We start from the raw sequence: 68,159 nt of genomic DNA on the forward strand, positions 1-68,159 counted from the left end.
ATGATGAGAATCACCTGGTGGAGTTGTTAAAACACAGATTCCTGAATCCCAACTAAGAAGTGCTAAACTAGAATTTTTGAGAACATATAGGTAAAATTGCATACCTAACTTAGTGCTCTAACACAGATGTTATATACAGAGCACTAAGTTAGGTATGCAATTTTACCTATATGTTCCCAAAAATTCTAGTTTAGCACTTCTTAGTTGGGATTCAGGAATCTGTGTTTTAACAACTCCACCAGGTGATTCTCATCATGAGAGAAGGTTGGGAAACACTGCAGTAGCTGATGTATGATGCTACACTCTCAGTCTTCATTGAAAGAATGAGTGTGAACTAACTGTTCTCCCCAGCGTCACGTGTGGGCAGCTGTTAACAAGAGAACGTGTGCGGGGGAAACCAGGGAGCACGGGAGGCAAAGAACAGATGAGTGAGAACTGCAGCAAGCAGCCCACCTGGGACAGCTCCCCGGGAGAAGCTGGCTGTAGAGGAGTGTGACCATCCCAGGTCACGAAACCACCAAATCACTTGCAGAGAGAGGCTCTCAGCTCTGGGGTCCTAGCCAGAGTTCCCCACACTACCCGCCCCCGCCCCCCAGCCCCCCGCCCCGCATCTCTGTATCCAGGGAGGAACTGGATTGTCTGGCATCGGGGCAGGAACTCGGGGGCAACTTTCTCCCAGACAGGGGTACTCACAGGGGTCATTGTTCCTGTGCTGGGACCTCCACTATCTGATCCCCCCACCCCCAACTCCCCCACTATCTGAGTTTTCATCCGCATAGCTCACACTGTTTGCTCCACCCTGGGGACTCCCTGCAACCCTGACCCATTCAATTCTGACCCATTCAATTCGCAACCCCACCCAACCTGTTTGCAGTGGCTTTTCCATGTGAATGCTCAGGCCTTAGACTTTGCTAAAATCCCAAACAAGCTGCAGCTGGTGTCAGCGTGCTCCAAACCTTCCAAAAAAAGGCTCTAGCACAAGCCTGCCTTGCCTCACAGCTGGGCCTCGCCAATACAAGTAACTCCTGCAGGGCAGCCCCAGGCAGGGGCTGACTCTGAACTCTCTGGAGGCCCTAGAGCCAGCGTACTCGGTGGACAGCTTCAGACAACAGCAGATTACAGCTCTACACATCCACAAGCGACACACCAAAGCCCTAATAAAGCAAGTCCTGCTCCATAAGGGTGTTTCCTGCACAGGAGCTCTGCCAATGGAGCCACAGCTGGTCCTCACAGCCAACTGGCCGGGAGGTCAACTCCTCCCAGTGATGCCAACAGCAATCAAGGCTCAACTACAAGACTGTGCACACAGCACACACAGGGGAGCACCTAGAGTGCCCGGCTCAGGTGACGGGGGAGGCTGGGCCACCGGGCCCTACAGGACCACCTGCTACACAAGGCCACTCTACCAACTCCAGGAGACAGAGCAGCTCTACCCAGTACAGAGAAACAGACACAGGGAAGCAGCCACAGCAAGGAGACAAAGAAACATGTGACAAAGGGAAGAAATGGAAGCAAGCAAGCTATTGGGTACAGAGTTCAAAGCCATGGTTATATGAGACTTCAAAGATTTTAGTGAGAATATCAAAGACATGAGAAAGGAACAATCAGAAATTAAGCCTACACTGACTGAAGCGAAGAATAATTTACGGGCATTCGACAGTAGAGTAAAGGAGTCCGAGAATCAAATCAATGATTTAGAATATGAGGAAGTAAGAAACACCCAAGCAAAAGAAGAGCAAAAGGAAAACCCCCAAAAATATGAAGACAGTATAAGGAGCCTCTAGGACAACTTCAAGCGTACCAACAAACGAATTATGGGGGTGAGATGAGAGAGAGCAGATGAGAGAGAGCAAGATATTGAAAACCTATTTGAAGAAATAATGACGGAAAATTTCCCCTACTTGGTGAAAGAAATAGACTTTACAAGTCCAGGAAGCAGAGTCCCAAATAAGAGGAACTCAAAGAGGACCACACCAAGACATATCATAACTAAAATGTCAAGGGTTAAAGACAAAGAATTTTAAAAGCAGCAAGAGAAAAGCAGTTAGTTACCCACAAGGCTCAACCACAACTGTCAGCTGATTTCTCAACAGAAACTTTTCAGGCCAGGAAAGTGGCAAGAAATATTCAAAGTGATGAATAGCAAGAACCTACAACCAAGATTACTCTACAGCAAAGCTATCATTTAGAATTGAAGGGCAGATCAAGGCTTCACACACAAGAAAAAGCTAAAGGAGTTCACCACCACCAAACCAGTATTACATGAAATGTTGAAGGATATTTTTTAAGAGGAGCAAGAGGAGGGAGGAGAAAGAGAAGGAAAAGTTAAAAATATGAGCAATAAAATGGCAACAGATACACATCTATCAAGAATTGAATCTAAAAATCAAAATTAACAAGAAATCAAATGAGCAAAATAAATGACAGAAATAAAACAGAATCAGAAGCATGAAGTTGGAACAGACTGATTAATCTCAGAGTGAATGAGGGTGGGAAAAGAGATGAACCAAAGATCTTACCTATAGACACAGAGCAGGGTAATGAAGGCCTGGGGTGGGGTGGGAACCGGGTGGAGGGGGAAAATCAGGGGAGGGGAGACGTCTGTAAAGGGGGGGACAAAAAATATTTAAAAAAAAAAAACCCATATACTTGTAGCACACCTATAAATATCACAGTATTCTCTTCCAGCTAATATGGATATTTAACTTCTGCTTGCTATACAGGCTGACCTTCTTGTCCTTTGTAGTTTTTAGGACCTCAAGGGCCTTCTGCAATCCTTTATTGTCTTAAGAGTATAACAAGCAAGTGTCCTGAAGATCATGTTGGCAAGCATGGTGGTTACTGCCATCCCTCTGGGTGGCTCCCGCCTCAAAGGAATTTATGATCAGTTGCAACTTGTCTCCTCAGAGAGACAGCGAGCCAGCCCAGTGCACCTGGGCCCGAAGGCAAGCCCTCCTGTGACCTCGCACACCAGCCTCCTTGGGCCCCAGCACTTGGCTTCCAGAGGCCACTGCCCTCTAGTAAAAGCAGAGAGGACACCTGCCACTCGGTGCGCCCACCAGACATGGTTTTACTCTCGCTGTGGCTGCAGCTTGTTGGGTGCAAGCTCCAGGCCAGGGACTTGTTCTGATGCCCAGTGTATCCCAACCTCCTAGTGCAGTGCCTGGTACACTGCACGAAGAGGAAGACTTGGGTTGGTCAACCAAGGTCAGACAGGAGTCAGTCTGGGCGACGCCGGAACCACACAGGCACAACTACAGTTCAGTGACTTAGGGGCATTCCCATTGTTCTCTCCCAAACCCAACACTCCCCCACTTTGGATATTCTTGTTTCAGTCTGAGAACAGGCTTGCTTTTACCTAAGCTCATGAAAGCAAAGTAAACCCATAGACTACTTTAAAACACACCGGAGAAATGTAATTAGATGCTCAATCATATGAATGTCACATAAGCCAGAGTCGACAGCTGCTGGGGACCTGGCACTGGGCTGGTGTCACTGCATTTCTGACCCCCATTTCACTCTCAGGAGACAGGACCGAGGACAAGCCAAGCCCGGAAGAGGCTCTTCATGAACAACTGCAAGGATCGCCGCCTTCAGTTGCCGAGACGTCGAAAGTGAACCTGCTGTCACTAAGGCCTGAGGGACAGCTCCGGATGGGGCCGAAGGGCAGTGGAGGCACCTCACCTCGGGACCCAGGCCCACCTGCCGGCCGAGGCCGGAGCACCGTGTCTGAGCCAGCCAGCGGGGCCCGCTGCTCCTGAGTCGCACCAACACAAAGAAAACCTTGGAAATATCGGTTTTGTGTTTTAAGGAGAAAATAAAAAAAATAGGCTTAAAAAAAAAAGGGAATCGTACAGTAAGCACACCTTTTCGGTAAAGGAGAAAGTACCTCCCATTGTGACAGAGGCTTGTAACAGACTCCTGAGGAGGAGGGAAACTGCAATGACACCAACCAAATGCTGAAGTAGAACTCTGCTGTTCGGTTGGAAGTTTTGAATAAGTTTCATGTTTTATAGTTTACAATTCATGTTTTTTAATAGAGACAACAGTCTACTAAATAAAAGTAGTAACAAGGTATTTCACAATTTAAATCTTAGGAATTTAATTTCATTAAAACAGGTAGGTGCATAGCCCGAGCTGGTTTGGCTCAGTGGATAGTGTCGGCCAGCAGACTGAAGAGTCCTGGGTTTGATTCCGGTCAAGGGCACATGCCCGGGTTGGGGGCTCAATCCCCAGTAAGGGGTGTTCAGGAGGCAGGTGATCCATGATTCTCTCTCATCATTGATGTTTCTCTCTCTCTCTCCCTCACTCTCTGAAATCAATTTAAAAAAATTTTTTTTAAATAGGTGCATATTCATACTGGGTAACCTAAAAATGCTGCTTCATCTATGGTCTAAAATACTTTTCATAACAGATTTAGTTCCAGCACTAATAATCCCATCACTTTTTCTTTACATGTTTTATAATGAACAGTTTGTGTTCTTTTACTTTTGTAATGGAGAGAAATATTGATTTGAGAGAAACAAATCAATTGGTTGCCTCCTGCATGCACCCCAACGAAGGTCTGGGCCAGGGAGGAGCCTGCAACCAGAATTGTGTCCTTGACTAGAATCGAACTTGGGACCTTTCAGCCCACAGGCAGACACTCTATCCACTGAGCCAAACCGGCTAGGGCAACAGTTGTTGTTCTTAATAAAAAAGATCTACAGACTAATTCAGCATGTAAAAAATAACGTTACAATAAACCCAAGACAACCTTTCAAATCCGCTTTTATTTTCTTTTTTTTCCTCCTCACACACAGAACTTCTCCCCACACGTTTCTTGCAGCTGTGAAGTCACTTCATGTTGGTCAGGTACCATTTTACCCCTAAAACTTGGTTGGCATCAATATATGACAGTTAACCAGTGTTAAATCTATAAAATATTTACATGGCACAGCACATTAAGCTTTAGACACTTGGCAATTAAACCACATAAAAAAATAGGACAAGACCCACATGTTCAGAATCAGGTGTTCACAGTCCCCGTCTGACGACTGTACAATGTTCCAAAGGCAGCAGAGCAACAGGCAGTTACTTCAGAGGACACCGAACACAAGACCGGGAAGCACATTACAACGTTACCGCAGCGTCATGTACCACCCACCTCTCAGGTGGTCTCATACTCTAGAATGTCAGGTCCGGCTGATGCAAAATAAAGACAGACAACACATTTACTCTGTGGACATATTCTAACTCCTACTATGCTCGCATTGTGATTTTGAAAGCAACTCGTCCTAAAAACTTGTCACGATCATCATAGTTTTTCAGGTTTTTTGATCCAACAATCTTGCACTCGACTGTTACTTCCTTTGGGGTACTGCTAGCAGTATAGTTGAACTGGACAGCAACTAATGGCTGTAGATAACTCGCCTGGTAAATAAAGGAAAACATATCAATTCAAATTCAAAGTAACCTCATCTACACTTCATCAAGAATTGGTTTATTCTGTAAAATTTTAAAACCAAAATTTTAATCTATTAATTAGATCTATTATATCCCATTCACTACTATCCCTCCCTTAAAACTGGATGTCCATTTATTTTCACTTAATTTTTATTGATAAGAGTATTTATGGCTATAAATTTTCCTGAGTACTGCTTTATTTTTTAATAATTTCCATGACCTTGAGAGTCAATAGTCTTTAAAAAAAAAAAAAAAAGTATATTGTATTGATTTTTTACAGAGGAAGGAAGAGGGATAGAGTGTTAGAAACATCAATGAGAGGAAAACATTGATCAGCTGCCTCCTGCATACTCCCTACTTGGTACATGCCCTTGACTAGAATCGAACCTGGGACCCTTGAGTCTGCAAGGCCGATGTTCTATCCACTGAGCCAAACTGGTAAGGGCATGAGTACTGCTTTAAAAGTATCCCATGGGCTGTGATTATCTTGTTTCATTACCAGTATTTTTTAGATATCCTACAATTTTGGTTTGAATTTTCCCTTTCACTCAAACATTGTTCAATAAAAATATTGACTACCTCCCTTTTTTGAGAAGTGCTCTTTAATTAATTTTTTTGGTTAATCCCCACCCAAGGATATTTTTCCCCACTGATTTTTAGAGTGTGGAAGGAGTGGGGGCATTGATGTGAGTCATTGATGCCCTTGAGAGGGAATTGAATCCATGACCCTCTGGTGCATGGGCTGATGCTCTAACTACTGGGCAGCTTGGCCAGGGCTAGATTTCTCTCTCCCTCTCTCTCTCCACACACACACACACACACACACACACACACACACACACACACACATTAATATATTTTATTTTATTTATTTTTTTACAGAGAGGAAGGGAGAGGGATAGTTAGAAACATTTATCAGCTGCCTCCTGCACACTCCCTCCTAAGGATGTGCCCACAACCAAGGTACATGCCCATGACTGGGGTCGAACCTGGAACCCTTCAGTTCAAAGGCTATCTACTGAGCCAAACCGGTTAAGGCTAGGATGTATTTTTTAATGATAAATTTTTGTGACTGTTCCAGGTGTGCTTGAGGATCTGTACTGTATTACCTCCATATTATTTCGTTTGATAAATGTGCATAAGATCCACCTTACTGATTACATTAATTAGGTCTCTTATATCCCTACTTATGATTCCCATATAACATGGCACAAATATATTCAGTTGCCTATCATTATGATTTCTAAATACAATTCTTTACTAAAAGGCACCAGGGCCTGATTCCAGGATTGGAAGGGAAAGTAAGAAGTGCTCCAAGAATCCTGGGGACATGTCAAAAGGATGGAGAAGCCAGCCTGAACCTGTCCCACCAGCCAAATCTGGGACAATTTTAGCAACCAAATAAGTGATTATAACAGATTATATATAACACTTGAATAAAATAAGAATCCATGAAAACATGATGATACACATAAATAAAAAGTGATAGAGAGTAGAATGCCAACTAGTAAATGAAAAAAGGAGAGATGGAATTAGAAAAACATTTGGGCCCTAGCTGGTTTGGCTCAGTGATAAAGTGTTAGCCTGCGGATCAAAAGCTCCCAGGTTCGATTCTGGCCAAGGGCACTACCTCAGTTGCAGGCTCCTCCCTGGCCCAGGCCCTGGTCAGCGCATGTGGAACAACCTATCAGTATGTCTCTCTCACATCAATGTTTCTCTCTGTCTTCCCCTCTCTCTCCCACTCTCTCTAAAAATCAATGGAAAATTATCCTCAGGTGAGGATTTAAAAAAATAAGTAAAACTTTGTTAAAAAAACACACACACACACAAAACCCAAAACATTGGGAACTGCTCTCTTATTAACTGATTTATGCAAGAATCAACAAATGCTAAGGCTATGAGTGAAACAATTTTACAAAAGGCACAAAAGTATTCTCCCCAGATAATATTTATTGATTACAGTGGAGAAACCTGGTTGATACCAGTTTGTAAGCAGGAATTCAAGGTTACTATCACCATTAACGGGACTAATCAACACCAAGTCTCTCCTGAGGGGTATTCTGAAAAGGACATAGCGTTTCTTCTGAGGAATACCTGCCAAAAATGTACCACCTACCCTTAATCATGAAGAACACCAGGCAGGCTCAAACCGAGCAACAAACAAAACAAAGCCGAGAGGCCTGTCCCTGGTGTGAGAACAGCTCCAGGTCAGTGACCGAAGGTGTTAGCAGTGTGATATCCTGGGGCCAGAACACTTTTCCTTTCCAATGAAGGGCACTGCTACAGAAATCTCAACAAGGCCTGCGATTGGGTAATAGTACTCTAATCATGTTAACTTCCTTTGATGACTAGATTATGATTAATATGATGTCTTTATTTTTACACTCAAACATTTAGTGTAAAATGGCATCATGTTTATAACTTTGTCCCAAATGGTTTAGGGAAAAAATTATATATAAATGGAGACTGATAAGAAAACTGAGGTAGCCCTAACAGGTTTGGCTCAGTGGATAAGAGTATTGGCCTGGGTCCCAGGTTTGATTCCGGTCAAGGGCATGTACCGTGGTTGCAGGCACATCCCCAGTAGGGGGCGTGCAGGAGGTTTCTAACTCTATCCTCTCCCTTCCTCTGTTAAAAATCAGTAAAATATATTTAAAAAAGAATAAGAAAAAGAAAAAGAAAAAAGAAAACTGAGGTAAAATAGTAACATTTGGGAAATCTGGGCCAAATGAATTCTATGGGAATTCTTTTTACTTTTTACTATTTTAACCACTTTACGTTTTGAAATCATTTCAAAATAAAAAGTTTTCTATGTATACATACAGTATGATCCCAATTTTATAAAATGAATTATTTGTATACATATACTTAAAAAATATGAAAGAAATTAGACCACAATAAGTTATCTCAGGGTAATGAACATTTTTTTCTTGACTACTCACTTCTCTATGTTCTCTAAATAAACATATCCTAAATAATTAGAGTGATGATATTTTCTACTTGAATATTTTGTTTTAAATTGTAGACACGGAATCTTCATTTGCCATCACCGTTTGTGTTTAAAATAAGCACAAATGATGCACAAGTTACAAGACAGGTCTACCTGTCCCAGACAAGTGACATTTCTTATACAGATGTGCCTGCTCCCACTGTGAGCTTCTAAATACTTACATGCAGTTTTTTCCCATAATATGGAAAATATTTTAAGTCTATGTTTCCCTCAGAAGGATAAACTTGTAGAGTTGTTGTGTTTTCACCCTAAAGTTGAAAACAAAAAACAAAAAAAAACCTTCTTTAGGTCACACACACACACAAAAGCAAATTAAAACATGTATTTATCACATAGCAGTATCAGTTATAAACAGTATGAGACTACAATGCTACTCCAAGGACATTACTCACAAGTGTAGTTTTGAGGAGACTTATCTTGATTTAAACCTCCTGAAACAAACTGTCTTTATTCTTCTTACATTTCCTGTTGCCCTGTATGCTTTCCCATGAGTACCTCCTAACGTACAGCCAGATCTCGCCACACACTGTGAAATCTTACTTGTCCTCCGACCCCTAAATGCTAGTTCCTCGGCCACTTGGCAGCAGGAACACACCGCACATCTAGGACCAATGCATTCCCGAAGCGGACGAAACTTCATGCTTCCAGTTGGAAGCCACAACCAGAGTGTAGTGCTCAGGCCTGGGAGGCAGCAGGCCCCAAAGTTTCAGGTGATAAATAACCATGGTAACTAACCAGAGGGGGAAACGATGGTGACATGACAAAAACTATTAGGAAAACGTGAAGTAATCCAAGCAAAAAACCACACCTAACCAATATAAATACCACATTTCCCTTAAATTTATGAGCACATGTATATCAATCAAAAGTATTACAAGTCAGCTGGGATTATATTCCATGTATTTATAAAAACAGATGAATAGGCAAATCTAATCACCATCTATGCTACTTATTAGCTAACTCTGGTATTCTTTTATTTTTAAAATATATTTTTATTCATTTCAAAGAGAAAGGGAGAGGCAGAGACAAAAACATCAATGATGAGGGAGAATCATTGGTCGGATGGGATGCCTCCCGCCAGCCTTCTATTGGGGATCGAGCCCAAAACCTGGGCATGTGTCCTGACCGGGAATCAAACTGTGACCTCCCGGTTCATAGGTCAACCATCAACCACTGAGCCACACTGGCCAGACCAGTATTCTTAAATTTATTAAAATCAGTGCTAAGTTTACAAAATAAAATGAAAATAAATCCTAAATGCTTGAATTCTAGATTTGAGTGGTAATTTCTATTTTAAAAGCACATGGGGCCGAAACCGGTTTGGCTCAGTGGATAGAGCGTCGGTCTGCGGACTGAAAGGTCCCAGGTTCGATTCTGGTCAAGGGCATGTACATTGGTTGCAGGCACATCCCTGGTAGGGGGTGTGCAAGAGGCAGCTGGTCGATGTTTCTCTCTCATCGACGTTTCTAGCTCTCTACTCCTCTCTGTAAAAAATCAATAAAATATATTAAAAAAAAAAAAAAAAAAAAAGCACATGGGACACTGCAGCGTAATTACTAGCTGTCATGAGCACATGTGCCTGGGAGGGTGACACAAAGCAGTGATGATGCTCCACAGGAAGGGCCAACTCTGTGAGCCAGGGCACAGGGCGCTGGGTGCGGGAAGAGCAGCAAGAACAAGGCTGAGAGCAACCGAGATCTGTACTCCCTTCACATAAAAAAGTCAGAAATAGTATTTTATCTCAGAGAAAAAAAAAATCATCGTTTGGTTAGAAGTGCTTTTCTGCACTGCTTTGTATAACCTAATTCACAGAAACACAGAGGTGGTACCTAAAATATAAAAAGTTTCTTTTGGGTTAGTTCATTGTGCACCTCAGTGTGTATTTCCAGCCACACTTAGCTAATATTTACCTCATTCACCGAGGCCTAACAACCCTTAAGAGGGCAGGAGCCCCAGCTGGTTTAGCTCAGTGGATAGAGTATTGGCCTGAGACTGAAGGGTCCTGGGTTTGATTCCGGTCAAGGGCACATGCCAGGGTTGTGGGCTCGATCCCCAGTGAGGGGTATGCAAGAGGCAGCTGATCAATGATTCTCTCTCTTTCACTCTCCCAACTCAATTAAAAAAAAAAGGGGGAGGGGGCAGGATCAATTATAGAGAGGGGAGCTAAAGTCAGAGATAAGGTCACAGACTCGAGATTGCCCACCTGTGACAGACTCTTAATTGTTCTCGTTCTGTACCTAAATCATATTGTTGGCATGCTTTTACTTAAATGTGTATTTTATACCTTCTGTAAAAAGAAACATTTAGAGATGATGAAATATTGACCCTTTGCACTCCAAACCATTCTGGACATTGGCTACCAGCTACTCGACGCTACTTTGCAGCAGAAACATGAGTTGAAATAACTCAATTCCCCGTAATCACCAATAAACTACAATGTCCCCTGAGAGGGGACAACAGAGTGACATGCTAGAATTCCGATGTCCCCTGAGAGGGGACAGCGGAGTGCAAAGCGTTAAAATGCATATCTGAATGATGATGAGCTACTGTAGGGGAAAGCATCCGTGTCATATTTTCTAAGCATATAAAATGGTACCATATTGGAAACTGCAAGTAACCAAGTACATGCGTTTATTAACAGCATCTAAGTTATACTGAAAACAAAATAAAGTTTTAAAATTAAAGTATTTTTTTATACAATCCTAACTAATAAGCTACTTAAAAAATACACATCAAACGTTCTAAGTAGTGATTATTTCTGGTTAGCATTTACCAATTTTTTTCTTTTGCACTTAAAAAATTTTCTCAAATGAACATGATTCATTTTTGTAAAGAAATAAAATACTGAAAGAATAACATAAACATGTTAAAGGCCACCTGTAAGACATGTTCTGTCACCAGTGTTTGCACAGCAAATGTTTCCATCTGCTCCACAAAGACACTTAAAACGTATGGACTTCTGATGGCACCTCTGTGACTAGCCTAGCAGTAAAGTGCAGTTTTGCAAGCATTTCTTCCAATTCCGTGTGCTTTTTCTCAAAACAAAAATATTTCACAAAAAAACCAAAGCAAAAACCCCATCTGTTTTGATTACTTTATGTACTTTACACATAACAAAAACCATCTGAAATCTGAGTCATTAGACCAGGATTTTTCATTAACATTTCCCCAAACTCTTCTAGAAGCAAAGGATACAGAATAAACAAGGGGAAAAACCCATTTAAACTCCTGAGAGATGAGTTACAGTATGAAGGTTTTTGTGTTGGCAAAAGGTTTATACAACTGAAACCGTAGGAACGGGTTCTATAAAATGCTTTCCCTTGTTGGTGGTGGCTCTAAGATCTAAGACCACCATTCCAAGCTTGTCTATGTAGTCTGCTCACATACAAAAGCAACAGCTCCTGCACACACAGGTACCCTGTCAGGAAATGAGCACTTGTATCTGGCTGAAGCCTAGCAACCCAGTCTCAGAACTTCTACAAAGACTAGTAAGCAAGGAGGTTCATAAAGAGTTACAAAGTACAGCTTCTAAATGTAGCTTAGAGCCACAAAGGTTTTCTTCTGTCTTGAGAGATACCAGTTTCCTGCTGAGCTGGATATGGCACAGAGAGATAAAGGGAATTGCCTATGGTGACGTGTATACCTCCAACCTGGATGAGAAGCCACAAACTTCCTGATTTTTTATTTACTCAAAGGAGCTAGCAAGGGTTCTCTAATGCAGAGGTTCTTGAAGTGTGGACCCCAGACTGGCAGCATCACCTGGAAACTTTAGGTAAAATGTAAATTTTGGGCCTAACTCCAGACCAATGGGGTCAAAAACTTCAAGAATGTAAATCAACAGCTCTCTAAGTGGTTCTACTGAATAATATAAGTTGAGAACCACTGAGCAAGAAGTTTCTGCCCAAATACAATCCCATTCATGATTAAAAGGAATTACAGATTTTTCCATAAGCAACTTGAGAAGTGATTTCAATGTAACATTTCAAGTAGAATATTTCTGACACAACTGGAGTTAAAATGTCAATATTTTGTACAATGATACAATTAAATTTAGGACTTAAAAAAGGTTTTCCCTCAGAACTTACTTATATATTTACATATTTCTTAGTTGCACTTGCGGCATGGAGAGAAAACAAAACAAAACACTGAGAGATGAAAACTGCACAGAAAGCAATCACACACACAAAGCTGGGACAGGAGAAAAAACAATGCCTCTACATGTTTCATTAAACCTCAGGTGTCACTGATGTACAACAACTGATGGACCATTTTTTTAAAATGTATTTTTTAAAATACGTTTTATTAATTTTTTCAGAGAGGAAGAGAGAGGGATAGGGTTAGAAACATCGATGAGCGCGAAACATCGATCAGCTGCCTCCTGCACACCTCCCACTGGGGATGTGCCCGAAACCACAGTACCCTTGACTGGATTCGAACCCTTTCTATCCACTGAGCCAAACCGGTTTTGGCTGATGTAGTATAGAAAAGAAAAGAAAAGAAAGAAAAGAAAAGAAAAGAGAAAAGAAAAGAACCCCCACACACACACAAAAGAAACAAAACTACATAGACACTATTAATTGTAAATCCAACCCCAATTTCAGTGTTATTAAGGTAGAAAAAGGTGAACCTCAGAATCAATGAACTGTAGTATATGGTCTTGTAAGGCAATGTCTGTGAAATCAAATGCACATGGAAAGCAAGTCTTTTTAATTATAATGAGTACACAGAGAAGGGCTACCCACCAAGTTTGGTGAAATTTTATTCTCCTAAGAATGGTACTACTACAGAGGACTTTTATAATGTGACAGGAACGGGGGGAATGACTAAAACTCATTAGACTTTTAAAGAATTGAGACATACTAGAGCTTTAACAGGAGTTATTTCTTGAATACTAACCTTAGAATTACCAGTGCATTCTATTGCTGGTTTTCCTTGAGGCTTTAATCCAATTATCTAAGGTGGGGGGGAGGGGGGAGGAGAGAAAATGATTAATTAAAACATCACAAATGTAAACCACAGGAACCAGCAGTGCACGGGTTAAGATGAACAGTAATTCTGTATATTGAAACCTGTGCCTTTTATGTTAATTTCATTTTAGAGGAGCAGAATGGACTTTCAATATAATAATCTTACCAACTAGCTATCTTCCTACTGTACTAGGGCAAGTCAGTAAATACATCAGCTACCAAAGAATTGACCAAAACACAGCTGCTACTCTTAAATTAATAAACAACCAGACAGATACCTTTACGTTTCATTATTTATATAAGCAAATAATGCAAACGATAAAAATTATAGAGGCACAATATAATTACCTTTCTTTATGAAAATATGTTAGGTCACATTTCCGTCATGTTTCCAGGGAGCCTGATCAGAGTTCACATCTATTCTATCCCACAAAAAGGACACTCTGGGGATAATCCCATTAAGACTCTCAGCACCATTCAGTTCTATGGAATGAGGCTACCTGCATGTTTGTAGTTGACATAACTAGCTCTTGTATGAATGATAACAGATATTTACTCATCTATTCTGTGAGGATTTTTGGCATTCTGAATTTATATGCACTTTATATGTGAATGCCTGTAAAATGTAAGTATTTCTCACAAAAGACATTACATTATGCTTACTTTGTTAATCTTGATTCTTAACAGTCTGCCTGGAACATCCTCAATCACTTACTGATGCCTAAGATGTGTCAGGCAGTGTTTCAGAACGCCCTCTAGAGTGCTGTGGGAGGAACACGGTCCTCTGGGGGAGGGCAATACGGCGGCTGGAGGGGGTCAGCATGGGCATTTTAGTTGGTCCTCCCTCCAGGGAAACTCCTTATTTAGCAGTGCCAACTTCCTAAAACTTAAGCTGTCCTTTTATTAAGGACGGTAGCAATTTGCTTATTGGATGGGATATGTGAACTCATGATCTTGAGAGATCTACACCTATTTATGAAACTACCCCTTCTCTGAGTAAATGTCCAGGAATGACATCACTTTTTCAAGGGGAGACCTTGTTGGCCTCAACAGGGTAACTATCAAACACAACTCCACAGGACAACATTCAGAGAGCAGCAGAGCACGGGGGTTAGGAATCACTTCATTGCACAAGGGAAGCAGTGTCCTTTGCACCAGGACAGAGTTTTATCACTTACATAGGAGAGAACGTTGGTTTTTTAATTTGCTGACGGCCATACAATTCAGGCACCTCTTCTGCACAACATAGCTAAATACCAGTAACTGGCTACAACTGAGCTCATTATAATGCAGCTTTATTTGTATTTCTACTATTTAATTGTACAGTGTATTACAAAAATGTGCTTTCCTACTAAATCTAAGTCAAAACTTCATATATTCCCCACTAGAGGCCCAGTGCATGAAAAATTATGCACTGGAGGGGTGGAGGGAGTCCCCTCAGCCCGGCCTGGCCCATCTCAGTCTGGGAGCCCTGTGGTGGGAGGTGACCCGGCAATCAGGGGAAGGTGATGCCCCCATCACACCTCTGCTGCTGCCACTGCCGGCAGTGTAAGCCTCAGCTGACCATAGGCAGCTGGGCAGCTGCCATCCGAGGCTTGCCTGTGCTTTGGGCCAGCCCTTGGCGGCTGGGGGGCTGAGGGGACTGGGGGACTCCTGAGCCAGGCACATGGAATGGCTGGACCCTCCTGGGGGCGGGCCTGGGTGTGCTGTGTGCCTGCCACCCAGTCAGGGTTGAGTGGACCGAGTGCCGCCATCTCTGAGGGCATGGCAATCAATTAGCATACTCCCTCCTTATTAGATAGGATGGGATTTTAAATTGCTTTACAACATGGTCTTCAAAGATGATATTGCACATTAGCAAAACCATGCTTTGGACATGACACCCAGAACACCTGTCTCCTGAAGCATTCATTCATCTATGCCTGCCTGCATGCAACTCGCTCCAAAGGGGAAAAGCGGAAGTTGTTTTATTGCCTAAACTATGATCAACTTGTGAACCAATTCTGTTTGCCTCCTGTATTAATTTTTCCAAAGGTCAATCAGTATCACTATTAGCCCTTTACACAAGCTATCCTAAATGAGACATTAAAAATACCTGACAGCTTCTTCATAAGGGTATTAGAGAAAAGCAGCAAAACATGTACGTACTCTGTTCATTTTCACAAGAATACAAGGGTGTCCTTTGGAGTAGCCGAAGTCAGGATCGCTCTCCCCGCTGCATGCTTCCAGTAAGGCGAGAGGAAACTGACATGCTTCATAGACTGGGCCCTTCTGTTCAAAGAGGGCTCCATCCTGGCAGTTTCTGAGATTCTTCTGTGCTTCTGAAGTATAAGCTACAAAGGAAACATATATGTGTGCACAGATCAGGCAAAAAAGATCTTAAACATAACTAGGAATATGTCCTCCTCTGGACAACATTCTTGGAAGACAAAAATAGCGAGGCTAATTACTAGATAATTTTAGATGAAGATATTAAGTCTGTTCCTTTAACTGTTAAGAGTTATCTACTGCTCTGAAGTTTATATCATTTCAACATTGGTACAAGCTGGATTATAGATCAGTATCTTTTGTCATCATGAGGTGGTCCCAGCCATGGCTACAGCATTATCTGAATGACGCCTCTGCTCCTGGCCCAAGATAGAATAGTGCGGACCTAAAAGGGCACTGTTGCTGCCCTTATGGAGCTTACAGTGCAGTGGGGAAGATAGATATTAAGTATAAAATCATAATAGAAGGATCTCAAGATAGACAGTGCTATGCCATCTACACTAATGGGACCTGCGACAGAGCCGAGAGCTAATGTTAACTTAAGAGAGAAAGGCGCTGTAGTAGGGATGGAGGTAACTATTGACTCCAAAGTGGTAAAGGAGTAAAATGGTTACAACTTGGAGATGGGAGAAAAGGAGAGGGAGAAATGCAATCAGCTTGTCAAATGCTTGCTCTGCACTGGCACAGCCTTAGGCAATAATGGCTCAACAGTGAGCAAGCCTACCAGGGGGCCTGCTCTAAGTGAGTGCAGTGTGTTGGAAGATACTACTTAGCAGCTTATATACGATGCAATAGTGCCCCAAAAGAACGACTGGTATGTGGGTATAACTGAACTCGAGAATTTAGTCTTCATCCTGAAAGATTCCCCTGACGTTCCAGCAGAGACATGAGGCCTTTCCAGCCCACCCTTCAAACCTGCAGCCTTCCCAATCCTCCCTCCCTTGCTCTATTTTCCTCTTCACTACACTTACTACCTTCTAATCCACCCAGGGCAACAGTGCCACAAAGACATTTTTCTTTTGTTTATTGATGGAACCTAGAAGCATGCTTGACACAGAAAAAGCATTCATAAAAGTATGTGTTGAATGAATAGAACTGCAGCTAAAGGTGAGGCAGGAAACTACTATTTTTATTACAGACCTTTCTTGACTATTGGGTTTTTAAACCATGGTCATATCTCACAAAAAATAAGTATATATTTAATCATAAAAGGAAAGAGACATAGGAAGATAGCTAATGGAAGATGTGGGATTCAAAAGAGGATTCTGATTTAAAACAGGAGAGAGTTGAGGGCTTTTGCATGCTGACAGGAAAGATCAATGAGAGGCTAAATGTACATAAGGACTGTACATAGCGTGTTTCTGAAACAGTGAGAGGGATGAGATCCAAAGCCTGGCTGGCGTGCAGGTGATCTTAGGTGGCAGACGGCAGCTCCCTCTCAGAGCAGGAGGGATACCAGACAAAATGGCTACAACTGTCCGTTTGTTTTACTAATAATGGGGAAACTGAGGGAATTCCTATCTGAGTTTCAATTTACTCTTGAAGCAGAAATATAGGTTACTAGAGGCCTGGTACATAAAAATTCATGCACTGGAGGAGGTCCTCAGTATGGCCTGTCCCCTCTCACAGTCTGGAAGCCCTCAGGGGTGAAAGGTGACCCTGAGATGAGGGGAAGGCGACACCCCATCACACCTCTGCTGCTGCCACTGCTGGCAGCGCAAGCCTCGGGCAGCCCTGGGCGGCTGGGTAGCCGCCATCTGAGGCTTGCCTGTGCCTCGGGCAGCCCTGGGTGGCTGGGGGGCTCAGGGGACTAGGCACAACCATCTTGTGGCTGTGGGTGTCACCATTTTTTTTGTGATGGTGTGAGGGTCAATTAGCATATTCACTCTTTATTAGATAGGATTCTACCATGTGCCACTTAGTGATGGGGGTCTGTTCTGAGAAGTGCAGCCTTAGGTCAGTTCACCACTGTGCAAATGTCATAGAGTTCACTTACACAAACTTGTATGGTACAGTCTACTACACACCTAGGCTATAGGGCATAGCCTATTGCTCTGTAGGGGAGAAAAAAAATGGTTGTCCTGGCCTTCTGGGTTCTTGGCTAAAACATCCCTATAATAAAAGACAGATGGACAGGAGAAAAACAAGTTTAAAAACATTGCCGAAGCCAGTTTGGCTCAGTGGTAGAGCGTCGGTCTGCGAACGGAAAGGTCCCAGGTTCAATTCGGGTCAAGGGCATGTACCTTGGTTGCGGGCACATCCCCGGTATGGGGTGTGCAAGAGGCAACTGGTTGATGTTTCTCTCTCATCGATGTTTCTAGCTCTCTATCTGTCTCCCTTCCTCTCTGTAAAAAAATCAATAGAATATATATTTTTTTAAAAACCCACAAAAAAACAAAACAAATAAAAACATGTATACCTCCTGTATACATGGGAGAGATCCAGGAAAACTGAGCAACTTGTCAAAATGGCCTGAAGCTACCACCTTAAATGCCCTCTTCAGCTGAAGAGGAGGAAGATGCTGGGCTGGGCTGCCAGCTACGGGAGGCCACCTGGGAGAGCACAGCAAACAAGGGCACGGCTGCTGCAGGTCTGCGTCTGTCTTCTGCACCGATGGGAGTGTCCAGAGAGAAGGTCGGCCCCCTTACAAATGGGGATCACGTGTACAAATGGAGAGGCCTTTTACCAAGGGCCACTTCGAGTTGGTTTGCAGAGCTGCTCCCATGGCTGCTGTTCCTCAAAATTAACCAACCTAAAGTAATCCTATGTCAGTGACATTTTGGGGTGACAAATTCTGTTTTCCTATAGCTCTTAGGCTACAAACTTGCACAGCACATTGCTATACTGAATAGTGCTGGCAACTGTAACACAACAGTATTTGTGTAATAGGTTGCCTTACAGGCCTTATGATGGCTACTGTGTCACTAGGCAATAGGAAATTTTCAGCTCCATTACAATCTTATGGGATCACCATGGTAAATGCAGGCATTGACTGAACCACTGATATAAATTCTAAGGGAAAAGGTAGGAAAGTAGAGGTTGTAAATAATTATTCAGAGAAATTCTATAGACCTTGCCAAGTAGCAGAGCAAGTCCAAGAAGGTGACCAAGTATTCCAGTGCTATTTAGTCCTGTTGAAAATCTTCAGCCCTCCCCTTATGGCTCAGTTGGTTGGTTGAGTGTCAACCTATGGACCAGGAGGTCATGGTTTGATTCCTGGTCAGGGCACATGCCCAGGTTGTGGGCTCAATAGCCGGTCAATGACTCTCTCCATTATTGATGCTTTCATTCCTTTCTCCCTCTCTCTGAAATTAACAAAAACCTATTAAAAAAGAAAAGAAAAAAAAAAGATTCTTCAGCAGCACGTGGCTGCTTAGAGAGGCAGGCTCTAAGGAAGAACTTCATCCAGGAGTCTTATGGCTTCATCCAATTGCAATTCATGACCAGTAGATTAAGAGAGGCAAGGGACTTTAGAGTAATGGCAAGAGTAAAAAGCCATGAACTAAGCTTGCTAAGAAGGGAAATAGGGGGGCTGGCTGGGATAAAAAAGGCCGTGGTTTGAAAGTCCCAGTGAGGCAGAAGAACAGTGAGGGAAAGTTAAATAAGCAAACTAGAAGGACAGAGGCTGTGGTAGGGAAGCCTCACAGTGATTTTGGCAATGGAGTCCCACATGCTTAAGGAGAGCTGTAAGTGTGCAGCCAAGGAAGAGGTCAGACAATCAAGAAACAAGAGGCCAGGGCATTTGATGATTATTCATGTGATCATATGAATGTTAATACCATGGAATTAGGACAAGCAAAAAAACTGGGCCAAGGCGGGAAAGATTTACAACCTGTTAACTTCAAAAAACTCAAAATGATACAAAGATTTCTTTTCTTCTTCTTCTTCTTCTTCTTCTTCTTCTTCTTTTTTTTTTAAAGATAAGCAACTTTCCTAGTCCTTCCCACAAGCACAACACTGGATGCAAAAGATCCAAATCCTTAGAAGCATTATCTACACCAATAAAAGAGAAACATGCAAATTGACTGTCACTTTATAATCCCCACCAGCCAATCAGGAGAAGGCAAATTAATACGGCAAAAAATGGAGGTGGCCCCCACCCCCCAGCCTCTCCAGGCCTCTGGGCAGCATGCATGCAGAGCGGAGCAGCCAGGCAGGGGAGGGAGCTACAGAAGCAAAGACTCCGGCAGGAGTGAAGATGGAAAGCGGTGGCCAGAGCAAAGGCCTGGGTCCTGGGTGCCGGAGGGAAACCCGTGCCGGCAGCCAAGGGAAGGAAGGCCTATTGCACGAACCTTCGCGTAACAGGCCTCTGGTTTTATATAATATAGCTTTGCTCTACTACTCAAATACTTTCCATCTTAATGCAGATATAAATGTTATGTCTCAATAAACTTACGTACTTCTTATAAGCTAAAAAAAAAAAAAAAAAAAAAAATTAAAAGCTTGTTTGGCTTAGACCCTTAAGCCTTTCCATAAGTTAGAATATTAGAATATCATAACTAATCATGAAATTACTTATAAGTCCTTAGTTGACTGTATGATAGACCAAAAAAAAAAAAAAAAGGCAAAATAAACACTAAGAATGATGTTCTCAATGTAATCATAATTTTGTATTAGTCTCCATAACAACTAAAAAATTTTAGTTCACTCTAAGAAAAAACACTTACGCTTTAGAAACATCTGAAGGTCTTCAATATATCTTTTATACGACTCTTTTTCAGATACACTAAATGAATATTCCAACGCTGTCACTGGTTTTGGAAAAACCGTAAGTCCTATAAAGAGATAAAAGAAAAAGGGGTAAGTTAACTAAAGTAAATTCCTTCTCTCTTTCCTCTTACCCCTAAAAGGACAGATCTCAGTAAGGCACATGAAAATTTGTGTTCACAGGTGGGTTGAAACTATCAAGAACTTCCCATTTCTGACTATTAAGGTCAACATTTACAATGAAGAGAATTCCAAATCCTCAAAGACATCTCAGACCAATTATATACCTCTCTAAATCTGATTGGCTACAATTAATTATAATTGCTCTGTTCCTTAAAAGATGCAAGTTTTACTTTGTACTTTCCATATTAATTTTTCTATAAAATATTTTTAGGTTTTGCCTACTTTTTATTAATATATGGAGAAAATTTTTAGCAAATTAAATCTAAACACTTTCATCATTCAAATTACAGCTGTATAGGAACATTCATTAAAAAAAAACAAAAAACTTACCTTATTCAGTAAAAGAGGCCTATATGGTTAAATATTCTTCCTTTCATAATAAACATTGCTCTATAAAATGTTTCTCATACTGAATTTGGAGTAGAAACACCAAAAATTTATCAGGAGTCATCACCCTTCTGTATAGAACATGTTGCATGAGTTTATTAACAGAAAATGTAAGCATATTTATCTGTAAGCAATATAAACAGGCCTCTGACTTTAAGCTTTCCTCATTTAAAAAGCATTAGATCACAAGTCCTGTCCATTGTTTTTATGCACCTAGTTAACACCTTTCAAATGCCTTTTTTACAGCCCCTCTGCAGGGTAACCATCCTCAAGAAAACAAATAATTTTGTTAGTAATTTTGTTAACTATCCTGTAATCAATGTCCAGAGCCTTGCTTTCTTCCCCTTCTTGTAATCTTCCTCACATTCCCTCCTTAAACTGCAAACTATCATTCTGGGGAATATCTGAGATCTTGCTTCCCACCAATCCCTTCAGTTTGAGCTAAAATAAACTCTTACTAAAATTCTCTACAGGTGTGAACGTTTCTTAGGTCGACAGTATTAATAAAACCTCTGACCATATAATGTAGGAGAGGACAACCTGTGTATGTCAGGTAGTTTGTTTTTCTTAAGATTTTATAGCAGGAATGAGATATACTATGCTGCAAGTAAAACAGTAACAGTCAAGGCAGCTTGCATGTAACTATACAAACACCTAACTTTTGCCCTGGCTGCTGTGGCTCAATGGTTAGAGCACCAGCCTGCAAACCAAGGGTCTCAGATGCAATTCCTAGTCAAGGGAAGGCATGTACCTGGATTGCAGTTTCATTCCATGGCCTCCAACTGGGGCAAGTTCTGGAGGCAAACAATCAATGTGTGTGTGTCTCTCTCTCTAACCCCCTTCTTCCCTCTTCTACTCTCTCTAAAAATCAATGGCAAAAATAACTTTGAGCCTAAACCGGTTTGGCTCAGTGGATAGCGCATCGGTCTGCGGACTGAAAGGTCCCAGGTTCGATTCCGGTCAAGGGCATGTACATTAGTTGCGGGCACATCCCTGGTGGGGTGTGCAGGATGCAGCTAGTCAATGCTTCTCTCTCATCGATGTTTCTAACTCTCTATCCATCTCCTTCCTCTCTGTAAAAAATCAATAAAATATATATTTTTTAAAATAACCTGGGGTGAGGATGAACAACAAAACAAAATTAAAAAATAAAAATACTTAACTTTTAAGAAACCCCCCAAATAAAACATGCAGATTTCTATGCTATTTTAAAATTGCATTACTTTACATGACTAATTTCTAAGAGAATTTTAAAAAGATAATTCAACTTAAAAAAAACTCTGTATGAACATCTAAAACTGAATTTCTGATACCAGCTACTTCTGAAATTGTCTAGCAATGCTCTCGGAGTCCTAGTTCCTGCTATTTAACAACCTATTTGAAATTCTTAAGAATCTACAGCAGGAGAGTGCAGTACAGCTGCGTTTTGACATAGTAAACTCTAAATAAAGATCTTAGCTTACCCCAAACAAAGAACAATAGAATGTGAGGTCTATAGTAACTCTTATCTCTTTCCAATTTACACCATTCGGATATGAGTGTGTGTATGTCTATAGGGTATGACTAGGCAGTACCTGTTTGTTATTTACATATACATACATACATACATACATATATATAAACCTGCACACCAATTTGAAACTAGCATTTTTTTTTTTTAGATACAAACACATTGAAATGATGGTCATGGTTTAAAGAAAAAAACCACACAACTTAGAAAATACAAGTATAAGAAAAACAAAAATTGCCCATAATCCCTTTAAGAAAATATTGTTTAGCAAACTAATGGATATCCACCTAATATCACACACACACACACACACACACATTTATTTAAAGTAATGATACAGCTGAGACCAGTTTGGCTCAGTGGATAGAGCGTTGGCCTGTGGACTGAAGCGTCCCAGGTTCGATTCCGGTCAAGGGCATGTACCTTGGTTGCGGGCACATCCCCAGTAGGGGGCGTGCAAGAGGCAGCTGATCGATGACTCTCTCTCATCGATGTTTCTAGCTCTATCTCTCTTCCTCTCTGTGAAAAATCAATAAAATATATTTAAAAAAAAAAATAAAGTAATGATACATTAAGTACCATAATATACGTGGTAAATAAGTTTTAAGAAACTGTTTACTTAACTATATTAAACATATTTTCTGGTTATATTATTTATGCAATTATAAACAGAGTTTAATATTTCTGAAATATTGATAGATCAGACTATGTTCAATGGTAATTAACAACTTTAGCAAAAAACTATCTCAGAATCAGTCTAGGTTGAAAGATAACAGCTACGATGAGAGAGGAGGGGAAATTAGCCTGGGGCTCGTCTGATACTCATGCAAATGAACTGAAAGGGTTAAGAATTATTTATGATGTTTTAACAAATACGAGCTGCAAACAAAGGAAAAACCCTTAAGTAAACTGAAGAAAAATAGTGGGGGAAATAGGTTCAGTTTGGCTGCTGGTAGGGTCAGAATCCATGCAGTGAGCGAGGATCCAGACCTGGGCTCCTGTCTTGGCACTAACATGCTAACTGGGTAATTCTTTGTTGTGGTGGGTGGTCCTGTGCACTGTAGGACGTTTATTTAGCAACACGCCTGGCCTCTCTACTCACAGTGGCACTGCTCTGGTGTGACAAACAAAAATGTCTCCAGACACTGCCCAATGGCCCCTGGAGGGCAAATGCCTGCTGGAAGAGAACCACAGTTCCAGACAGAAGCCTCCGGCTAACGCCCCACCTCCTCAGGCCTGCTTGCCATCCAGATCCCACCCCTCCATTAGGATCTTCCATCTCTACTGTCTCCACAAGTTGTTCACATTGTAGAGAAGGTACATTGGGATTCTCTATTTCCTATAAAAATTGCCAGCACCTTGAAGACAAGGGCCATATCCAACAGAGGCAGAGCTGGCGGCGATCGAAGACTGTTTCAGCCCCAGCCAGGCAGCTCAGCTGGTTAGTGTTGTTCCAAGACCCTGGCCAGTGTGGCTCAACTGTCTGGGCAACATCCCTTGCACGAAAGGTTGCTGGCTGCAACATCCCGGTGAGGGCACATGCCTAGGTTACAGGCTAGATTGCTGGTGGGGCGTGTGCAGGAGGCAGCAGATCAAAGTTTCTCTCCCTCCCTCTCGCCTCCTCTCTCTTGAAAATCAATTTAAAAGTCTTTAAAAAAATAAAAGGATTTCCAGCCAGTGTGAGCATCGATCCATGAACCAAGACTGGGTCTGATTCCGGTTGGGGCTCGATCCTGAGTGTGGGGTGGGCAGGAAACAGCCAGTCAATTATTCTCTCATCATTGATATTTCTATCTCTCTTTCTCCCTTTCCCTTCCTCTCTGAAATCAATAAAATTTATATTTTAAAAAAGGATCAACCAATGAATGCATAAATAAGAGGAACAACAAATCATTTTCTTCCTCCCTCACTTCTCACTAAAATCAATAAAAAAACAAACAAACCAAAAATAAAACAAAACAAAAAAACAGAAAAAGGAAAAGAGGGCTTAAATATAACCAAAGAACAGGAAGACAACATGATTTAAACAATGTTTCGGTTAAGATTTTTTTTCTGCATTAAAGTATCCTGGAGGTCCCCCCCCCCCCCCCTTAAGATTGTTACAAATAAAGTAGAATCCTTTTGTTCTCAATTGATGTATCATTATTTAATATTTACCACTTCCATACTAAGCAATTAAACCATGAAGCATGCATTTTATAAGACCAAGGCTCTGACCTGAGTTAGAGCCAAAATATATACTTTATAAGTAAATTAATTCAGATCAAAGTGAACCTGCCACACGTGTTCATAAAGGTCATTTATACCTATAATTACATCAGTCAAATTTGGCTTTACTATAATTCTCAATATTTATTTCTGCTTACTTCTGGCAAAGGATGCAAAATTTATCAGCACAGGTCTTTGTATCAGTATGTAAATATTAAAGGTCTTTGTATCCGTAAGTAAATATTATACAACAAACAAAAATCAAATCGTTCACATTACCTAAGGCCAAGGTTAAACTATCTTATCTACTATGTAAAACATTTGACAGAGATAAAAGCCACAAGTGCAAGCTCCTTACCTGGACTAGAAATCTGGTCTCGATATTTTGGAACTTCATCATTCAGAGTCTGAAGCATAACCCACATTGTGAATGTGAAGAGTGCAGCCAGGAACCCATAAAAGACTAGGTAGAAGAGCAAGATCAAACCTGTAAAAGAATATAAAATTTATGGAATTTTGGAAATACAGATAATTGTGTGTGCATGTGTCCAGATTAAAAAACAAAAAACAAGCCAACCACGGCAAGGCCACGATTCCAAGCTTGCCATGCACACAGCCAAAATGTCTCCATATTCAGAATATGAATTTGCCCAAGCAAGGAGTATTTCAGCAGGTAGCATCCACCCATCATGTGATCCCCTCCTCTCCAGTAATACGTCCAAGTACAAGTAGCTTCTACAGAGCATTCTCTAGTTCAAGGTCAGAGCTTTAACTTCCAGCACAAAGGGGAATGTTTCCCAAATTGGAACTTGATGCCCTCCAGAACGGTAAAAGATGCTTTTAGGTGGGACAAATCCAATCTGTACATGTTTCTTTAAGTGGCAAACAGAAAAAAATTAGTACATCAACCCATATTTCACACAATAATTATTTGCATTAAGTGTTGAAAAGTGATTTAAAAGTAGCCAGGAAATGTGTAGGAAGGCAAATCATGAAGATGGTATCTCAATGAATAAAGTTTAGGAAACACTGGTTGAATGGAAGGCTCATGCGAAAGTGAAGAGGACAAGGCCAGAAACAAGCACCCAACCAATGGGATTCACTACTCTACTGCTGAGCACAAAGCAAGACATAGCAGATGCAGGTCTCAACACTAAGGGCTTAATCTTCTTTCCTTCACAATCTGAAAACACTATGAGAGATCTATCCTAAACAGTGATTTATTTTGAGAACACCTAAAAATAATTATTTCTCTCAAATGTCTATATTTGAAATTCTAATGTCAGATGTAGTCAACATCAGAATTACATATTATAATATTACAGTCACACATTTATACTTAAACATTTAAAAATTGATCAATGAATACTGAACAAATCCTCAGGTATTACAGTAGTGAAGAACACTTAATACCTCACTGTTGATAAACGTCAGTTTTATTTCCCACTCGTAACAGCCTAGTACGTTGTTTTCTCACTCGATTCTAGCAGAGGGGCTAGAGCAGGGGTTCCTAACCTGCGATCTATGGACTTCCTCACCCCCAATCTCTAGCAAGGACTAACCTCAGTGTTTCTGAAGTCTTCTATAATAATATATTTCTAAATACACACCCGTCCCCCCTGCCTCCCAGCAGCTCTAAATATTCTGATTCTCAAAAGACTCCATTCTCAAAGCAGATTGTGGCAAAAACTAGATAACTTTTATTTCTACAGGCCAGGAAACTGCCTCCCTTTCCAAGTAATGGGGAAATAGTTAGCACACTTTCATTTTAATTTAGATTAGCATTCCCCCATCCCTCCCTGCCCCAATTACCAGGAGGCCACAATAGGGAGCGAGAAGACAGAAGGAAGAAAGGAGAAGAGCATGTCACCTTCAGACAGCATCACTTCCCTACCACATGCAGCGATCCTGTTGCAGAAAAAAAAGGGAAGACCAATCTCAATGAAGGGTTCAGTAAAGTACAGAAGGAAAAGAAACACATGCAAAGCCCAAAGGCTAGTTTAAGACATTAGAAGAGAAATGAGTCTTTCAGATCTAGATGTTTGTTGGAGCTACGGATAAAATTCTCCACATTGCAGACCAGAGTGAACAAATACATAAATTTATTGAGTGTGGGCTGTGCTCCAATAAAATCTCATACAAAAACAAATTGAGGCTATAATAGTTTGTCAACTAATGCGGTTGATATTAAACTGGAGAAGTTCCAAACAAAAGTGCTGAGTTTAATTATTTAGCACTGTTTTTACGTCACCTCAAGATTTTTTTATCATACCATTTTCAAAACTTGATTTTAAATTTCCAGGAAAAATACCGTAAATAAAATTTACAAACATGGTTACAAAATAAATAAACAGACAGCAGACATTGGTAAGTTGTATCCAAATATGGTTCCTAAAGAATCATTACACAATGAAAAATGTGTTCAAACTTCCTATAAAGAGTTAGGTTCATAACACAGATAGACAAATTAATAGCCATGTCCCAAGTCTGATGCCATATACTTGTGCATTAAGTTAACTTTGAACAAACAAGTAAATGAGTCGCTTCCAGCACTGAAGCAAGTGCTCCTAGATTAAATTTAACATTTAAAAAGTAAAATTAATCTCATTTATAAATCTCATACATGAAAAGACGGCAACACTTCACCTCCTCTCCCCTAGCAACAAAAACGGAAAATAAAAACAGAAATTGTAAACTGCCACTCTTTCAGGGGTAAACTTGTAGTTAGATCCGCAGATGCAGTTTCCCGATGGGCTTACCACAGTGATGGAGACCACGCTGGGGTGTCCGAGGTGAGTGATGGGCAGGCTCTTCGTGGGCCCGAGGGAGGCTGGTACCCAGAGGGAACTGTACCTTGTTATTAGAGGGAGCCCTGACCTCCAGGAAGAGAAGAGGGAGCGGGAGATTTGAGTTCAATGATGAGGTCAGTGATTTAGTCATTCCTACCGAGTGAAACCCCAACAACCACTCTGGACCCTGAAGCTTAGAGGAGCTTCCAGGTTGGGGAACCCATAATGGGATAGAGGAAGACGGGGTCTGAAGGCTTCATCATGTATATAGGCACACTTCCTAGTGAGATGCTGTGACCTGACTCCCTACTCCTGCAAACTTCTTAGTTACTGGAGAGTAGACACCAGAAAGACAGTGCCTCTCCTCAGAGAATTCTGATAACTAGAAACGACTTCCCCTTGGCAAGTAAATTAGCATTCTGTTTCCAGTTTTAAAATGTAGAGCAGGGGCAAATATAACTTAAAACAAAACAAAACAAAACAAAACAATTACATGGGCAGAAACCGGTTTGGCTCAGTGGTAGAGCGTCGGTCTGCGGACTGAAAGGTCCTGGGTTCGATTCCGGACAAGGGCATGTACCTTGGTTGCGGGCACATCCCCTGTAGGGGGTGTGCAAGAGGCAACTGGTCGATGTTTCTCTCTCATCGACGTTTTTAGCTCTCTATCTCTCTCCCTTCCTCTCTGTACAAAATCAATAAAATATATTTTTTTAAAAATAATAATAATAAAAAACAATTACATGGGCAAGTACAAGTTTAAAATCCTTTCATGTTTAATTTTTAAAAATAACTTTTTGTTGAGGTATGATTCACATTCTATACACCTATTAGTGGAATTGCTAGGTAACTATGTGTAGTCTTTTGAGTAAGTGCCAGACTGTTTTCCAAAGTTTTTTTTTTGTGCACAACAGGAAATATTTGCTTTCGGAGAACAAGAAAAATAGGTTTATTTGCATTATGGTTATTAATTTGTGCAGTTATTTAGTCTCTGGTAAGTTAATATTCAAGAAAAAATATTAATTTTTATTAAGATGTTCTATTATTTTATGTTAACAATTATTAATTTCAGCCCTTTGCATTCAGCATGTCTCTATTGAAATAAACCTACATTTCTATAAAAACTGAAGATTTTGGTTTTTTTTGCAGCCCACATAAACTTAAACCTTATTTGGCCCTTGTTAGCCTTTGAGTTTGACATGCTTGTCCTAGAAGGATTGGTAAAACACCAAAAGGAGTTTACATGTGCTACCTATATCCTCAATGCTGTGACAAAGTCAAAATACAAAGAGGAGGAACACAGAACCAATTACAAAATATATGAGAAAAAACTAATCCTATGAAGTATCAAATCCAACAAAGAAAGTAACTAACACCTGAGAAAAACTGGGTCATAACAGCAAATAGAGCAGGGAGAGAAGTGTAAATAATTAAAATATAAACCAGAAGGTGAAAGGATGGTATTTTAAAAATCAGCTTTCGGATTTTGATGCCGAGGAGTGGAACAATGAACTTCTCATACCCTCCTGGTGGAAATGTACCAAAACACAACACAAAGCTATTTTATAAAACACTGACAATTTTTCTAAGAAGTGGGCAAACTATACCTATGATAAAATTCAGCCAATATATTCCGAGATGTCTGACCAAGGAAATGAAAGCACATGTTCAGTATATAAATACTCACTGATGCTTTATTTATAATCACCAAAACCTGCCAACAACTCAAATGCACATACCAACAGGTGAATAAATTCTGCCTTATCCATACAATAGAATACTATTCATTAACTACTTCTCAAAATAATTATGCTGAATGAAAGAAGTCAGTCCACTCCCTCCCAGAGTACACATACACTGCATGATTCCATGTATTTAAATTTTGAAAAAGCACCAACCAGTGTCAAAAAGCAGATCTATTTTTGCCTATAGACCGGGAGAGACACAAAGGGGCTAGAGGAAATTTGGGGGATATGAATATGTTATTATATCGATTAGTTTCATGAGCACAGTGTATTTATGTGCTTATATGTGAGTATATTACAAAACTCAAGTTGTATACTTTAAAGACAATTATACCTCAATAAAGCTATGGAAAAAAGCAAAAACTTGAAAAAATTAATCTCAAGAATTGACCAAAGAAAAAAAAATCAGCCGGGACCGGTTTGGCTCAGTGGATAGAGCGTCGGCCTGGGGACTGAAAGGTCCCGGGTTCGATTCCGGTCAAGGGCATGTACCTTGGTTGCGGGCGCATCCCCAGTAGGGGGTGTGCAAGAGGCAGCTGATCAATGATTCTCTCTCATCGATGTTTCTAACTCTCTATCCCTCTCCCTTCATCTCTGTGAAAAATCAATAAAATATATTAAAAGAAAGAAAGAAAGAAAGAAAGAAAGAAAGAAAGAAAGAAAGAAAGAAAGAAAATCAGTGAGCTGAAGGATCAAACCAAGGTATTCTACAACACTGGACAAAACAATAGAGGGGGAATGCATGTATGGAAATTGTTGAGACGTGGGAGCCAGAACCAGAATATCAACAAATCTAATAGGAATTCCACCAGGAAAGAGGATGGGGAAGAAAGCTCAAAGAAATAACAAATTTTGTATCTAGATTGGCAAAGACTCAAAAATATTGGAAAACATTCTGTATCTAGACACAAATAGGTGATATTTCAGGACACCAAAAATAAAGACAAAAGTTCTTAAAGCTTCTAAAAAGATAAAACAGGTTACCCATGGCAGAGAAATATAACAGATAGCAGATCTCACTAAGTAAAAATGAAACAATATGTTCCAAACTGAGGAAAAATGATTGTGAACTAAAATATCAATCTACCAAGAAAACAAAAAAACATTTCCAGATGTACAAGGACTCAGAATTATCACCCTCAAATCCTACACAAAAGAATCCTATCCTATACAATAAAGAACTAATATGCTAAATTAGACCTGACTGTAGAACAATATTCTGGAATGACCAGTGGGCTGCGAGGCAGCTGGGGCTGCAAGGGCCTATTCTTGCATGAATTTCATGCACCGGGCCTCTAGTTGGCTACATAATACAAAAAACCCTAAGTGGGAAAAGGTAACCTCAAAATGATACATGCCACTTGTCTAAATTTAAAACACTCAGAGTTATGGAATTCTGTAAATCTATGCATATAGTGTGTTTTTTAATGGATCATAAACATACAAAGTAAATTCATAGTGATTACCTTCTGAATAAGAGAGGGGTTAGAATTTCTTTCCTAATCAGTTCTAAAAAATATTTATATACAATAACTTTAATTGATTTCAACTGCACAACTCTAGTGTATGTTGACTGCATAACCTGTGAAATCACCACTACACTAAAAATGCAGAACACTTCCATCACCTCCAAAAGATTCTGTGTTCTCCCTGGCAATCACTATATCCCTGAGTCAGTCAATGATTTTTTTGTCACTATATTAGTTTGTATTTTACATTTAGTTAAAAATTTAAATTTGTTTCAATTTAAAAACAAACTAAATTCCCAAAATAGTATTATAGCAATATTTTAGTAGTAGTCTAATAATAATAATAAAAAAAATTCTGAAAGTGGGTTTAAAAGATTCCATTAAAGGCTATTTATAGAAGAAAATCTAAAATTAAAACATAATGGTTGAAAATAAAATGGCTCAAAAATAAATGTAGATGTGGTATTTTTACTGCGAGCAAACTAGAATTCAAGTCAAAAAGCATTAGTAAGGCAAAAATATTTTGTATCAACAAAATGTAAATAAAAATCAAGACAGCATAATAGCCATGAAGCTTCATGATGCTAAGTGCTTAAAATATATAAAGCAAAAGTAGAATTACAAAATTCAACTCTATCAAAGTAGAGATTTTAACATACCTTTTAAAAACAATCCTCACCTGAGAATGAATGAATATACATATACTGGTGTGTGTGTGTGTGTGTGTGTGTGTGTGTGTGTATCCCCTCCCCAGGATATATTTTTCCCACTAATTTTTAGAGGGGGTGTGGAGAAGAGAGGGAGAGAAAGAGAAAAATGGGTGTGAGAGACACATTGACTGGTTTCCCCCTCCCCACCCCATCCCACACCACCACCACAGCAGACCAGGGCTGGGGATTCTGGAGATTGAACCTACAAAAGATACATTCTCTAAATTCAAAGTAAATATAATTTTTAAAAAATCATAAACTTCTAAATAATCCTTGGATTAAAAAGAACAATAAGCCGGGACCGGTTTGGCTCAGTGGATAGAGAGTCGGCCTGTGGACTGAAAGGTCCTGGGTTCGATTCCGGGCAAGGGCATGTATCTTGGTTACGGGCACATCCCTGGTGGGGGGGTGTGCAAGAGGCAGCTGAGCAATGATTCTCTCATCGATGTTTCTAACTCTCTATCCCTCTCTCTCTTCCTCTCTGAAAAATCAATAAAATATATTTAAAAAAAAATCTGAAATACTAAAAATTCGAAATAATAATGTAGTCAGAGCAGAACATAAAGGAAAATCCATACCCTTCCATGAGGTACTTATTAAAAAACAAGACTAACATGAAAGCCAGGATTTTAAGTAAAGATTAAAATATATTCAAGGAAAGTGAGAGATTGAAGATAAAAGTACCATTTTAATACTACAAACAAATGCAAAAAAAAAAAATCAATTTTCAAAAAATACTATTTTCTACACATACATGTTTTATAAGTTACCTAAGTGGTTTTTAAAGTATTTATATTTTTATTGATTTCAGAGAGGAAGAAAGAGGGATAGCAAGGTAGAAACATCAATGATAAGAATCATTAATCAAGTGCCTCCTGCATTGGCCTCACTGGAGAATAAACCTGCAACATGCGCATGGCCTCCTGGTTCATAGGTTGGTGCTCAACCACTGAGCCACCTTGGCGGGCACCTAGTTAGCACTGTGCAAACAGCAAAAGGGAAAGCACTCACACAAACAACACATTTTTTCAAACACTTACACAGAGCTTAGACAGGACTGGAGATACCGATCAACAAAATATAATATCCAGGAAGGAATCCATAAAAAATGAGTATTTGCATGTAACAAAGCTGGCAAATCATTATCAGTGAGGAAATATATTGGGGTAAGTGATTAGAAACAGCCCATAAAAATCGTTAAATTTGTGATGATGTTCATTTAAAACAAGGAGAATTTAAAAAATAAACTAATTAAGAGACAAAATAGAGTAAAAAGATGAGTGACTGAAAAGAAATGGAAACTGAGTAAACATAAAAATATTCTAAGTTGCAGTTTTTAGAGAAATAGGAAATTAAATGAACCAGATACATACCAGCATCCCATAAAACTGGCAACATTTTTAAAGTGATAATGACCAAAGCTCAGAAAGTTGAAAGAAAACAGTTTCTTTTATCTGCTGCTTGTGGGAGTATAAACTAGTAAACTTTTTTAGAGGATAGTCTATTAATAATAAAAATAAGCACACACACACACACAAAAACAAAACAAACAAAAACACTACAAACTGCTGATTCCATTTCTCAGCATCCAACCTAAATAAATAGTTGCACACTGCAGCAATTTTACAAGAAAAAAAAAAAAAAGGAAAAATCTAAATATTCATCACAAAGAAAAATACATGTATTTTGGATGTATATATATCTACAATGTGGAATATTATGCAATGATTCAAAGGGTTAAGATTCATGTATTCCTTTTTCTCCAAGATTCAGTTAGGAATATTTACAAATATTCAGAAGAGTTGAACAAAATGTAAAGATCCATAAGCCCACTTTAACTCTCTATCACACTTATACTCTCTATCACACTTATACTAGAGGCTGGGTGCACAGGGGGTGGGGTGTTCCTCAGTGGAACCTGTACCCTATCCATTCCAGGACCCCTGGGGGCGGGGGGGGGGGGGGATTGTCCGACATCTCTCTTGCAATCCAGGACCGCGCTCTCCTAACTGCTCACCTGCCTGCTAACTGCCCCTAACCATCCCCTAACCATCTCTGCCCCCACCAGCATAGCTTTGTCTAGAAGGACGTCTGGAAGGAACTCCGATTTAATTAGCATATTACCCTTTTATTAGTATAGATCGTATATATTCACCATTTATCTATTTTTTTTAATGCATTTCAAGTTGCAGATGTCAGTAGACTTCACCCCTAAACACTTCAGCACCCATATTAACTAAAATTGAGAGAGAAATAATTACATTAGTGAAACATACAATTCTCTAAGGTACCAATAGGTGGCTTCTGACAAATGCATTTCCTTATGATTCAACCCCCTCTCAATCAACCCCATGCCATAAAGGCAAACACCAATTTGGGCTTTTCCCCACCATAGGTGTTGCTTGTTTTAAATTTTGAAGTGAAATAATATAGTATGTATTCTCTTTAGTAAAGCTTTTTTACACTAAGCCTTTTTGTGAGTCGTCCAGGTTTTGTGTTACCTGTAGCTAGTACCTTTTCACTGCTGAGTAGTATTCTATTGTGTGGACATACCATTTGTCCATTCTTCTGCTGATTCAGGACACTTGGGCTGTTTCCAGTTTAGAGCTACTATGAATATTTTTGTACAAGTATTTTAATATATGTTTTCATTTCTCTTGGATAGACACACATAGGAGTAGAGTTGCTGGATTATGGGGTAGAGGTATATTTACTTCTGTATGAAACTGCCAGACCTCTATTGAAAGTGGATATAGCAAGTATTATATTTTAGAAAGTATTACAGTTAATTAACAGTGGTTACCAAGGGGAAGAAGCTAAGGATGACAATAGACTTACTAATTATCCACATCTAAATTGTAACAATGCAAACAATGGTATTACTTTTGTTATATGAAAAGAACAAAGCCAAAAGAGTCCACATTCCACTGAAGACCAGGTTCAGGTTTCTGAGGTCAGCCCAGACCACTCTTAAGTTCTAAAGCAGAGGTCAGCAAACCATAGCTGCTGCTGGTTTTTGTAAATAAAATATTGAGAAACAGCTAGGACCATTAGTTTTTATATTGTCTGTGGCCACATTAAAGCTACAATAGCAGAGCTGGGCAGTTGCCACAGACGCCATGAGGCTGGCAAAGCCTAAAATATTATCTAGTCCTTTAAAGAAAAAGTTTGTCATCTCTCGTTCTAAATCATTTAGATAAGTTTTGTTTCTCATTTCAAAGTGACATTTGAAACTCTCATGCAACTTTTCTCTTATAAAGGAAGCTAAGATTTTAAATGAGTTTTCTAAGCTAAGATGGAGGTGTGGAACTAACATTTAGATCTACATTCTGAGTCCTCGTCAGATCATCTTCTTAGTATATTTGTGTACTTCTAAGATTCACAAGTTAAAAAAAAAAGTATTTATCCCAACAGGGGAATTATGCCTTCATGTACAAGTATGTATACAAATATAAGACTTTCAGTGTGCAGCTGTACGAAGTGACCCACAATACTCCCAACTTTAGCCCAAGCAATAGGTGAATCACAACCTGAAACTAATTAAATGACAATTTGCCCATAAAAAAAAGAATAAGGGGAGCATTTGAAACTGTGCTCCTCAGCACATAGCATAAGTTTGGCTCAAATAAATGCATAAACATTCTCTTAAAAAGTAAAAATAAGGTGTACTGCGTGCTAATTGTTGTCGGGATATAAAATGTAGATGTACATCACACTCTGTGAGAACACCTAGTTAGTAGGAGCAATATGTATGTAGATGCAACTTTAACCCAGGATACAAAGTTTTAGGTGCCATATGAGAAAAATGCGACACTATTTTCATCTGGGCATCATCAGAGACAGCTTAGGACATGGCTGCCACTGAAACTAGGTCTGTGAGTAGGAAGGAATTTGTAATGCAGAGAATGGCTGGGAGAGGGAAGGAGTAGGGTGTCCATCTACACCCATTTGACTAGGATACGTGGTGAATGGGAAATAGGGTGGGAAATGACAGGCTATAATATAAGGTTGGAAAAATTGTGTTTTAAGACAGTAAGTAAGCCTGGAATGCCAGACTGTCTGGAACTTAAACCTTCTGAAAGCAGTAGGGATCCATAGATTGGGGGCACAGGAAAGGGCATGATCGAAGCTGCAGCCTTAGAAATAATCCGGTAACAGTGAGGTTATACTGGTTTAGGTCACAATGAGTACAACTGATTCCTTGGATCTTTTTGGGGATGCAAATGAGTTAAGAGCCAACCTTCTTAGAGTCAACAACACTATTGCTTTTTAAAAAGCTGGAAAGGCAATGGTCTATGTTAACTTGGAATAACTTTTAAAAAGTCACAAAAGCTCTTTATCTGGTGCTTTAAGATTTTTAATCAGAGAATTTGTAAGAAAAGGCATGACCAGATCTTGATAAAGGGGCAGAGTTTGGTGGGAGTCTTAAAAGCTAAGAAATTTCTAACAGGTGGTTACTAAAATGAAGCTAGGAGAAAATTAATAACCCCAGGCTCCCTGAATGTGTGCTCTCACAAAATGGTGGGTGGCGGAGTGTAGATGTGCAAGATGAGTAGGTCAGATGTTTGAAAGTGGAATTGGCATAATTTGGCCAGGTTTTAAACCCAGATGACAAAAAGAATACTGATGTTGTTTTTCAAAAATTGCAAATAGCCCTAGCCAGTTTGGATAAGAGTTAGAGCGTTGGCCCATGGACTGAAAGGTCCCAGGTTTGATTTTGGTCAAGGACAGGTACCTAGGTTGCAGATTCCACCCCAGCCCTGGTCAGGACGCATGCAAGAGGCAACTAATCAATGGAAAAATATCCTTGAGCGAGGATTAACAACAAAAACTGCAAATATAGGAGCAACACAGAACTGCAGTGGAGGAAGGGGAAAAGAGATCCAGTGAGGCACCTAAATTACCTAAAGCTTCACTCACTCAGGTTTATGGGATATGTACAAAGCAACTGGAATCCGAGAGATGTTAAACCAGGAATTAAAATCTGTGAATGAACTTAAATAAATTTACAACTGCCTAAGCATATATAATCTACAACTGCCCTAGGGAATAAGATAAGGTTCTTTTTTATGTGTTGTGCTGTTTTTTTGTTTTGTTTTGTTTTTGTTTGTTTTAATTTGTATGTTACTTCTTAGGAAACCTTCTGCTGTGCAAAATAAAGCCTCTGCAATTTCAAGTTTAACTGAGAGATAGAGATTTCCCTGAAAGCTGATTACAGTTGTGTAGGAATATTCGTGCTAACTAAACAGACATCTAAAAATTGATGTATTAGTCATTCTCTCCATCCCTGTTTTATAACCTCATCCCCAGAATACTCTTGATGGTAAAGAAAAATATATGATTAAATACATAAGCAAAAAAAAAAAAAAAAAAAAAAAAAAAAATCTGTGAATGATCCTTGGAGTTGTTTTATGAGATTGCAAAGAAAGACCAAGAAGAGAAAACAAGGCCAAAGACACCTGGGAAATATATGATTAGGAAACAGAAGAAGAGCAAACAGGAAGGAGCCAGGAAAGAAATGTGTAGAAAAGTATGGAGTTGGGTAAGAGTATATATACTAAGGGCCACACTTCATGTGCCAGTTGCTAGCCAAAGAAAAGTACCTCATGCTTTGGACAAGGGTCGGTTGCAAAGCCATACCTTACCATACCTTACCATGGCACCAGCAAATACTAAAAGGAAGTCATAAATAAGAGCCAACTCCACAAATGACTCAGTAAGAGGTGACAGATATGTGGGAGGCTAAGTTAGAGAATTCTTTTCAGAAATATTAGTAATAGCTGATATTTCTCTCTACTGAAAAAGAGAAAATGATACTATTAATTAAGCCCTCATTAAGTTTGAGAGCAAGTAAGCTCTAAGAAAAAAGAAAAAGAAAAAGAAAAAGAAAAAAAAAAAAGCAATAAAACAGGAGCTGGGAGGCCTGAATAATAACGCTGGTTCTGTTATCCTAATCAGATGCAGGACCAAGGTCACAAACCCAGCTAAGTCTCCAAACAAGAAAGTGGAAGCTTCTTCAGAACACTGAACTTCTATGAAAATCCATCAGTGCTATAGCAAAAAAAAGTAGGGGGGAATGCCCAAACCTTGGGGGAAGTGTTACACTATGATACACCCAAACCACCCAGGACTTTAAAAATGTTACAGAAGACTAACTACATGGGAACATTTCACAATAGTGTTCATTCATTCAATGCATTTTTATACATCCTAAATGCCAGGCAACAGGCTAGGTATTAGTGAATTAAGATGAGTAAGACATGAATAGCAAGTTTATATACAGTCTAGTAAATGGGAAACAGGTCATAAACGCTATAATAGAGAGTGCCATTATGGGAGCACTTGATCCAGTCTTAAGGCAAAGAGGGTTTCAAAAGGTCTTCCAGAGATCAGGCTATCTAAGCTGGTACCCGAGTAGCCATGCCAAGGTGAAGGAAAGAGGCTCAGGAGCTAGGACACTATGGAGTTTCCTAGGACAGAATTATGTGGAATGGTAGAGATGACAGGAGAGGAATAAGTCAGAGAGATTATAAAGAGAGCCTCTGGGGACAATGGAGATTTACATGAAGAGGTGCTATGAAATGAAACATCCAACTAAAGATTCCTAACATTTGGAACTCTTAATATTTGTTATAATATAAAAAAGCCATGTGGACTAGAGAGGCAAATTTGGGAGTCCTAACACAGAGATAGTAACTAAAGCCACCAGAATACATAAACTCCAGCAGAAATGTGGAAGGTCCCCACAGAGGTGAGAGAGGGCCAAGGATACCTCCAACACATCAACCTCTAAAAAGGTGGCAGAGGGCCGGGACCGGTTTGGCTCAATGGATAGAGCGTCGGCTTGGGGGCTGAAGGGTCCCGGGCTCGATTCCGGTCAAGGGCATGTACCGTGGTTGCGGGCATATCCCCAGTAGGGGGTGTGCAAGAGGCAGCTGATCGATGACTCTCTCTCATCGATGTTTCTAACTCTCTCTCTCCCTTCCTCTCTGTACAAAATCAATAAAATAAATAAATAAATAAATAAATAAAAAGGTGGCAGAGGAATAAAAACGTTATCCTTAAATATTAAGTGATGGAATTAGGCATCTAACTATTTATTTAAAATTTTTATATAGTATACATTTAAAAATTTTAATTTACATGTAGGAAAGACTATTAAAAGTGTTAACAGCCCTAACCAGTTTGGCTCAGTGGATAGAGCATTGGCCTGTGGACTTAAGGATCTCAGGTTTGATTCCAGTCAAGGGCATGTACCTTGGTTGCGGGCACATCCCCAGTGAGGGGTGTGCGGGAGGCTCTCTCTCCCTCTCCCTTCCTCTCTGAAATCAATAGAGATAATTCTAAGTGGCTAAAGATTTCAGGCGATTTTATTTCAACAAAATAAATGCATTTTAGAATATAATATAAATTTATCTTTCAAAGTTAAATGATTTTTCTTCCTCCTATTACACAATCAAGTAATAAATGACTGGTTCCTAGTCATTTATAATGATAAAGCAAGAACACGATAGAAGGGTTTTTAAAGTTCTTTTAATATAGCTAATTTAATTCTATATTTATAAATTTAAAATTCAATTGCAAAGAAAGAAAATTATTTCAGGGGCTGGGAAATTGCCTTTTAGTAACAGTAAAGCACATATTACAGTAATTGCAATGGTGTCTGGACACAACACAAAAACTTATCCCTTTGCCCCCCTAGCCAATATCTGTCCAGGAAGTACTGTCTCCTGCTGGGCGATGGCTTAGCTTGCCTCTGCTGTTACCTCTGCCACACTCACCAATGACCTTCATTTATAGGCTGCTCACAAGGTAAGGCAAGTCTATTACTTTCCCAATGGTGCACAGATCTGTAAAGTTTAATATGTCACATTCCACAGGACAAAGAACAATACCACACAAAACTATGTAATACTGGGAAAATAAACACACTCGCCTCTGGGGACCCCTATAGTCAGACACCCAAGGTGAGGTGGTGCCTGATATCCAAAGCAGAGCATTTACTGAGGCATGACCACAATGGGAGCGGCTGACTGATATAATGGCACTTCACTGCTCTATAATCATGAAAAGAGAAGGCACATGAACAAACTATAGGTAATAAATAGTTTGAGTCCAGAATCTTGATTCTGCTTGTACATCAGTAACTCAAGTTTTAACTTAATCCCATATAATAGAGAGCTAATATACTAATTAGACCGAACAGCAGAACAACTGCCAGGCAGGGGCTTCAAGGACCCAGCCCCTTGCACGAATTTCATGCAATGGGCCTTTAGTAGTAACATAAAGCATCTATTAAACTTACTGACCTTAAGCTAATGAATTACAAATAAGCCCACAAGCAGATGTCAGTAGAAGAGGTAATGTAATGTCACAGTTTTTCTGGCCTTGGAAGGCCCAAGGATTCTGTCACAAACTCAGTGAATTTTGACGGTCAGATCTGTGGGTTCAAGTTTCTCACCTATGAAATGATGGTACAGGGCGAGGTTAGAGGTTTTCAAGCTTTTCTGACTCTGAACCACAATAAATACATTTTACATTGGGGCATCTATCTATACAAAATACAGAAAAGTTTCTTTGAACAGCATCTTTCCATAGATAGACTGAATTTATTAGGTAGAATAAACTTTGATATTTTACCATTCTATTTTTATTATTTTAAAAAAATGCCAATTGCAATACATGGTCCACTAGCTACAATTTAAATAACACTGAATAGTTCCAGGCTCTCTTTTACTATTTTCATTCTAATTGTATTTAATGCACTTAGGCTTAATATTAGCAACATCAGCCACAAAGTGCTAAATTTTCTTTCTTCTGTTTTCATAAAACAAGTGCCACCTAAATAAAAAGAAAACAAAAAAAGTGGCATCTATTTATTCCTGATGTGTTCTTACTCTTCTGCCTAAGAAACCAGCACTATGGCGTTCCCACCACAGAGGGCTGTTTGCTGACAGTGTGCGTTTTTCTGGGGGCCCCCACACCTTTGTACAAATGTGCAGGTTACACTCCCCTCAGCTTCTGCTGGTGAATAAAGATGCATTGATTGTTAAAAAACAGCAAATCCCCCCAGCTCTAAGCATACTTTTAATCACCCACACTGTGTGCTTTAGGAGGTTGTTGTGAATATCAAATACAGTGATTATAGGTATTTAAGCATTTTAAATAGATTGTTGGCCTGCAGACTGAAAAAGTCCCCAGTTCGATTCTGGTCAATGGCACATGCCTGGGTTATGGGTGCAACCCCCAGTAGGGGGCATGCAGGAGGCAGCCAATCAATGAGTCTCTCTCATTATTGATGTTTTTATCTCTCCCTTACTCTCTGAAATCAATACAAATATATTTAAAAAATAAATAGCTGTAACCAAGTATAAGATATTAGTCAGGTATTCAAATGGTTATTCAAAATCTTTACATCTAACACTTTTAAATAAAGCAATGTGATGCATTGTAATATGCAGTATTTTCACTGTATCTCAAATGTAAATGGCAAGCATGTGTGCTTTTAATACATCTAATGGCCTTACGAGAGGAACCTCAGATTATAGGACAAATGCACCGAAGACTGCAATATAAAAAATAAAATCAGGAGCATCTTAAATGAATGTTTTTATAAAATCCCTGGGGTAGAGAAGGCATTTCTTTACACACCAGTAGACCCAACAACTTTACAAAAGATCAAAAAAAGATGTTAGCACTCCCATCACCAGTTACATTAAATTCAAAAGCAAGTAGAAAGAATTTTGCACAAATGAGTTTTTTACTTTTAAAAGTTTAACATGTTTCCAAAATGCAAAAGTTACATATATTATACTTGTCCTAGATATTCCACCAACAGAAATATCTCAAGGAAACAAGTTTGTTAACATGCACACACAAAGATAAAGGGAATAGGAGGAATGACTAGTACATACACTAATGCATTAGTTTAAATTAAAAAAAAAAAAATCAGGAGTCACTTATTTTCCCCTGTGTATCTCCTGTGCATGCATGATGTATGCTTATTAATAAACTTGTTAAAAAAAAAAATCACAATATATCTAACTATACCAGGGGTGGGGAATGTCTAGCACAAAAGCCGTATAAGGCCCATGATTTGGTCTAACCCTGACAAGGCATTAGGGGTGAGTTAATTAAATTAAACGTTTGACCAAATATAGCAGGCTAGTTTTTAAGTTGATAACTTTGTATGGCCCTCAAATGTTATAAATATCCAATGGCCCTTGGCAGAAAAAAGGTTCCCACCCCTGAATTATACAATAGGACACTAACAGGCCATTAAAAATGGTGATAAAGATCTTTATTAACATGAGAAGATGACCACAATAGACTCAAAAGATTATAAAACACTATCGTGTATTTTTGTTAAAAAAAAAAAAAATGTTACAAAAATTTCTCAACTCTGCCCAGTTACACACCTAAACACTAATTAATAATGGGCATCTCTGGGGTGATGAGATCAGTGGATCACACAATGCCTCTCTGAACATTAGAACAAGACACCTCCTCTCTGCAGGCAGACACCCATGCTCCAGGGCACACAGCCTGGAGAGCTGAGGATGGATTTCAGCCTCCACACACCACTCCCCCTTGGAGGGATGCCCTTAAATTGAGTTAACTGGATAATATGGGTAATTGTCATCTATTTGTGCCATTCTGCACTGGCATACTATGACTACAATAAACAGAAATTTGCTTGACCAACATAATACTTATATTTTCAATTTTGAAAAAAGGTCATGCCCTCATCCTGTTAAAACTAACCCCAACTTGACTTGTACTGCCCTTATAGAATGCCCTATCTTTTGAATAATTTGTTCATGTCATCTATTTAAATGCATATACAAATAACTCTCTACCCAGCATCTAATAATACAAAGGTTAGACATAAGGAGAAGAAAAGTCATGCTAACATTAAAGTGAAGATACTTATCACTGGAAATGGGAAGGTGTGAGGACAGGAGGAAGTTAATCTACAGAAACGAATCCCTCTCAAAATTCCTTCAGCAAGAGTTACTAGACTCTACAGAAACAATAATTGTCCACTTCCCCGCCCCCATTTAACTCTAGATGCAAGATATATGTCCTCATAACACTACTGGGTTCCCAAAAGACAGCCATTTAAAATGAAAGTTGTGAGTGATCACCATGCAGTTAGGCAAGGCATCTGTAAAATAATACAACCGCTGGCCTGGGATTAAAGGAGAATTGGGTTCTTGGCTCGGTGGAATATGTAATTTTACACAAAGCACAATCACAACCTCTCCAGATCTCTTTTTTCCCCCCTCCCTCTCCTCTAACGTGGGGGTTGGGCTAAAAAAAGCCTCCCAGGCCCCTTTCGGCTGGTGATAGGACCTAAGCCATCTTTCCCATCCACTCTGGAGGCGCCGATCGCAGTCAGCAGCAACAGTTTATTTTCTAAGCCATGCCTGATTTCCTCCTCTCTTCATGCTTCTCTTAAAAAAAAAAAAAAATGGGCCCAAATAATTCTCAACTCTAGAAATTTATTATCACTCAGAAAAAAAACCCACAAAAAAACATCTGTCAAGAACCACTTACAAAATATTTTCCAAAAGGCCCACAAAGAGTAAAATTCGTTTGCTTGATTTAATTTTTCGGGGGGTGGGGGGTGGGGGGAAGAGGCACCCTAGAGCAGCACTGCGCTGGTGGACGGCTTAAATATTTCTTTTAAAACAAAGAACTCATGCCTAGAAAAACGGCTAACCTGTACACACTCATCACACGTTTTGAAGGCACAGAAAAAAAACCCACAAAAAATATTGTGCCATTCAGATAGGATTTACCCCCCCCCCCCCAAGAAACAGGGGTTTTTTTTTTTTTGGTTTTTTTTCTAAGAAAATCCTGTAGTTAAAAAAAAAAAGAAAAAAGGAATAAGTGTCTTTTCACCGCCCAAACTCAAGTGCATTTCCGTGGACGATGCACTTGAGGGATGAACTCACCGCGGCGTTCATGCAACAACCCACACGCCGAGCACTCCCTCGCGCTCCGGGCCGGGGAGGCGGCGGAGTCACAAGAGCGCGGCGGGAGTGGAAATTTCCTCTCGGCGGGCGCGGGGCAGGGGCTGGCTTCCCCGAACCGCTCGCTCGGCGCCGCTGGCGCCTCCTCCAGGGCCTCTCCGGGCCGGCGGCGGCGCGCTCCGTACAAAGGAGGAGGGAGGCCCGGCGCTCGGCCCCCCGCACGCTCCGGGCCCCGGGCCCCGGGCTCCGGGCCGGGGTCCCGGCTTCCGGCGGCGCTGGCGGCGGCAGGCCCGGGCGGCACGTGCGCGCCGGGCCGGGAGGAGGAAGCCGGCGCCGGAGGGCCGGGGGCTGCCCGCGGCGCCCGGGCTCGGCCGTGGCCGGGGGGCGCCGGCCCTCCCCGGTCCCGCGAGAAATGAATGGGCCGCGCGCCCCGCCTCAGCCCGGTTCGGAGTCCGGAGGCCCGAGGCGAAAACCGCTGCGGGCGGCCAAGGCGGGCTCCTGGGGGGGCGCCCCCCGGTGCTCGGGGAGCCGCCTCCCGCTTCTTCGGTCCCATCCGACCCCGCCCGGCACCTCCCGCACCTCGCGGCCGCCCCCACCGCCGCCCGCTCCGCTCACCCCAGCTCTTGGCGGTGCGCCCCAGGAACGCTCCGGTGGTCGGGTTGTAGAGGAAGAGCTTCCACTCGGCCAGGCTCTGTTGGAAGGACTTCTTGTCTTTCTTCGTCATGGTGTGCGCGCCGAGGGCGAGGGGAGCGGCTGCCGCGGGGGTGGAGGCGGCGAGGAGCGCGGAGGCGCGTCCCGGCTCGAGCGGCGGCGCAGCCCGGCGACGGCGGCGGCGGCGGCAGAAGGTGGAACGGCCGAGGACACCTCCTCACTGGCCGCGGGCGCTCGAACCGACTGCGCCGCGCGCCGAGCCGGGCGGCCGCTGAGGCCGCGGGAGCCTGACGTCTCCGCCCGCCGCAGCCAATCCCCGCGCCGCTTGCGCCCGCGCCGCCGCTGCCGCCGCCGCCGCCGCCGCCGCCTCCCCGCCCGCGGCTGGCGCAGCCCCAGGCGGCGAGGACGCCCCGCCCACGCCGCTCTAGCCCCGCCTACGTCGCCCTAGCCCCGCCCCCTCTGGTTCCGGGCCTGGCTCGGGAACGCTTCGGCCGGGGAATGGAGGAGCTCGGCAAAGCGGCCTTACAAATCTCGAAGGCTCCCTAAGAAGCAAATGCATAATAAGGAGCCAAAGGCGGCGTCCCCTACTCGCCCGTTTCTCGGGAGGAGGAGTCGGGGGAGACGCTGGGGCGGCCGTCGTCGCGGCATCTCGCCTGCGGCGGCGCGGAAATGGCCTGGGACGCCTCGCCCGGCGGGACTCAGCCCTGCGCTGCCCGGTGCGGAGCTCTCCGCCGTCTCCAGGCGCTCTCCTCTGAGCTCTGTGACGTGCCTCAGACAGGCTGCCTGCACAGTGTATTGTGCATGAACTGTGATGCTCCCAGAAGGGCCGTCCTCGGCTCTTCCGACGGGCGGACGGGGATTTCATTCCAACTATGCCAGCCTTCACCAAACGGAGTGCAGTTTTTTCCTCCAGATTGGTCACGGAAGTCAGCACGCAGGACCTACTTTCCCCGAGGTGCCCGCCAACCACAACTCCTTTGCCTTTTCTCAGACATGAGACGCCCCTTCTCCGTTCAGTGTTGATGCCTAAGGAACGCGCCCGGCTTCCCCGGTTTTCCACGGGTCGTGGACGCTCCCCGCGGTCGGGGCTGCGGGTGCAGTCCACCTTTTCCGTCACGAGGGGGAGCTGACGAGTACCGTGCCCTGAGACGGCTGGGACAGGGCGAAACGTCTTCAGGAGTGTGGGCAGAAGGGGCAGGTTTCTGGAAAAGGACATGCAGCGCTGCCTCTGTGTTTTGTTTTTCAATACTAGCAAATTAAAAAGTACGAATCAAGAAAGGTAGCACGCATCGTAATGTTTGGAATGGTGCATTGTCATCCATCTAGAAACGTGCACAGCCTGCCAAATGCTAAAGGATGTCTGACATTTCTCCTTTCCTCGCTTTGCTTATCAAAACTAGGAATTGGGAATTACGGCTCCCACAAATGGAAAAGAGATAGAATACAGTATTATAAAGTGATTCTCCCCCCCCCCCACCCCTACACACACACACACACACACACACTCCCCGGAATTAGAAGAGCTAAATTTATAATTATGACCCTGGGAATAACCAAAATCCAGTTACTTTTTAACCAGTGACAAAAGATTTGTAGAAGCATTTTGGAAAAACTGGCATGAAATGAGAAGAAAGCTAATATTGATACAGTTGATAATAGGTCTTTTAGTTTTTGGTAAACCGGAAGATGCAGAGTCTGGAATAAAATACAAAACCCATCTGCTTTATTTATTTTGGGGGAAGGGGTGTGCGCTAATAAACACAATGAGAAATAATTACTTTGCACACACAAAGAAAGCATGGTAAGAAATGAAATAGTGTTTCAAAGATATTGAATACTGTCAGACATTTGTAATTTGCATATTTTAGTGGTGATTAATATGATTCATTATTTAGTGATTTGTGATTTTCCAAATAAGGATTTAACTAAAAATATAATTCAGTCATTTCAAAACCCGTGTCTAACTTACTATAGTAACTAGATCCAACAGTTTTCAGTTTGGAGAAAATTTTATATCCTACTCCAAAACATGGGAACTGTTTGTGTCTGATATCTGATACCTGAAGAGAAAATACCGAGCTTATCAGGGGATAGTGGACTCTGAAGTCTGAGCAGATTTAATATAACATTTAATCAGAGCTTTATTCCCTACAGGTTCATTTCACTGTACCTAAAATCTCCCTTTTCAGAACGAAATGATTGTGGCCTCTGTGGCCCAGCTGGTTAGTGCATTAGGCTGTTAATCGGAAGGTTGTTAGTGCATTAGGCTGTTAATCAGGGACACATCTGGCATTGTTAAGAAGTAAAATCCTTTGTGACTCTCTCCTCTGCACCTTCTCTCTCAGCCATTACCTGTGAGAGGCCTCCTCCACTAAAAGAGAAATTATTTTGCCAAGTAGATAGTGGAATTTAATATAAATTTTAGTGTAGGTATATTTCATGCAATATCTGGCACATACTTAGACTAAAAAAAATATTCTTGTCCATCTCAAATTCTAATTTAATTTGATATCCTATATGTTTATTTGCTAAATCTGGCTATCCTACCTGTGGAGGATACCTATGAATCTCACTGTAATAATAGTAACGGTCATTTATACATACTGAAGTCCTAGGCCCTGTACCACTTGCTTAGTATCATTCCTTTCTTTGCCCATCTCCACTACCTCCTCAGTGAATGATGGCAGAGCTCTGGGGAGATTTCACAACGCTGAGGAGGCCGAATGAAAGGAACTGTTGTTGGCCAGTGATTGAGTGTACTCTCCAGCAAGCAGAATACATTTTCTACTTTCTGTGGGCACAAATAAGATATTTGGACTCTTACTTTGCTAAAACTCTTAGTTTATTCCTGAAGTTCAAACTCTCATGTACAGAAAAAAAGTATTTCAGTTCTTATAGCAGCATCTTATTTCTTATCTGGTATTATAACTGATGTGAGACTATGGTACTGAATCACTAAAGGCTATTATTTGTCTCTCAGAAAAGAGATATTAAGATGTCCTTAGAGCTCTAGCCAGTTTGGCTGATTGGATAAAGTCCCCGCCTGCGGATTGAAGGGTCCCAGGTTCAATTTTGACCAAGGGTCCCAGGTTCAATTCCCGTTGTGGGCTTGATCCCTAGTAGGGGTGTGCAGGAAGAAGCCAATCAATGATTCTCTCTCCCTTTTCCCTTCCTCTCTGAAATCAATAAAAAAAAAATTTTTTTTAATCTGTCCTTCCTCACAAGTAGCAGCTATCATTATGTAGGCATGTTATTGTACCTGAGAAACACAGTCATGAATACAGACGTCTCTCCACAGAAAATGTATTTTTCCACACATTGATCTTAATATATTTTTTTACTAATCCTCTAACAAACAGCATCTGTATATCCTTTGCAGATTAAAGAGCAAACACTTGCAGTATTATTATTAATTAATTAATTTTTTAAATCATCACAAGTAGGATCTTTTTCTATTGATTTTTAGGGAGAGAGGTAAAGACAGAGAGAAATATGATGTGAGAGAAGCAAATCGATTGGTTCTCTCACATTCCTGACAGGCCCTGCCAGGGAGAAGCCTGCAAAACTGAGGCACATGCCCTTGACTGGAATCAAACCTGGGACCCCTCAGTCCACAGGCTGATGCTCCGTCCACTGAGCCAAACCAGCTAAGGCTCAGAAACTTGCATTATTGATAATTTTAACTTAAATAACCAATGTTTTGACCCTAGCCAGTGTGGTTCAGTTGGTTGAGCATCGTCCCAAACACCAGAAGGTCACCAGTCAAACATTTGATTAACTCGCCCCTAATGCCCTGGCAGGGCCAGACCAAATGATTTTGAGGGCCTTGCCTGTGGGCGGGACATTCCCCATCCATGGCCTAGAATGACAGCTGTACAGCAGGGCAAGGGAGAAACTAGTTTTGAATGGACAAGAATGTCTTCAAGCAGAAAGTTGATTCCATGCCACAGAGACAGGGATTAAGGTCCTGGATAAATTTAGTCATATGGTAAAGGCATACACTTTTGTTAAGAAGGAAAATGGAAAGCAATTGAAAACATCAGAAAACAATGTTCCAAATATAAAGCAAACTAAAATGTGGTACTATTTATTTATTTTAAAATATATATATATCTTATTGATTTTTACAGAGAGGAAGGGAGAGGGATAGAAAGTTAGAAACATCAATGAGAGAGAAACATCCATCAGCTGCCTCCTGCACACCCCCTACTGGGGATGTGCCCGCAACCAAAGTACATGCCCTTGATCAGAATCAAAACTGGGACCTTTCAGTCCACAGGCTGAAGCTCTATCCACTGAGCCAAACCAGCTTGGGCAAATGTGGTATTATTTTGAGCAATTAACAAAGTGTTGGAAAATGTCATTATTTGAGCTTGATGTTTGGAACATCCTTATCTATTGGCACAAAGTTAGCAATATAGATTTACCTTTTTTTTGCTAACTGATGCATTTTGTTCAACAGTGAATACTCTTTACATAATCAAAACAGTGTAATTGCAATGTATTGGCTTTCAATACGTAGAGTCAACTGAATGAGTATTTATAGAACAAATCTCTTCCCCACTTTATTTTTTATTGTCTATAGAACAAAATTCAAATGTTACAGATTGCCCTAACCAGTTTGGCTCAGAGGATAGAACATGGCCCATGGACTGAAGGGTCCCAGGTTCAATTTCCATCAAGGGTATGTACCTGGGTTGCAGTCTTGATCCCTGGCCCTGGTTGGGGTGCATGTGGGAGGCAACCAATTCACATTGATGTTTCTCTCTCTGTGTCTCTCCCCTTCCCTTCCACTCTCTCTAAAAATCAATAAAAAAAAATGTCTTCCAGAAAAGATTAAAAAAATGTTTTTAATCCCATAGATCTCTGTCAAAAACACGAAACTATTTTATTATTTTAAAATTTATTGGTGTGACATTGGTTAATAAATGTATATAGGTTTCAGGTGTACAATTCTATAATATATCATCTGTATGTTGTGTGTTCACAATCCCAAGTCAAGTCTCCTTCCATCATCATTTATCCTCCCTTATCCTCTTCTACTTTCCCTCACCTCCCTTTCCCTACAAAAATATTTTCTAAAGGTTATTTATTAATTTTAGAGGGAGAGGAAGAGAGAGAGAGAGAGAAATAGGGATTTGTTGTTCCACTTATTTATGCATTCGTTGGTTGCTTCTTGTATGTGCACTGACCGGGAATCAAACCTGCAACCTTGGTGTATTGAGACTCTTCTCTCACTAACTGAGCTACCTGGCCACAGCCAGAACTATTTTCAGTCATCGAAAGGACTAAGCCCTTAATCAGTCTCCAGTGAGTTTTGGTATACTTTTGTTTGATATGTCTGTTACAAAGCAGCAATCCATTCACATTTAAAACTAAAAGGATGTCACATGAAGCCATCCATGAAATAATCAGGCCCCTTGAACATGCAATATACTGAAGTAATCTATACTACAATATTTTTAATCTTTCGTGAATAGTACTACCTAAAGAGGGAACAAAAAATTTCCTTGCACAAGGGCAAAAGAACTTACAAGCAATGTGTCACACTGAGTCATGTCACAGTAAGCTTGATGGTATCTGATTCTCAAAACTTTGCTCTAGGCCTTTAAAAAAAAAAGAAGAAAACTCATGGTCCCGATACATTTGAGGTATTTGATTTCCTAATCAAGAATCTTTCATGAGTATTGTCATTCTAAACCTGACAATTTATTTCTGACTGTTACCACAGAGGACTAAAAACTATAGAGAATGTGCCATTTCAAATTGTAGGTTTTTTTTTGTTTTTTTTAAATATATTTTATTGATTTTTTACAGAGAGGAAGGGAGAGAGATAGAGAGCTAGAAACGTCGATGAGAGAGAATCATCGACCAGCTGCCTCTTGCACACCCCCTACCGGGGATGTGCCTGCAACCAACGTACATGCCCCTGACCGGAATCGAACCTGGGACCTTTCAGTCCGCAGACCAATATTCTACCACTGAGCCAAACCAGTTTCGGCCAAATTGTAGTTCTTGATATTATAGTAAGGTAAGTACTGTGTGTTGCTTATAGACTCCAATATCTCCAGGGAAGGGAGCCTGGAGATCAGCTGGTTGAAGCTCCTCCGTTCACAGAGGCCTGAGAACTTCAGCCCACCGAGAAAGTCAGTGAGATCCATGACTAAAGAGTGTCAGCTCCTGGCGAGACCTTCTTTTATACTGTGCAGTTTTCTTAACTCAGAAACCCGCTATAAAAAAATATCAGTGTTGAAAAATACCTTAATAAATTAGTTTAAAATTTATGAAACCTAATAAATCTAGTGTAAGCCTAGATTGATTCTCCAGAAATGCTGTAAATAAAAAAATGTTGCCCTTCAGAGGTCAGGAATAACAGTGGTAAACAAAAGACTTTCCATATCCTGAAGTCTAGGACATCCTTCTATGAATAAAGAAATGTCGTACAAAAGAATAGCAGGTCCTATCTTTTCATGTTCCATCTGTATTTGAACAAAGATATCTCGCAAATGGTGATCAGGACTCATTTCCCTCTATTCAAATCAGCTCTGGGTTTCTGGTGTGGTTTGCCAGAAGACTCGTAGGGCAAAGTTGGAGCAATTCAAAACTTGAACCCAGTTTTCTCCTTGCCAGGACTGCCTTCTCTGATAGTATTTGATAAATAACTGACACTATTTTAAAAAGCTCTATTCCTTTCCTTTCGAAGTTTTAGTGGAAAGGAATTGTGTTCTTGTAAGCAGGAACTATCTCTCACAATCTGACTAAGAGGAACATGAGGGAAAATTTAAATATCACTTTGGGCAATATTTCAACAGTATTTCCTAAGAGACTTGATAATGTCTCCAGGGGCGTGGGAATTGAAGTTCCTTGAACTAATAATTATTGTGTTGCAACCGACTCACTGTACGACCGCAGCTTAATTGCTCCTACACAAATGCATTGTGTTCAAGGATACAACTCTGCCTTACTGGGGATATTACAAGGAAAATGGTCTTTTGGATAAATATTGGTTTGGGAGTTCAGAAAGCTCTGTAAATACATATTGTGTTTCAGCTTCCTGCAAATCGCATAAGCTTACATGAACTAATAACATTTCTGAGGCAAGAAACAGAAAACAAACTCAAGTGGATTTAATAAGGAGAATTTATAGGTGAACATAGCTTCAAGCCCAGAGGTCAAGCCTTTGGGAAAGGCTTCACCCAGTGCCTGTATAAAGTAAATGAATCGTGGATGCTTGCTCTCCATGTATTGGTTCCATTACCATAGGATTTGCTTCAAGAAACTGGGCCTACTTCCAGGTTCAAATCCAGAAGAAAAGAGAGACTCAACCTGCTCAACAGCTTAAAGAAAACTCCCAAATTAGTCTCACCAGCCCCTTTGGCCTCCTACTGGCCTGACTTGGGTACTGTGTCTGTCCTAAACCAACCCTGAAGGCGGAGAGGGGATCCATTGATGGGGTCATGATCAGGAAGGCCCACTCTTGACCTGGGGACCCCTTCAGCCCTTCTCAACTACAAGGTTCGGAAGTTTGGAATAATGTTAGGAAATGGAAGGGGAGAGAAATCCTATAACTTTCCATATAAATGCCCTAAAAAATGAGTACCTCAACTTCCATTCATTCATCTAACATTTCTTCAGGGCAACTGTGAAGAATATGTGAGGTCTCAACTCCATTCTTTTTTACTCCATTTCCAGGGGCCCCGTTAAGAGCAAGCACCAAGAAGTGGAGCTCAAACTGGGGGCAGAATTACGAGAGCGATTAGGGAAAAACTGGTCTCCCAAGAACTTCCATATTTTTAGGGCTCATTTTCTAGCTTTTGGGGAAAGGAAGAGAAACAGCCATTTACACATCCTACCCAGGCACACCTTACTGCTGTACTAGTGACACTGTGGGGGGTGAAGAGACTGCTTCAAGTCCATTCTTGGGGCCTATCTGATCATTAAGATATATGAGAGACCCACTTCTGGATATAAGATTTACAATACTATGATGACTCGGCAGTAACATTTGCAAACATAATCTTACTTTTCTTAATGGCCAAGGAAAGACAAGCACACTTCTTGGTAGAGTTGACTCCTTACCTAAATCGAGGGGAGGAGTAGTTACATCATTTAGTGGTTGGACTTGGGTTCCCAAATGCTACCCATGTCCTGGGTGGAATTAAGGCAGAATACTTAATCTCCGTAGCCTGTGGGTTATATAAAATAGGAAGTGTTCATATATTTTGGATGTTCCCACTGACTAACAGAAAACAGCAAGAGAAATAACAGCTGATCAAGCCTTTCTCCCTTTGAGAAAGCAGCCTTTGGGAAAACAGGTATAAGACAAGGACAACTGAAATGCTTTCAACCATGCTAGGACTGTGCGTGCCCTGTTTACAGTAATTCCGGAATAATTAAATAGGTTGTTCCACATCTAGGAAATCAGGAAAAGAGGGAGGTCCTGGTGATCGTACCATGACCTGGTGTTAAGCATAGTGCTCCTCTCTCTCTCTCTCTCTCTCTCTCTCTCTCTCTCTCTCTCTCTCTCTCTCTCTCTCTCTCTCTCTCTCTAAATCTGAGGACCCTGAGAGTACCTTTCCTATAGGGAAGAAAGCTTTGGTGTTCAAAAGGATGCCCTGATCCTCCTGGTGTAACCTCTGGAACTTGTTTGAGGGTAGATACACCTAGGGTAAACTTGGAAGGTAAGAGAGAAAATGGAAAAGCGGAGATAAATTTGAAAAGTAGAGAAAGACAAACAGCAGCCCTTATGACCCACCCTGGCAACATGGTAGAATGTAAGATGCTCTTTGATTCTTACCCAGGTTTGACTTGCTCTGTCTGTAGAACACGTTTTGTTAGAAGCCCTTTGAGTGCTGTTGTGGGAGGAAAAGGCAGTGCAGGAGAAAGGTGGGGCCTTGTTTCTAAGAGGAATGCATGTTGGCCAGGAGGAAACTCAGATCCAGGCCATGCTCCCCTTTCTGAGCCCATGCTCTTCCTCTGCAGGACACCCCCCCAGAGCAGGGCTCTGAGCGGGCACTTCCACTCACTGCCCGTGGCCTCTCGGGACGGATTCTCTCCCATAGGCCAACCCAGCAGCGATGAGCTTCCTCTGTGTCCCCCAGATTTGCAAACAGAGCTGATCCCCAGTTACTTTTGGAGCTACAGAAAGCGCTAACTGACAAGTCTTGGTAAAGAGGAGCTGAGCTAGGTGGTATCTTTCAGGCACTTGGGACTTTTTGGATGAACCAGCCTCCTACAGTGAACGTATTTTGGTTTCTGGAGTTAATGTGGGGATTGGAAAGGGGTTTACACACACTGAACACAATAGTCATTATCTTTATAGTTTCCCCCCCAGCGTCAACTCCTTTTGGACCGAGGAGATAACCTGTCTTAGCAGTGGTCTGTCAGCCTTTGCTGACTGCAGTTGAGATTCATTTGCTGGTGTAATGGACTTGTCTTAGAACTTTAGCTGGGCTCCCAACTACCCTGACTCCCACCTGCAAGGTCAGTGCTGCCTCCAGCTCTAGGGACCTTGTTCAGGGGTAGGAGGTCTCCAGAGCCCTGGTCTCCCTAGCTCTGGATAGAGTTGGTCTTTCTCTTTCTGCCTCTGCCTTCACCTTGGTTTCTAGTTCCTGCCTACTCCTGTTCCTGGCTGACCCTGCTCTGCTCCAGGGTTGCTGGTAATTGTGTTTCCCTCCCAGTTTCTTAGTGAGGTCACTGCCCTCTCCTCCCTCAAATTCTCTAGAAATGTCTGACCTTGAATCCTAAACTCCCACGGCTGAGTCATTCGCATCCATTTCCCCCCTCCCATCTCTATTTTGTCTTTGAAATAGCTCAGTAGCTCAATTGCAATCGAGAATATAAAAGGAAGATTTTGGCCCTGACAGGTTTGGCTCAGTGGATAGAGCGTCGAACCTTTGGAATGAAGGGTCCCAGGTTCAATTCCAGTCCAGGGCATATCCCAAGTGAAGGGTGTGTAGGAGGCAATTGATAGATGTTTCTCTCTCACCGATGTTACTATCTTTCCCTTTCTCTCTGTTAAAAAATCAGTAAAATATATTTAAAAAAATAAAAGATTTCAAATCTGAACAATATTTATTAAATTTTAAAAAAGGAAGATTTCATTTAGAAATGGTTTATCAAAGTATCTAGTTTTAGTATCAGGGTTATCCAAGACCAACACATGCAAAATGAGCTTTCAAGTTCTTGAACTTTTTTTGAACTCTGTAACTATTGATATTATCTGGGGGTATTCATGTTGTAAAAATTTTTGACAGAGCATACCTATTTTTGTTAGTGCGTTCTCAGCTTCTGGTAACACGTAAAAAATAAATAAATAAAAGAAAAATGCTTCATACAACAAGAATATATTTTTCTCATGTAGGAGGTCCCAGAGTTGGCTCAGCACTCAACATCATCGTAGAGAATCCAAATTCTTCCCATCTCCTTCTCAACGAGTCCATCGTGTGGTTCCTTTGGCCACAAGAATGACGGCGGCAGATCCAAAGGGACATGCCCCCAGGCAGGGAGGGAGGCAGGGCCTCCTCACACATCCCTCTCTTTTCATTAGAGAGGAAAACCTTTCCCCAAAGCACATACCCCCCTCTCCCTTTTCTCTCATCTCATTGACCAGAATGTGGTCCTATGGACCTTTAGCTTACAGAGTGATAATCTATGGGTACGCATTCCGCCTTTTACTAAGCCCTGGGACACTTCTTATCATCTGGGCTTTATCTCCTCCTTGAAGTCTTGGCAGTATTCAACCTGATGGGCCAGGCGGACTTGCTTTCTTTTATTTTGAAGATAGATCTTTGACTGCCCATTTCTTTTTTATTTATTTATTAATTTATTTATTTTTAAATATATTTTATTGATTTTTTTTTGCCCCCCTCTCTCCCTCCCATACATACCCTCCCTCCCCAGAGTTTTGTGTCCATTGGTTGTACTTATATGCATGTATAAAAGTCCTTCGGTTGATCTATTATCTCCCCCAGATCTTCCTTCCCTCCCCGCTGTAATTTGACAGTCTGCTTGTTGATATACTGTCTCTATATCTATCTTTTGGTTAATCAGTTTATAATGTTCTTTATTATCCACAAATGAGTGAGGTCATGTGGTGTTTCTCTTTCATTGATTGGCTTATTTCACTCAGCATGATGCTCTCCAATTCCATCCAGGTTGCTGCAAATGATGAGAATTCCTTCTTTTTTATGGCAGCATAGTACTCCATTGTGTAGATTTACCATAGTTTTTGGATCCAGTCATCTGCTGACGGGCACCTAGGCTGTTTCCATATTCTGTGTCTGCCCATTTCTTCTGTCATTATTGGTAAGTTGAAGCTTTCTAGTTATTATTTTTATTTTTATTTTTATTTTATTCAGAGAGGAAGGGAGAGGGAGAGAGAGAGATGGAAGCATCAATGATGAGAGAGAATCATTGATCGGCTGCCTCCTGCACGCCCCCTACTGGGGATCAAGCCTGCAACCCGGGACCCTTCAGTCCGCAGGCTGACTCAAAAATAGGAAGCTAGGGCCAGCTTTCTATTTCTTTCTTTCTTTCTTTCTTTCTTTTTTTTTTTTTTAAATATATTTTATTGATTTTGTACAGAGAGGAAGAGAGAGAGATAGAGAGTTAGAAACATCGATGAGAGAGAGTCATCGATCAGCTGCCTCTTGCACACCCCCTACTGGGGATATGCCCGCAACCAAGGTACATGCCCTTGACCGGAATCGAACCCGGGTCCCTTCAGTCCCCAAGCCGACGCTCTTATCCATTGAGCCAAACCGGTCTCAGCCAGCTTTCTATTTCTTGAGTCAATTTTGGTAACTTACACTTTTCTAGAAAGTCACTCCCCATGATCTGGATTTTTAAACTAATTGAAATAAAGTTGTACATAGCATTAAAAATATATTTTTTTTAACTCTCTACATCTGTTTTCAGTTCTAATGTTACTGCTTCTTTCTTTTCTGGATCACACTTGCCAAAAGCTTTCTACATTCTGATCTTATAAAAACAGAATTTAAGTTGATTGGTTTCGGGCTTCTGTTTCATATTATCTACTTTATGCTTGTTAATCCCATCCTTTTATCTTCTTTGGTTTATTGTTTTTCTCTAGAATTGAAAGCTAAGTTTGTTTTTTTTTTTCAACCTTTCTTACATCTGGATTTAACATTGTAATTTGCTACCTGAGAAACAATTTTATTATGACTCAGAGTCAAAGATGCTTTGTTCTCATTGTCTCTGATTTCTAAATAATCCTCCTGCCCACCCTGTGGGAGAATAATACCGCTTAACTCCATTCTGGGCTTGGCCATGGGACTTGCTTGAGCCAATATAATGAGTGGAAATAATATCCACATTTTAAAAGTCACAGTGTGGCTCCATTGTCTTTATTTTCCTTCTGCAACAATGTCCTAGACAGGACTGCCCCTTCAGCCTGCGTACCAGACGGAAGTGGCAGCTGATCTGGGACCAGGATGCAGTGTGAGAGAGAAATAAGTCTTGGCTTGTTCTAAACTCCTTACATACGTTAGTATGCATTTCTAAAGAATAGGAACAGCCCCCGATACAAGCCCCAAAAGACATTTGACATCTAACAGAACTAATGATGATTTCTTAATACTATCTAGTCCATACTGTCTATTCAAGTTTCTTCATTTGGCCCCCAAATGTCCTTTAGAGCTGGTTTGTACAAACCACAAACCAATCCAGAACCACACGTTCCATTTACTTATGTTTTTAAACTTTTTACCTCAAACAGTTTCTTTTCTAATTATAGTGATTTATGGAAGAGCCCAGGCCATTGGTTCAAAAGGAAGTGCTTACCTTTTAGATTTACATGATTCTCACTATGGCTGCGCAGGTTGTCCCTGTGCGGGGAAACACGGGGCTTGGTTGGAATGTCTGTAAGGAGGTTCTCCCGGAGTCCAGGAGACTTTTACAAACAAGTCCGATCTCCCGGGGGGTGTTACTAGAATCCCTATGTTTAGTCTTTAAAGACCCAACCTTGTAGAAGCATATACTTTCTCGAGGATACTGACCCTGCTAATTGTCTGCATCCCCCATATATTTCATTTATGTTAGATATAAACAGTTGGTTAGATTCAAGCTAAACATTTTGGCTAGACTACTACATACATGATGGTGTGTATGTCATCTTGTATCACATCAGAAGACACATAATAGCTGGTTTTCTTACCATTGTGATGCCCATGGAATAGAAGACCACAGGATGAAGGTGGTAACAGCCTGATCCCTCCATTGTATAGTTTTGCTTTTATTTCTGGATTCAGCAAATCCATGGAAAGGTGGCTTCAAACAGGAGATTTTTTTTTTTTTCTCTCCAGGGGTGTCTTGGCAATATCTGGAGACATTTTTAGTTGTCATAATTATTTTCATGCTGTATTTAGTATTGTAATAATTTAAAAGACTTATAGGAGCACCACATTTAAGCTATGAGACACTGCTACTGTAGCTACATCACCCTGAGTGTTGACATGTTAGGGAAAAATATCATGACTTTAGTTTTTTTAAATTGGTGGACTAAATCTTTCAGAAAAACTCTTCTACTGAACATAACTAAAACAGATGGGTGAATTATAAAAATCATCTTCCAAAAAGAAAATCATCAAATAGCTGGATGATAAAGAATGAAAAGGCCAAGACACGGGAAAGGATGTGAATGAGAGATTTTTTAACATGGCAAATTGGGAACATATAAAAATGAATGAACAAATAAATAATAAATAAATATAAAAATAAAGACAACAGACACAGGTCTCCAATTTCCTGAGGCAGGGGCACAGTGCGTGGCTGTAACCAAGAGGCACCGTTGGCTCTCAGAAAGAGCCCCCTGGGTGGCATCGTTGATCAGAGAGACCAGAACGACCAAGCTGTGTTCACAGCTCTTGCTCCTGAGCCAGGAGCGACAGACTCATCTCTGGAATGCCAACAGCAGACACCAGAGGGAAAGTCAGTCACCCATCCAACACATCCCCTTCAAACACTTCCATTGTGCTGGTGAAATGAAGAACCCGTTTCATCCACCCAGTGACTTACAACCCATTGGTTAAACAAATATGGGTGGGTGAGGTAAGATAATGGGACAATGAGGGTCAGGTATCAGACTCTCAGTACCACTGGGATTCAGAAGAGGGAGGGATGCCTTCTAGCGGCGGAGGTCAGAGGGCGTTCACCTAAAGAGGTGGGACTGGACATAAACTGTGCACCTATGGATGAGGACAATGGGGGGTGAGGAAGGGGCAGAGGGTGGGGTGGAAACCTGGTGGAGGGGGGAAAAAATGAATGAGGAACTTTTGTAATAATATGAACAATAAAGATTGATTTTAAAAGAAAGAAAGAAAGAAAGAAAGAAAGAAAGAAAGAAAGAAAGAAAGAAAGAAAGAAAGAAAGAGAGAAAGAGAGAAAGAAAGAAAGAGGTGGGACTGGGCGGAGGCCCAAAGTCTGGGAGGAAGCTCATTGTATGAAGGTATGGGCTGAGAGGGTGGGAAGCACGAGTGCAGAGGGCAGACTGTTTTATGCAGGACTCAGGGAAATAAAGCTTTGAACAGTGGGTTAGGACCAGGCTATGCGCGCCCTTGAATTCTTGGCTAAAAATTTAGACGGGATTTTATAAGTAATAGGAAACTACTCTGAGGTTTTCAGCGTAAGCGGGAAGAATTGACAGCCAGGTTCTTGAATATTCGGGCTTAATGATGAGGCTCCAAAATCTACTCCCTCCCGTTATAAGTTCCTAATAACGACTATAAAGGGATCATTGAGAAGATATTAAGTGAAAAAACAAGTTCAGAGTGGCGTGCGCAGTTTTTTGCCGTGCGCAGTTTTTTGCCGTTTACGTTAGCCATGCAGGGCCTCAGGTTTCACACATTTGAGACTGCCTCTGGGAGGACTCAGGAACCACCGGCTAGGAAGCACCATGCGGCACCATGAAACTTCTGAAAAACTAACAAGTTAAAAATGTTTCTTGCCCAGCTGGTATGGTTTAGTGGTTCAACATCAACCTATGAACCAGGAGGTCGTGGTTCAATGCCCAGTCAGGGCACCTGCCTGCATTGTGAGCTAACTCCCCAGAGGGGTTGTGCAGGAGGCAGCTGATCAATGATTCTCTCTCTCTCTCTCACACACACACACACACACACACACACACACACACACACACGCGCACCTGCTTTCCCTGATATCAATAACAGTATATTTTGGGGGGGAATGTTTCTTGTGCTGGAAATGATTGGAACTTTGGGATTCAATGCAGATTTCTGAAGTTGGGACTTGCCTGCGGCTTCCTGGCGTGGAGCAGTGAGGAGGGAGAAACAGGCCGGGCAGATCCACCCACCGCTCAGCAGAGCGCCTGCCTGGGCAGGCCAGCCGAGCTGGTAAAAACAAGCAAGCCATCACAGAGGGCCGGATTCCCCCTCTCTCTGGCCGAGTCTCTGACAGGAGGCCGCTCTGTCGCTGACAGCGGGTCCTGTCCTCCTCAGGGAGCGTGTGGAGCAGGAGCCTCACCTGCCGCTTTCCCAGGCTGACCGGGCCGCAGCGGCCCCCTGGCCCGGCCACATTTCGGCAGGAGGTCCGAGGACCGCTTCTGTGTCTGGTGTGAGGGTGGGAAAGTGATCTGTGGGGCTCTTCCCGCTGGAAAGCAAACAGCAACACAGAGCACTAAGGTCCTTGCTATATCCGGGAGGCGCTGCTGAGGCCTCTTATTCTGACAGCACTATGGAGGTCAGTCCCAAGGTCACACCCAAGGACAAAGGCGGGGAGACACCGTCCGCCCGGAAGGGGGGCAGACAGACTTGGTGAGCCACACGCTGGCCCTGGTGCCGGTGGGCGAGATCACAAAAAAGAGGTGGTTGATATCTATCAACAAGAGAATCTAAAAATCAAGCGAATTAAAAATCTGAGGAACAGAATAGACTGGTGAATATAATGGAATCGGGAGCATAGAAAGGGAGTGGACTGATAACTATCAGGGGGAAAGGGTGTGGGGGTGCAGGAAGAGACTGGACTAAAATCGTACACCTATGGATGAGGACAATGCGGGGAGGGGAGGTAAGGGCAGAGGGTGGGGTGGGAACCGGGCAGAAGGGAGAAACAATTGTAATAATCTGAGCAATAAAGATTTATTTAAAAAAAAATAAAAAGAGAACCTACTGCATGGCAGAACATATTTGCCAGTGATACATAAGATAAGGGGTTAATCTGTAAAAAAAAAAAAAAGAAGGATTCCTTTGAGACAACATGGAGGGACCTGGAGAGTGTCATGCTAAACAAAATAGAACAGAGAAAGACAAAAAAATAAAAGAGGTGGTTGAGGCGAGGTGTTGGCCAGATGGTCCGGAGGGGTTGGAAATGGCCATGCGTTTGGACAGAGGGACAGGGAACACAAATCCTCAAGACTTCCAGGGCTTATAGTGGATTCAACAAAAAGGAATAGTTAGTACACAGAGTCTGGTTACTATGTGCTTCAGAGCTAAGAGCTTTTGAGGAGAGAAATAGTGAGCTTGAAGCAGCAAGCAGATGATTCTCTGGGCACAGCTTGGAAATGGGGTGGAAAAAAAAAAACACAGGACAGCCCAACCCCGCTCCTCATCTCGCCGTTTATATACGAGTCCTTATTAGGCAACAGGAAAAAAACGTCTGTGCAATTTCAACTGCGATGGGGGGAGGGGGGGAGGAGCCACACCCTCCTCCCAGGGCTTCCCCCTTCACACACAACAACGCTTTTTTCCTCTTGGAAAGGAGACTTCTATCCACGGGAGAATAATTGTATCACAAAGGACGCTCACAGGACGGGTGCCTCTTTCCCAAACTGCAGCCCACGGTGAAGTCAATGTCACACAGAGCTGACCCTTTCCGCCCAATGGCAGCGACATTTCTGGAGAACGGGTGACTTCTTCCCCACCCCATCCCCACCCCCATGAATCATGTCCAGAGCCGGGCAGAAGGCAGAGCGTGCTTTCCTCTATCGGAGGGCAAGGCCAGCTGAGGGCTCGCACAAAGGGAAGTGCGTTCACAAAGGAAGAAGATGCAAAACAAAGGAGGAGCGGGGCAGCGTTAGCACAATGCGAGGAAGCCACTGCATCGTCATCTCTACCTGCCACACAGGGACCGAGATAAAAACACCAAATTCAACGGGGCGACTGGGAAGAGCCGATGGGCTTCGTCCAGTGATCCAAGAATTTGGGCAGCGTCCCATCAGATGGGCGCCCCGAGGGTTTTACAAAATGGACGGTTTTATAGGAAGAAGGGTGGGGCGAGGGAGCTGTTCACAAAAGGAACGACTATTTTTAGACCTGGACAGCTTCTTTGAGGGGGAAAGAGAACAGCAAGGATTTTTTAATTATTTTTTTTTAATGCAGCAGATTGCCTCTTCTTTTTATGAGATGGGGAGGGAGCAGGGGAGGGCCACCAACATGACAGATCACCTTACTAGTGCTTGGCCAAGAAATTCCAGACTGGTTCATTAAGATTGCATTTCTGGGCCGGCCGGTGTTGCTCAGTGGTTGAGCCTCGACCTAAGAACCTGAAGGTCAGGGTTTGATTCCTGGTCAGGGCTCATGCCTGGGTTGTGGGCTGACCCCCAGGAGGCATGATTCTCTCTCATCATGGAAGTTTCTATCCCTTTCTCCTCCCTCTTCCTTCTTCTCTGAACTAAATAAAAATATATATTTTTAAAAATCACATTTCTGGGAGAGGTTGGAATGGCTCTTCGATCAGATATTACATCGAGGTTTGGTATCATAGGCTTTTAGCACAAGGGACACTGTTTTGGACCAGTGATTTCCTCTTTAACCTGTTAACCGAACAGGACGTATTCAAACGTAAACAATATCGGGTACGGGTAGGACATATGAATATGTCCTTGAAATATATGTTGCGCCCTGAAACAGGCGGGACGTATATTTCCGAACAACAAAGGTATTAGTCATCCATACATGTCTCGACATGAATTTAAGACACGGAGGGAATCAGTATAATTTCGCTAGTGAGAGTGGTGGACGTGTTCAACAAGAATTATTTTGGAGTTAACACATGACTTACTGAATAAAGGGTACAGGATTTACTTAGATAATTTCTATATATCAATTCATTTGGCTGAACTCTTGTGTCAAAACAATACAGACATTGTTGGAACAATGAGGATAAACAGAGTCGGAATCCCCAGTGAAATAAAAACAAAAAAATTACAGAAAAATGAACATATAGTAAGATTCAAAGACAAACTTATGGTTTTAAAATGGAAGGATAAAAAAGACGTATTGATGCTCAGTTCTATTCATAATGATGAAAAGACAATGATTGAAAAGAGAGGAAGAAGGCAAGAAAAACTGAATGTTGTCCTGGATTATAACAAGAATATGGGCGGCGGAGATTTGGGAGATGGAGTTATGGTGGCCTACACGGCTGCCTGTAATAGGGTAAAAAAATTTTATAAAAAAAAATTCTTTTCTACGATTAATTGCTATATGCTGCTTCAATGCATATATTATATACAAAAAAGATAAAGGTCATTTGGATTGATTACACTTTTTGATAGAGTGTGTAGAAAATTGGTAGATAGCAACATAGTGAAAACCCACCCAAAGACGTCAATAAGCATCTCCACATCTAAACCATCACACTTAGTTGAAAAGCATTTTCCAGAAAAAATGAAAAGCGATATAGGAAAAACTAAATCCAGGAAATGCCGAGTTTGCTACAAAAAAGGTGTTAGGAAAGAATCTACATACTGGTGTCCGGATTGTAAAGTAGCACTATGTATCAACAATTGTTTTAAAATATATCACACGGAAGTTGAGTTTTGAATTTTTACATCTATATTTCAATTTTTTAAACTCAATATTTCTATTTTATTTGTGTGCTTTCGTTTATTGTTCTGTAATTGTTAACTTTTTAAAATATTTTTTTATTGTGTATCGAAATAAAAAAAATAAATTTTTTGTAATCTTTATAATTGTTTGTAGAATTTATAATTTTTTAATTCGATGTTTCCATTTTTTTGTTGGTATTCTTTTCTATTTGTTTGTAATTTTGTATTTTCCTTTGTGCTTTATACATAAATAAATGAAAAAAATATATATTTCATAGTCTTTTCATTTATTTTCAGTATAAATAAAAAATAAATAATAATATGAAATTACGTCCACCAGGCATGACGGACTGACACGTCCTAGTGAAAGAGCATGTGCCCGTTGTAAGTTGCATAATTGAAAAGGGAACTCCCCGGTTAACAGGTTAATAATAACAATCCTATAAGATAAGTATTATTATTATTTTTTTTATTTTTATTTTTTAAATATATTTTATTGATTTTGTACAGAGAGGAAGGGAGAGAGATAGAGAGTTAGAAACATCGATGAGAGAGAGTCATCGATCAGCTGCCTCTTGCACACCTCCCACTGGGGATGTGCCCGCAACCAAGGTACATGCCCTTGACCGGAATAGAACCTGGGACCTTTCAGTCCCCAAGCCGACGCTCTATCCATTGAGCCAAATCGGTTTCGGCAGATAAGTATTATTATTATTATCCCGCTTTTGGGATAAGGAAACCTCACACAGAATGGTCAACTAACTTGCTCAAGGTCACACCCGGACCCTGTCAGGAGGGACTTCTTTCCTGCCCTCTACACACTTCTGAGCCCTGGGCCTGGGGGTGGGGAGGTGTCCCCATTTCTTCTGATTGCTGCTTCAAGCTCATCATTTCTCTCCTCCAAAGCTCTTCGCTTGCCGAAACCGGTTTGGCTCAGTGGATAGAGCGTCGGCCTGTGAACTGAAAGGTCCCGGGTTCGATTCCGGTCAAGGGCATGTACATTGGTTGCGGGCACATCCCCAGTAGTGGGTGTGTAAGAGGCAGATGATGGATGAATCTCTCTCTTCGATGTTTCTAACTCTCTATCCCTCTCTCTTCATCTCTGTGCCAAACTAGTTAGGGCTCTTTCAATATTTTAAGTGGCACAACTAAAAATGTAAAGTGCTTGTTCGCTGCACCAGTCCCATTGCAAGTGCTCAGTGTCGGAGAGTGTGGGCCTAGGGTCCGAGCGGCCAGGGAGGAGCCCAGGGTCCCCGCAGAGCCAGCTCACACTTGTCCTATGTTTCCAAGAAATCCTAGCACCAGAGTTTACACCGTGGAGGCACCCCGTGAGTAACCCTTGTAAACCCTTAACTGCTACCCCTTCGAACCCCGCCCTGAGCCCTGGGGTAGGGAGACAGATCCGAGTCTGCCTCCTGTCTCTTCACAGAGAAAAGCCCTTTCTTCTCTCAGCGTTGGTCTGCGTGTGTGCTTGCCCCTTGTTAGGTAAGGTCAGGACCCTGAGCGACAGCAGGGAGCCGACTTTCACCCCCACCCCACGGACAAACCTGGGGCTGTGGTATGAGCAAGAGGTAAAACTTGCCTGGCTGGTGTGGCTTAGTGGTTAAACATTGACCTATGAACCAAGAGGTCAGGGCACAGGCATTCTTTCTCTTTGTTGATATTTCTATCTGTCTCTTCCTCTCCCTTCCTCTCTGAATTAATGCAAATATATATATATATATATATATATATATATATATATATATATATATATATTTTTTTTTTTTTTTTTTTTTTAAATAAGTAAATCTTCTGTGCCAACCACTAAGATTTAGGGGATGTTTGTTACAGCCGTTAGCCTGACCAGCACACAGTCTCAGCCACCCACGCCACATTTAGACAGTGTTGTCACCAATAGCGGCGTCTCCTCTGTAACCTCCACTTCCACCTTCCTCCTCCCCTCACTTGCTGTTTTCAGCTCCTTCCCTCCAATGCTGCAACTCCAACACTTCCTCAGCTTTCCGCCTCCCCACGGACCCCATCTCCTGGGCCTTACTCCCTGGTGTGTACCCTCAGCATCCTTGTCCCTGCCGCCTTCCGCTGTCCTGTCCTAGCAAAGCCCACTCTGGAGTGAAACCCACCTTCTGCCGGCCCTCAGCGAGAGGGGCACCATGCTGACTTGCCTCGCTTTATTTATTTATTTATTTATTTATTTATTTAAATATATTTTACTGATTTTTAACAGAGAGAAAGGGAGAGAGATAGAGAGCTAGAAACGTCGATGAGAGAGAAACATCGACCAGCTGCCTCTTGCACACCCCCTACCAGGGATGTGCCCACAACCAAGGTACATGCCCTTGACCGGAATTGAACCTGGGACCCTTCAGTCCGCAGACCAACGCTCTACCACTGAGCCAAACCGGCTTCGGCTCGCTTTATTTTTAAAAAAATATATTTTATTGATTTTTTTACAGAGAGGAAGAGAGAGGGATAGAGAGTTAGAAACATCCTTGAGAGATAATCATCGATTGGCTGCCTCTTGCACACCCCCCATTGGGGATGTGTCCGCAACCAAGGTACATGCCCTTGACTGGAATCAGACCTGGGACCCTTCAGTCCGCAGGCCGACGCTCTATCCACTGAGCCAAACCGGCTTCGGCCTTGCCTCGCTTTAAATGAATGACCAAATGCCTCATGGGGTGTTTAGGGCTGCATGCTGCAGCAATGTCCTCCTCCATGGCCATTCCGGACCATTCTTTCCCACTGTTTCTTCTCACCAGTACTCCACTTCTTTATATATAAAAACATATATATATCTATTGATCTCAGAGAGGAAGAGAAGGGGGAGGGAGAGAGAGACAGAAACATCAACAACGAGAGAGAATCACTGATCAGCTGCTTCCTGCACGCACCACACTGGGGATCCAGGCTGCCAGCCCAGGCATGTGCCCTGACCAGGCATCAAACCATGATCTCCTGGTTCATAGGTCAACGCTCAACCCCTGAGCCACACTGGCTGGGCCAGGCCTCCACTTCCCCTTACTCTCCTCTTGGTCAGCTACGGACCTGCTACTTGTTCCCAATGTGGAAACCGAAAGAGCAATTCCGTTTCCTTCTGCTCTCACCGACCCGCCTACCCGCTTATCCAATCTCCCTGCAACTGTCTCCTCTCTTCTGTAGGATTTTTATTTTCTCCTAGATTTTAAAATGCATTCATACTTTACATATGGTAAAAACACGAACATGAGTGTGTTGTTTGCTGGGGTTTTGCATATGTACATACCTGTGCCCTTGCCATCCAGATCAAGACGTTGGCATCTTGCCTCCAGCATCTCGAAGGCTTCCCTAGGCCCCGTCCCAGGAAGTACGCCCTCGCGGGGATTTCTGGCCTCTATTTCCCTGGATGGATTATGCAAAAAAAAGTTTGCATAAATGGAATATCACCGAATGTATAACTTGTGCCTGACCTTCCACTCAGCATTAGGTCCGTGGGGGTCACTCTCCTCAAGTCCTAGTAGTTGCTCTTTTTATTTCGGTGTCTGAGGACACAACCATTTACCTATCTTACTATTTGTGGGGGATTTAAGACGGCCACAAATTCTGTTCTTCCTGCTGAGAGTGGGGTCTGCGTCCCCCTGACCTGGGCTGACCTGTTAGCGCTCTGACCGACAGAGTGTGGAGGAGGCCGGCCTGTGCTCATTGCAGGCCTGGTCTCTACGAGGTGAGCCACTTCCGCTCCTTCCGGCGTGAGCCTGGAATCTCTGCACGGTCAGGTGCTGCAAAACAGCATTTTGGTCACCAAAGAGCTGCACGTAGGACGGTGGGACCATGAGATTACCATGGAGCCGGAAAGTGCTAACACCACGACACCGTAGCCATCACAGTACCGCCCATTCGTCCTCTGACACCATGAGCAATCGCCAGGAGTATTCAGTACAGGCCTGTGCTGTACAGGTTTGTAGCTTAGCAGCTGCAGGGGAACAATTTTTCACCCCAGAGGATGTCTAGTTGGCATAAGGATTACTTTTAGGTTGGTTGGTTTGTTTTTTTAAATATATTTTATTGATTTTATTTATTTATTTTTTACAGAGAAGAAGGGAGAAGGATGGAAAGTTAGAAACATCGATGAGAGAAAAACATCAATCAGCTGCCTCTTGCACACCCCCCACTGGGGTTGTGCCTGCAACCAAAGTACATGCCCTTGACCGGAATCGAACCCGGGACCCTTCAGTCTACAGGCTGATGCTCTATCCACTGAGCCAAACCGGCTAGGGCGAGGCTGGTTAGTTTTGAGGAACAGCAGCCATGGGAGCAGCTCTGCAAACCAACTCGAAGTGGCCCTTGGTAAAAGGCCTCTCCATTTGTACACATGATCCCCATTTGTAAGGGGGCCGACCTTCTCTCTGGACACTCCCATCGGTGCAGAAGACAGAGACGCAGACCTGCAGCAGCCGTACCCTTGTTTGCCATGCTCTCCCAGGTGGCCTCCCACAGCTGGCAGCCCAGCCCAGCATCTTCCTCTTCAGCTGAAGAGGGCATTTAAGGTGGTAGCTTCAGGCCATTTTGACAAGTTGCTCAGTTTTCCTGGGTCTCTCCCATGTATACAGGAGGTATTCATGTTATTAAATCTTAGTTTTTCCCCTACATACAGGCAACTTCGGAACTGTCTCTCCCCTCCATCCCCTCGCCCCACTCCTCCAAGCCTGGAAGCTGGCTCTCAACTCTGACCCTTGGTTCAATCTCTTAAAATGTTGCCTCAGCCCTGCTGTTGGCCAGGATTCACCAGTAGGAGGTGAACTCGGAAGAAAAACTGGGATCAGGGAGTTCAGGTTGTAGGGGGGTAGATTTCTGTGAAGGAAAGGAGGCGCCTGTGGAAACCGGGGACCCGCCACTGGGCATGTGCAAGAAGTGACCGGAGGGGCCACCCTCTGCATGGAGCAGGGGAACATCTGTACAGTGGTGCCTCACACAACGAACTTAATTCATTCCAGGAGCAAGTTTGTTATGCGAAAAGTTCGTTATGTGAAACGCGTTTTCCCATAACAATGCATGTTAAAAAAAATAATTCGTTCTGTAGCATAAAATATGCTAAGATGACATAAAAGAAGATAAATTTTTTGTTATTATTTTTATTTAGATACATCTAAAAACATAATTTTTTTAAAAAAAAAAACACATTTTTTTAATTTTAAGACAGACTAAGTAGAGTCTACCGAATCTTGCACATCTTCATCCATTTTCTGCTTTTTGGCCGATGGTTTCATGAAAAACCTGTCCAAAGTCGTTTGTTTTTCTCTTTTCTCCAACATTTGCCGGAAATAACGGACAAGAGTATCGGAGTAAAGATC

General features: G+C 41.7%; 1 protein-coding gene across 1 annotated transcript; it reads right to left on the reverse strand.

The window, feature by feature from the left end:
- Positions 1-4,753: 4,753 nt before the first annotated feature.
- Positions 4,754-44,368, reverse strand: ATP1B3 (ATPase Na+/K+ transporting subunit beta 3). Its single transcript, XM_084902644.1, has 7 exons — positions 43,989-44,368; positions 25,044-25,172; positions 20,358-20,465; positions 15,571-15,755; positions 13,352-13,408; positions 8,617-8,703; positions 4,754-5,412 (listed from the first exon to the last, which is right to left on the reverse strand). The coding sequence occupies exons 1-7, from the start codon at positions 44,095-44,097 to the stop codon at positions 5,242-5,244; spliced, it is 846 nt and encodes a 281-aa protein (XP_084758770.1). The 5' UTR covers positions 44,098-44,368; the 3' UTR covers positions 4,754-5,241.
- Between the last annotated feature and the right edge of the window lie 23,791 nt (positions 44,369-68,159).

Source organism: Pipistrellus hanaki (genome assembly GCF_964339955.1).
Source record: "Pipistrellus hanaki genome assembly, chromosome: 13".
In the NCBI taxonomy this organism is placed as follows: domain Eukaryota; kingdom Metazoa; phylum Chordata; class Mammalia; order Chiroptera; family Vespertilionidae; genus Pipistrellus; species Pipistrellus hanaki.

Coding starts and splice junctions, on each gene's coding strand:
- ATP1B3 (XM_084902644.1), bottom strand. CDS start 44,097: ATGACGAAGAAAGACAAGAAGTCCTTCCAACAGAGCCTGGCCGAGTGG. Junction 15,756..20,357: donor CCTTCAGATGTTTCTAAAGC/GTAAGTGTTTTT, acceptor TTTCCTTTGTAG/CTTATACTTCAGAAGCACAG. Junction 5,413..8,616: donor ATTATGGGAAAAAACTGCAT/GTAAGTATTTAG, acceptor TTTATTTACCAG/GCGAGTTATCTACAGCCATT.